General features: G+C 43.8%; 4 protein-coding genes across 4 annotated transcripts; all 4 read left to right on the forward strand.

The window, feature by feature from the left end:
• The first annotated feature begins 2,141 nt into the window (after window positions 1–2,141).
• Window positions 2,142–7,226, forward strand: LOC125383656 (basic proline-rich protein-like). Its single transcript, XM_048402353.1, has 5 exons — window positions 2,142–2,163; window positions 3,521–3,669; window positions 4,235–5,146; window positions 5,413–6,060; window positions 6,585–7,226. The coding sequence occupies exons 1-5, from the start codon at window positions 2,142–2,144 to the stop codon at window positions 7,224–7,226; spliced, it is 2,373 nt and encodes a 790-aa protein (XP_048258310.1).
• Window positions 7,227–7,682: 456 nt separating this feature from the next.
• On the forward strand, window positions 7,683–29,524 carry LOC125383657 (clumping factor B-like). Its single transcript, XM_048402354.1, has 4 exons — window positions 7,683–7,755; window positions 8,825–8,898; window positions 28,190–28,300; window positions 28,736–29,524. The coding sequence occupies exons 1-4, from the start codon at window positions 7,683–7,685 to the stop codon at window positions 29,522–29,524; spliced, it is 1,047 nt and encodes a 348-aa protein (XP_048258311.1).
• A 9,452-nt stretch (window positions 29,525–38,976) lies between these two features.
• Window positions 38,977–39,897, forward strand: LOC125383658 (putative GPI-anchored protein pfl2). The gene has a single exon (XM_048402355.1). The coding sequence runs from the start codon at window positions 38,977–38,979 to the stop codon at window positions 39,895–39,897; it is 921 nt and encodes a 306-aa protein (XP_048258312.1).
• Window positions 39,898–44,610: 4,713 nt separating this feature from the next.
• On the forward strand, window positions 44,611–52,222 carry LOC124141428. The gene is made up of 2 exons (XM_046509435.2): window positions 44,611–45,476; window positions 45,688–52,222. The coding sequence occupies exon 2, from the start codon at window positions 46,620–46,622 to the stop codon at window positions 51,600–51,602; it is 4,983 nt and encodes a 1,660-aa protein (XP_046365391.2). The 5' UTR covers window positions 44,611–45,476; window positions 45,688–46,619; the 3' UTR covers window positions 51,603–52,222.
• Window positions 52,223–72,089: the final 19,867 nt, after the last annotated feature.

Genomic DNA, 72,089 nt, shown 5'->3' on the forward strand with positions numbered 1-72,089 from the left:
GTCTATAACATGTTTAAGGTTGAAAACACGTAAACGATTTTTGAAAACATGAAGAACATACCCATGCTTCCGGTGAACCATACATAACAGTGAGTGAGTGAGTGTGGTTTTACGCCGCTTTTTACAAAAATCCAGCAATATCACGGCGGGGGACTCCAGAAATGGGCTTCACGCATTGTACCCATATGGGAAATCGAACCCGGGCCTTCGGCGTGACGAGCGAACGCTTTATCCACCCCACCGCTCCTCATGCACAATAGTGTACGTGCGGTCAGGTAGCCTTGTGGTTAAAGCGTTCGCTCGTCACCCCGATAGCCCTGCTTCAGTTCCCGACATGGGTACATCGCGTGAAGCCCATTTCTGTTGTCTTCCATCCTGATCATTGTGATATTGCAAAAAGCAGCGCAAAACCATACTCACTCACCTCATTGGGATTCCAGGGTAGAAGAGGTCCGCATGTTTAACCGTCAACACCAAACTTATCACAATGTCTACGACCTGCGCCACTTTGGGCTTTCCTCCCACGACCAGCACTGCGTTATCACGCTGAATGAATGTTCAAAGTGGCGTACGTTGAGCTTGTGAAGATCCGGGTTAGGATTGGTCTTTAGCAACCCATGCTTGTCGTAAGATGCGACTAACGGGGTAGAGTGGTCAGGCTCTTTGTGAGTGGTCAGGTTGATGCATGCCATCGTATCCCAAGTGTGTAGATTGATGCTCATGATATCGATCACTTGCTTGCCTGGTCCAGACTCGATTATTTACAGGCCGTTGTCAAATATCTGGACTATTGCTGAGGGCTGCGTTAAGCAGCAAACACAATCTTGAGCTTATCTCACTAAGAGCTACTATTCAACATAGGGCGATGTCAGTGATGTAATGGGTGATTGTGTTTATTGGACTCCGATGTTGTCAATCGTTGCTCGTTATATCAACCACTGCTTTACCGGATCAAGATTCGATTATTTTCAGGCAGTTTAAGACAACACACTCAATCACTGCAGGTACTACTGTTATTTATACAGTTGGAAATAAATGTTTGATTTTGGTTTTGTGCACCCAGAATAAATCAATATCTTGATGTTAATTCGTCTTCATGCTTTGAGGGTTGTTGACATAACCTCTTATCGAGATGAAACCAGGCGATGTATTACAAGTCAAGCTGGTAATTAACCGCGGGGCTGCAACATGGCTGACATGTGTTTCTGCGGGACTGCACAAGGCGCGCGCACACTCGGAAGGCACTTCATTCAAGTATACGGTATTCAGAAACAGGTGTGTAAGAAGCAGTAATGGATGCTGAGATGATATGTTTATGAAGTTGTAACCTGCCTTACCAACTGAAATAATACTTCAAAGAAATTGCTGGTTGAAGTGTCTCGAGTGTATTTCGCATCTATGTTTTATGAATGATAAATTAATACTTTTTGCAAAATGGATTTAGTTTCAAAGGATATTTTTTTTTTTATGGGAACTATATTCTGATGAGACCACATAGAGAGACGATTATCTAGAATTGGTGTATTCGTCAGTATGCAGCGGCACATCAGGTAGTAAGGGAGGCGGGTACATCAATCAGAAATATCCTTTCATATAAAGACTTGATAGATCAGGATCAGGATGCATGGCAATCTGATACACATGGTGATAATCTTGTCATAATAATGATAGTGATAATGTTTAAATATTAAAACTGTATCAATATGAAGGAAGAGAATTTATGGATGTCAAATCTTTATTATGAATAACACAACGTTTCGGAGTATATGCTTACTCCTCCATCAGGAGTAATTATGAAGGAGTAATTTTATACTCCGAAATGTTGTGTTCCTCATTATAAAGAAGTTGACATCCATAAATTCTCTTCCTTATGTGTGTCACTTCTAAATGCCTTTCAAAGGCTTGTATCAACATTAAACTTATTATTGTAATATTATTGTCAATAGGCAATGTATACATAGCGCAAGATTCCACGCCTTGTAGGAGCACGCTCAAAGGACTTGACATTATTACTCCGGTCAACGGATCACCGTTCATTTCAAATTGCATTCTAGGCTTCCTGGGGAATATTCGACCCGAACTGCATGTTTTGGCGCTATGTGGTGTATCCCTAGTCAAGTGACTTAAGTCAAAATAAGGCCATGTCTTCCCAGCAGCGAATGGGTAACCGGTAGGATGAGATGGTAATGTGACTGTTTACCTTCTAGCACTTTACAGGCAGTTTGGGTTGTATACTCCCCAGGAAGATGAGAAGGGAAATCGGGTGCACATCGATCCATTTGACATGGTTTAGCTCAATGAGCATTCACTAACTGAATAGAATCTGGCAAATTATAAATGGACTTCTTCTTCTTCTTCTGGGGCGGTGGGGTAGCCTCGTGGTAAAGCGTTCGCTCGTCACGCCGAAGACCCGGGTTCTATTCCCGACATGGATACAGTGTGTGAAGCTCATTTCTGGTGTCCCCCGCTGTGATATTGCTGAAATATTGCTAAAACCATACTCACTCACTCTTCTTCTTCTTCTCCTTCTTCTTCTTATTGCTATTATCATTATACACAAACGGTTCCAAAGACACCAATATACACACATATTTAATTTGAAGACCAAAAACGTAATCCCTATTTATTATTTATGCATTTTTCCATCAGTGTTTCATCTTGTCTGACCACAGCTGTACAAATGGGTACAGCCTCACATGATACATTGATGAGTACTGCTAATCAGCTCTGTTTCATGTCCACTGTGATGTCGTACATATCGGCTTGTTTATTTATTAAAGAAACTCGCAGAAGGTTGTTCCTAGCTATCCTGTAATCTATCACACGGTGTACTGCGTGTGATGTACCAGTTCTGATGTATCACTATGGTCAAAACACCAAACAAGGCGTGACATATGCTGTCTGCGTCCCACGTGCATGTTGATGTCAGATTACACACTGAGTCACGTGGGAGAAATGAGTCTATCACATTTTCAATATGTCTTCCTTAGTAGCCATATGTTAACTCCAGTCAGAATTTTATAACATGATTGAAAAAGTGAAAATAGCATGTGACGTACGAGAGCATGCGACTTTGAAGACGGTTCTGCTATTTCTGAATCTCATACTCGACCGGCTCCTCCTTTCAGAGAAAGAGGTTTGTCGTGAACCAGTGACCGAAAACATCCTGACACATTCCAGCCCCCAGTCCCGTGTCCCCAGTTCGAGCCCCTAGCCCCAAGCCCCTAGCCCCAGCCACCAGATACCATTCCTCAGTCCCGTGTCCCCAGTTCGAGCCCCTAGCCCCAAGCCCCTAGCCCCAGCCACCAGATATCAGCCTTCAGTCCCGTGTCCCCAGTTCCAGCCCCTAGCCCCAGCCCCCAGATACCATCCATCAGTCCCGTGTCCTCAGTTCCAGCCCCTAGCCCCAGCCCCCAGATACCATCCATCAGTCCCGTGTCCTCAGTTCCAACCCCTAGCCCCTAGCCCATAGCCTCTAGCCCCAGCCCCAAGATACCATCCCTCAGTCCCGTGTCCCCAGTTCCAGCACCTAGCCCCAAGCCCCCAGCCCCTAGCCCCAGCCCCCAGATACCATCCCTCAGTCCCGTGTCCCCAGTTCCAGCACCTAGCCCCAAGCCCCCAGCCCCTAGCCCCAGCCCCCAGATACCAGCCCTCAGTCCCGTGTCCTCAGTTCCAACCCCTAGCCCCTAGCCCCAAGCCCCTAGCCCCAGCCCCAAGATACCATCCCTCAGTCCCGTGTCCCCAGTTCCAGCCCCAGCCCCCAGATACCAGCCCTCAGTCCCGTGTCCCCAGTTCCAGCCCCTAGCCCCCAGCCCCTAGCCCCAGCCCCCAGATACCATCCCTCAGTCCCGTGTCCCTAGTTCCAGCACCTAGCCTCAAGCCCCTAGCCCCAGCCCCCACATACCATCCCTCAGTCCCGTGTCCCCAGTTCCAACCCCTAGCCCCTAGCCCCAAGCCCCTAGCCCCAGCCCCAAGATACCATCCCTCAGTCCCGTGTCCCTAGTTCCAGCACCTAGCCTCAAGCCCCTAGCCCCAGCCCCCACATACCATCCCTCAGTCCCGTGTCCCCAGTTCCAGCCCTTAGCCCCAAGCCCCCGCCCCCAGATACCATCCCTCAGTTCCATGTGCCCAGTTCCAGCCCCAGCCCCCAGATACCAGCCCTCAGTCCCGTGTCCCCAGTTCCAGCCCCTAGCCCCAAGCCCCCAGATACCAGCCCTCAGTCCCGTGTCCCCAGTTCCAGCCCTTAGGCCCAAGCCCCAGCCCCCAGATACCATCCCTCAGTCCCGTGTCCCCAGTTCCAGCCCTTAGGCCCAAGCCCCAGCCCCCAGATACCATCCCTCAGTCCCGTGTCCCCAGTTCCAGCCCCAGCCCCCAGATACCAGCCCTCAGTCCCGTGTCCCCAGTTCCAGCCCCTAGCCCCAAGCCCCTAGCCCCAGCCCCCAGATACCATCCCTCAGTCCCGTGTCCCCAGTTCCAGCCCTTAAGCCCAAGCCCCAGCCCCCAGATACCATCCCTCAGTCCCGTGTCCCCAGTTCCAGCCCTTAGGCCCAAGCCCCAGCCCCCAGATACCATCCCTCAGTCCCGTGTCCCCAGTTCCAGCCCCAGCCCCCAGATTTCCAGCCCCAGCCCCCAGATACCATCCCTCAGTCCCGTGTCCCCAGTTCCAGCCCTTAGGCCCAAGCCCCAGCCCCCAGATACCATCCCTCAGTCCCGTGTCCCCAGTTCCAGCCCCAGCCCCCAGATACCAGCCCTCAGTCCCGTGTCCCCAGTTCCAGCCCTTAGGCCCAAGCCCCAGCCCCCAGATACCATCCCTCAGTCCCGTGTCCCCAGTTCCAGCCCCAGCCCCCAGATACCAGCCCTCAGTCCCGTGTCCCCAGTTCCAGCCCCAGCCCCCAGATACCAGCCCTCAGTCCCGTGTCCCCAGTTCCAGCCCTTAGCCCCAAGCCCCAGCCCCCAGATACCATCCCTCAGTCCCGTGTCCCCAGTTCCAGCCCCAGCCCCCAGATACCAGCCCTCAGTCCCGTGTCCTCAGTTCCAACCCCTAGCCCCTAGCCCCAAGCCCCTAGCCCCAGCCCCAAGATACGATCTCTCAGTCCCGTGTCCCCAGTTCCAGCCCCAGCCCCCAGATACCAGCCCTCAGTCCCGTGTCCCCAGTTCCAGCCCCTAGCCCCAAGCCCCTAGCCCCAGCCCCCAGATACCATCCCTGAGTCCCGTGTCCCCAGTTCCAACCCCTAGCCCCTAGCCCCAAGCCCCTAGCCCCAGCCCCAAGATACCATCCCTCAGTCCCGTATCCCTAGTTCCAGCCCCAGCCCCCAGATACCAGCCCTCAGTCCCGTGTCCCCAGTTCCAGCCCCTAGCCCCAAGCCCCTAGCCCCAGCCCCCAGATACCATCCCTGAGTCCCGTGTCCCCAGTTCCAACCCCTAGCCCCTAGCCCCAAGCCCCTAGCCCCAGCCCCAAGATACCAGCCCTCAGTCCCGTGTCCCCAGTTCCAGCCCTTAGGCCCAAGCCCCAGCCCCCAGATACCATCCCTCAGTCCCGTGTCCCCAGTTCCAGCCCTTAGGCCCAAGCCCCAGCCCCCAGATACCATCCCTCAGTCCCGTGTCCCCAGTTCCAGCCCCAGCCCCCAGATTTCCAGCCCCAGCCCCCAGATACCATCCCTCAGTTCCGTGTCCCCAGTTCCAGCCCTTAGGCCCAAGCCCCAGCCCCCAGATACCATCCCTCAGTCCCGTGTCCCCAGTTCCAGCCCCAGCCCCCAGATACCAGCCCTCAGTCCCGTGTCCCCAGTTCCAGCCCTTAGGCCCAAGCCCCAGCCCCCAGATACCATCCCTCAGTCCCGTGTCCCCAGTTCCAGCCCCAGCCCCCAGATACCAGCCCTCAGTCCCGTGTCCCCAGTTCCAGCCCTTAGCCCCAAGCCCCAGCCCCCAGATACCATCCCTCAGTCCCGTGTCCCCAGTTCCAGCCCCAGCCCCCAGATACCAGCCCTCAGTCCCGTGTCCCCAGTTCCAGCCCCTAGCGCCAAGCCCCAGCCCCAGCCCCCAGATACCAGCCCTCAGTCCCGTGTCCTCAGTTCCAACCCCTAGCCCCTAGCCCCAAGCCCCTAGCCCCAGCCCCAAGATACGATCTCTCAGTCCCGTGTCCCCAGTTCCAGCCCCAGCCCCCAGATACCAGCCCTCAGTCCCGTGTCCCCAGTTCCAGCCCCTAGCCCCAAGCCCCTAGCCCCAGCCCCCAGATACCATCCCTGAGTCCCGTGTCCCCAGTTCCAACCCCTAGCCCCTAGCCCCAAGCCCCTAGCCCCAGCCCCAAGATACCATCCCTCAGTCCCGTATCCCTAGTTCCAGCCCCAGCCCCCAGATACCATCCCTCAGTCCCGTGTCCCCAGTTCCAGCCCCTAGCCCCAAGCCCCTAGCCCCAGCCCCCAGATACCATCCCTGAGTCCCGTGTCCCCAGTTCCAACCCCTAGCCCCTAGCCCCAAGCCCCTAGCCCCAGCCCCAAGATACCAGCCCTCAGTCCCGTGTCCCCAGTTCCACCCCTTAGGCCCAAGCCCCAGCCCCCAGATACCATCCCTCAGTCCCGTGTCCCCAGTTCCAGCCCTTAGGCCCAAGCCCCAGCCCCCAGATACCATCCCTCAGTCCCGTGTCCCCAGTTCCAGCCCCAGCCCCCAGATTTCCAGCCCCAGCCCCCAGATACCATCCCTCAGTTCCGTGTCCCCAGTTCCAGCCCTTAGGCCCAAGCCCCAGCCCCCAGATACCATCCCTCAGTCCCGTGTCCCCAGTTCCAGCCCCAGCCCCCAGATACCAGCCCTCAGTCCCGTGTCCCCAGTTCCAGCCCTTAGGCCCAAGCCCCAGCCCCCAGATACCATCCCTCAGTCCCGTGTCCCCAGTTCCAGCCCCAAGCCCCCCAGATACCAGCCCTCAGTCCCGTGTCCCCAGTTCCAGCCCCAGCCCCCAGATACCAGCCCTCAGTCCCGTGTCCCCAGTTCCAGCCCTTAGCCCCAAGCCCCAGCCCCCAGATACCATCCCTCAGTCCCGTGTCCCCAGTTCCAGCCCCAGCCCCCAGATACCAGCCCTCAGTCCCGTGTCCCCAGTTCCAGCCCCTAGCCCCAAGCCCCAGCCCCAGCCCCAGCCCCCAGATACCAGCCCTCAGTCCCGTGTCCCCAGTTCCAGCCCCAGCCCCCAGATACCATCCCTCAGTCCCGTGTCCCCAGTTCAAGCCCCTAGCTCCTAGCCCCAAGCCCCCTAGATACCAGCCCTCAGTCCCGTGTCCCCAGTTCCAGTTCCAACCCCTAGCCCCAAGCCCCAGCCCCCAGATACCATCCCTCAGTCCCGTGTCCCTAGTTCCAGCCCCTAGCCCCTAGCCCCAGCCCCCAGATACCAGCACTCAGTCCCGTGTCCCCAGTTCCAGCCCCCAGATACCAGCCCTCAGTCCCGTGTCCCCAGTTCCAGCCCCTAGCCCCAAGCCCCCAGATACCATCCCTCAGTCCCGTGTCCCCAGTTCCAGCACCTAGCCCCAAGCCCCAAGCCCAATACTGTTGAAAGCAGCGATAAACCCAACTCTCACTCACACTTCCGGGTTGTTATTACGTCTGATTAACAGGGCATGAGAGGTGGTGACCTGCCCAGCCTTCTTGTCATCCGTCTGCATTCCGGGAACCCATCGGACATTGACCTTTGACAGACGAAGATGTCACGAAGGGTTGTTTCTATGGATCAATACGAAGCCTGTGGTCTCCTCATGGAGCGAGCTGCGTCTTTAGGTCAGTATCAGGTTGTGGATGACATCAATGTTTTCTGGTGGTGGTTGACCAGAGCGGGGAACATCTTCCAAACGCTCCCTCGCTTATATTCCTTAACCCAACGTTTAATAGTAGCACAGCGGCACCTTAGGTTCAATGGTACCATAGCGGCACCCAACTTTTAATAGTGGCACCAACGTTCAATAGTAACATAGCGGCAACCAACTCATCTGTGGCATAGCGGCACCCAACGTTCAATGGTGGCATAGCGGCAACCAACGTTCAACAGTGACATGGCGGCACCCAACGTTCAATAGTGGCATGGCGGCACCCAACGTTCAATAGTGGCATGGCGGCACCCAGCGTTCAATAGTGGCATGGCGGCACCCAGCGTTCAATGATGGGGCAGCCTCCACACAAAACGCAACCGTTCATCAATGATGATTGACATTCTAGGATAAACCAAACTGTGACTGCTCCCTACTTAGACTGGGCCATTCCACTGCCATGGAGTTGGGGGCCTCAGAGTCGAAAACAATTTTCAGTAAGTCACTGGGCAGATGATCGCCAAACTGTAAAATAAGACTAAAACACACAGGCCGATACTAATATATGTCACACATAAGCTTATACTAACTGACACTTCACCGACTATGGGCCAACGCTCGCTACGCCCGAGGTCTACGTGACGTGGGATAACTTTGTCATAAAAAAAAGACAAAAAAATATATTAAGTAAAAACTAAAACTAAAACAAAAAAAACAAACTTTGACATAACAATAAACTAGTTTTGCCAGGCTTAAAACATTCTGATATCCCCTCGTTGACTGGCTAAAGTTCACCAGGGTTATGTCATTTGAACAATGGTGAAGATTACCAGTAGACATTGGAGATGTGTGAACCTAGTTTGCCTTCGTCATTCAGCAGCGAGAGAGTAATTTGGACGTTGTAAGGAGAACTGGATAGTGCTATTGTACACGCAAACGACAGGGGTTCAGTACATACATACGCGTTATCACCCGCCGTGATCTGGCTAAAATAATGCTAAAAGAGCAGTAAAACACTCCGCAATCCCCTGTGTCCATTCCAGTCTCTGGTAATGAGAGTCGCCTGCACCTACTAGTTGTTCGTGAGAGCAATTATCGTGTCCGACTCATCAGGAGAGTAGGTTGTATTTTAACTCTGAATAACTCAACTGTAAGTACGAGTGTACCAATGGTAAAGATAGGGCTGAGAGTTGTAGGAGTTATGCGTAGGTTACAAGCTAGCCATTTGAGACAGGCGAAACAAGAGACACGGGTGAGACAGGGACATGTGTGTGACAGGGGGCGGGGGGTGGGGGGGGGTGGGGGGGGGGGGGGGGGGGGTGGGGGGGGGGGGGCAGTGGTATGAGACAGGCAGCCCGGATGAGACGGGGGATGGTGATGGGCACTGGTAAACAGGGATCATGGGTGAAACAGGGGCACAGGTGAGACAGGGAACATGGGTGAAACAAGGGCACAGGTGAGACAGGGAACATGGGTGAAACAAGGGCACTGGTGAGACAGGGAACATGGGTGAGACTAGGGCAGTGGTGACATAAGGAACATATGGGTGAGACAAGGGCAGTGGTGAGATAAGGAACATGGGGAGACAGGGGCACTGATGAGACAGGGAACATGGGTGAAACAAGAGCACTGCTGAGACAGGGAACATGGGTGAGACTAGGGCAATGGTGAGATAGGGAACATATGGGTGAGACAAGGGCAATGGTGAGATAGGGAACATGGGGAGACAGGGGCAGTGGTGATATAGGGAACATGGGTGAGACTAGGGCAATGGTGAGATAGGGAACGTATGGGTGAGACAAGGGTAATGGTGAGATAGGGAACATATGGGTGAGACAGGGGCAGTGGTAAGATAGGGAACATGGGTGAGACTAGGGCAATGGTGAGATAGGGAACATATGGGTGAGACAAGGGCAGTGGTGAGACAGGGAACACTGCTGCGTTGAGACAGGTGTCACTAATAAGACAGTGTTCTCCGGAGTTTCGGATTTCAAACAAATCCAATATTTATAAGATGCTATCACCATGTATTTCAACTTAGCTACGTTTACACCAAAACAGTTCAATAACTATCCATTTTTATTCACTTGTAAGAGAAGTCATCAACATCTAGATTTCTCAGAAAGACTATAGGTAATACATATTGAATAACCTACTTACGGAAACAAACACTCGTGAAATACTGTTTTAAAAAAAGTCACTTGGGACAGACAATTAATTCCGCTCGTAGACTATTCTCTACATCTTCTGATGGCTAGGGACCCCTCAGTTCAATTGTAAAGAACTGAGACGTACACCCATTCACGACTGACCGCTTTGGTCACACAACAGACCCTTGATGGACACATCCTGTACAGTAAGTGCATCCACGTTGGGGGCCGAGTTGGCTTTACCTCTGACCCCTGCGCAGTGCATTTCACACGTGTTATCAACGAACAAATGCCGGTAGGGGGCGCTAAAAATCCTATACTTCCGGTGCCGCACTGTTTGGCTTTTCGGTAACATTTGTGTAAACAATAAACAAACCTTGGACATTCACATCAGGTTCCATTTCAGTATTCCCCGCGCTGGGTTGTGTATTGTGTTTGATTTAAAACACTCTATTGACGCTTGACGAGGACTGGTTGCATTATAGACGTCATCCCAGCCAGATCTCATAAAGTCCCAGTTCAACTCACGTGCATACACTTGCCTGTCTTGGAAGAATGTCAAATATTTATGACATTATGTCGGTGTCGCTGTACTCTGTAGAAGGAATGTCCACTTCCTCTTCTCGTCTTATACACTACTCCTAGAACAATAAGCCACATAGCCAGTAGTTTATGACCAGGGAGTCTCACCAGGGACGAAACAACCATTGAAGCAGAAAAGCAATTGCTGACACCTAAAAAAGCACAATTTTGTTTCACACAAAAAAGCACAAGTTTTTTACACATAACATATTTTTTGTACGTAAACCTCAATTTACCATCTATGCAGTAAATTATTACTTTAAACTCCACAAGGTCGAACGTGATATTTATTGTCTGACTTGAAAAGCAGAATCTTCACTACGCACTTTAGGAATTTAGTGGTCGATGGCTTGTGACGTTAAAACACATAAAAGTAATATTATGTATTCGTTTTAATGTTGACATTTCATTTATCAGCATGGATGCTGCTTGAATGAAAGTTGAAAATGTGTTGCTGAAACACGTATATGTGGAAGGGGGCGGTCGGGTAGCCTAGTGGTTAAAGCGTTCGCTCTTCACGCTGAAGACCCGGTTCCATTCCTGACATGGGTACAATGTATGAAGCCCATTTCTGGTGTCCCCCGCCGTGATATTGCTTGAATATTGCTAAAAGCGGCGTAAAACCAAACTCACTCACTCACTCACTCACTCACTCACTGATGTGGAAGGCGAGCCCAAAGTGATGCAGGTCTTAGGCGTTTACCATTTTGGTGAAACCCACGAGCATAATATATGTATGGCAAGGTAAAATATACACTTAAAACTACCTTTCTCCTCTCCACCCCATCCCACCCTTTTCTACCCTACCCGATAACGTTACACCCATATGTCCCATCCCTACCCACGGACAACCACATATGACAAGGAACTCGGAACCAAGTTTCAGCTGTCCACAAACGTCGACTCTTTGCTACAAGATGACTGGTGTCTACCTCCAGGTATCCAGGCCCCCACTAATCGCTATCCCATCTTGACCAATCCCCTCCCCCCCCCCCCCCCCCCCCCCTCAAAAGAGGAACCCAAATGTGGAATGGGGACAACATTGTTGGCGTGTGCAGACACGTGCACGTGGAACACGTGCAGCAATTAGCATAGCATAGCTGTAACATGGCTGGAAGCTAATGGATATTCCGTCTGTTGATTTGCGGAATTTAATTACAAGATTAATTTCAAGAAGTGAACGTTATTTTCCTTTTTACTTACCCAGTGCAATCTGTCTAAGTTGTCTAGTTGTATTGCCGATGCCAGCCTTTATCTTAACTCGCTTCCAATTGAGCGAAGCATTGAAGCAACATATGAAGGATAAGGATCTTAAATCAAATTAGAGTGGTTTTAAATGACGGAGTAACATTTTACAAGGATGTGAGTGATAAGTAAAGGCATCTTAGTGTTTTATCATGTTTACTGTGAATCAAAACGTGCAGCGATATATTCAGCTCCACACAGCGCTGTGGGAGTCGGACATATCAGGTGTGGTGCAATGGAGTTTAACGTCGCGTCCAAGATTATTGCATTTTTATAGCGACGTGTGTGTGTGTGTGTGTGTGTGTGTGTGTGTGTGTGCTTGTACTAGTCTGGACTAATGATTTCATAGTGCTAGCCCCCTGAGATACCAACGCCGCAGTTTAACATGAATACCCCACTCACACACAGTATACTGACGTTACCGACAAGTCCTTGTTTCAGCCCCTTAAAGCCGAGCGCCAGACAAACCCATCTTTTAACTCCTTTGGTATGACGCGGTCGGGAATCGAACCCCGGACCTTCCGCTCCCCGGGCGGACGCTCTACCACTGGACCACGGATGCGGTCCCGGACACATCAACCTGTCACCCACAACTGTTTGGAACCAAGAAGTGAAGATATTGCAGGCTCGTCTTCAACTTGTTGGTCATCTTGAGTACATTGAAAGGAAATAATGAGGCAGTTTAGACAGTGTTGCTTCATATTTACTACTTATATGTTGCCTCGCGTGCTTTTAACAGTGATAATCTAACTTTTATTTTTTACGACATTTCAAATACATGTGTTGAGTTTTTTTCTTCAGATTTCTTGATTTAGAAAATGCAGTTTTGACACTGACAGAATTTGTACTAGCGGATCCAGAGGATTGCAGAGAGTGCTCCCTTTCACGACTTGTTCTGACCAGAACGTGGGAATTGTGATAAATAATGTAGAAGTAATACTACATATCGTGCAGGGTTGTTTAGGTTTTGAGCTGCGACAGATTTCTCTCTCCAATCGGAAAAAACCCCAATCAACAACGGGCCAAATAACACCGGAACGTCTGACAACCATTTCATTCATTACATATTCTAGACTTCCCAAGACTGGGGATACCAGTCACTGCGACTGTCTCCCCCACCCCTACACCCTAAAACTACAAAGGGGAATTTTTTGTAATAGTAGAACAGTCCAATGAAGGTTAAAGCTAATTAGGGGCGGTGGGGTAGCCTAGTGGTTAAAGCGTTTGCTCGTCACGCCGAAGACCCGGGTTCGATTCCCGACATGGGTACATGGTGAGAAGCCTTTTTCTGGTGTCCCCTGCCGTGATATTGCTGGAATATTGCTAAAAGCGGCGTAAAACCATAATCACTTACTTACTTTAAGCTAATTAACCAATGAGAGTAACGATAAACTGGGGATGAATAAGCCGAGGTCAACAATCTCATTTGGATGTGGATGTGATCAAAGACAATTATGCTAAATAGGTTAATTGCCTTAGGAAATGATATTTTAATTTTTTTTATTTAAGATAATATGTATTTCCAACTACGCACACACATTAAAATAAGCAGTATTGGTTCAAGAGATAAGTGACAAAAAATCACACAAATCATCCGTTTTTCGTGTGATCATTTTTAATTATTCATTTGTTGCTATAATTCTTTGTTGTATTCTAGACTGAAACCATCGTAAGTTGGTATATTACCATTTCATCTGAGAAAAGGTACAAGATGTGGGTTTCCTAATATCCAAAGGAGGGGCGGTCGGGTAGCCTAGTGGTTAAAGCGTTCGCTCGTCACGCCGAAGACCTGGGTTCGATTCCCGACATGGGTACAATGTGTGAAGCCCATTTCTGGTGTCCCCCGCCGTGATATTGCTGGAATATTGCTAACTCACTCACTAATATCCAAAGGAGACATATTAAGCTCAGTCTATTGTTGAACCGACGTCATATAAAATCGTCATGGCGTCATGAACAATGGATGACGTTGTCTTCAAGTTTATATTTGCGACAATAGATCATATGACGACACGATGCTATGGGGCTCGTCGCAAACAATGGAAACAATATAACGATTGTTATAATGATCACTGAGAATGGCTGAAAATAATTAAGAAATAAACGACGAGTGGGAGTTTATCGTACAATAAAACACTGCAGGGAAAATAAAATGTAAGTCGTTTATTTCTTGTGTGAGATATCAACATTATGTACAGCCTCTTGAAGGATGATGATACAGTGTACAAGCTTTAAAAGAATTTTTCGTATTTAGATATGATGACTCCCTCAACAGACTCGGACCTGGGCAATGTCGGACAAGTCCATTTTATGCACAGGTGGGTATTTCCCGCATATTCTCACAATCCTCACGTCGATTACCTGTACCCTTTCTCCCAATACCGATTGTCATATCTCCCTTGCTTTTGGATGCGATCGTTTGGCCATCGCGTTTATCCGCTTTGCTCGGCTCCATCTATGGGAAACAACTCACTAGACACTCCCCTCTCAAAAATAATGTCGTCCAATATACAACGTCGAATCTCCAGAAATGACGTCATGATAGAACAATGTCAATCCTTAAAGAGCCTGTACATAATGTTGATATTTCATATAATAAATAAATCACACTGCGATCTTCATTGTTCTCTATGATTTATCTTATATTTTCCCCTATATCCGCCTTGTGGAAAATATATGCTAAAAAACACAGGTTTGCCTGGCGTACACTCGATTATTTAGACAGCTATAATATAGCTGCAACATTTCTGCTGTGTAACCATCACACATTAATCACCAGGTAACTCACATGCTACCCCCACACACGTATCAGCTGAAGGAAACTAACTACTACGGTAGACATCTACGTACATGCACTACCTCACCAATTAGTAATGTTAATCGTTGTCCTACGTTTGACCTCATCCAAGGATGCAGATTACTTCTCAAGGCCAGCACGATATAAATGGTACATGTACATAGAGCCGATACTACAGGTTTAGTAGATGCATCTACAGCTATCTCCGGGAGGATTCTAGCGTCCGTAGTGCGTCCATTGTCCTCGTCATAAGGCGCCGATAAAATAGAAATTGTTGGTTAATGCGACCGACCACTGCCGGATAACCCTATAGTTTGGTAGTTCGCGTGATTCTGGAAGGGTTTGATGCTTATAGTATTTATTTCAAACTATTTGTGTGACTGGTCCTGGAGGCGTCATGGCAAGCCGCAGTGCCAATACACATTCATCAAATGCTTCACTATAACGCCGATAGCGTATACAGTGGTATTGATAACAGATTCGAGTAATTTCCCCGACTTATACCATGTTGTGGTTGATAAATGATTTCTCTGTTATTTTGGATAACGACCTAGAGTTGCGTCAGTTTTACACGTTTAGAATGGCCACTTAATTCCTGCCACAGAATTAACTGCAATAACAATATCGTCATCATAATAGTTTAATGACAATTGTTTCTTTGATGTTTAACGTCAAACTCAGCAATATTCCAGCTACACGACGGCGATCTGTAAATAATCGAGTCTGGACCAGATATTCCAGTGATTGACATCATGAGCATCGATCCACGCAATTGGGATACCATAACATGCATCAACCAAGTCAGCGAGTCTGACCACTCGACCCGGTTAGTCGCCTCGTACGACAAGCATAGTCACCTTTTACGGCAAGCAAGAGTTGCTGAAGACCTATTCTACCCCGGATCTTCACGAATGATGAATGACAAGTGAGTTTATTGATAAACTGTAAACATGCACAGGACAATCAGGTACAGCTGACACTCTTCCTCTGTGAGACCCAAGCAGCTAAGCCCGTTTCCCACTTTATAGGAGCCTTATCATCAACCCTGAGCTGCATGGATACCTGCACAACTATTTATGCTGATTAATTCATTACGTACGGCGTTACATTTCTTCCATCAAATTATTTTGAAGGTGTGTGGAGCCATCATCTGACTCCTCGTTCCGGGAGAATCGTCCCACCGAAGGTTGTTCACGCTGGCAGTAATTGACGTAAACCCGTGAAACTAAAGCCCAATTGTTGCCAACACAATCTATTTCCAGAGAGGCGTGAACTGCGCAACAAGTTCATTGTTTATGCAGTACAAGCCACGATGCGCCTACTCCACTGCAGCGCCATGGACTGGTTTAGGGGCATTGCTGCGCTCCGCGATACGCCAACTGAAGTGGAACATTAGGCTGGTGTTTTGACAGTCGGTCTGTTATTTAATCTGGCGTAAATAAACGGCTTTGGAAAAACAACCACAAAACAGCTGTTTCCGACGGAATTAGATAATTATAGATATTCTTTATTTTTCGTTATCGGATGAAATTGATATCAGTGCTTAAGGCGGCCTTTTCTCTCAATGGCGTCCAAGAGTGTTTTTTTGGTGCTGATAACGGTGTGGCATCTGTCAGATATGTTCATCTCGTATTGAGATATTGTCTGCATGACGTCACGGGTTTGATACGACATTAAACAGGAATACGGTTCCAGAAAACCTAAAACAAATAATAGAAAATGTTACCTCGTCAAATGCCTGGATACGCCCACCGTTTCGAGAGCACCTGGTGCCATCACTCGTTGATACTGATTCATGAACACATGCTCATGATAGAGTCGGAATCGTACACTGGATGAGGTTTCTTATTGATTATGGAAATGGGTTTGTGGCTTTTATTTATAAGGACTATAAGGACGTAGCTTGTAAACACGATGATGGAGTTATTTGATATGTAGATTCTGTACAGTATACACGGTCTATGACACATACACAACACATGCTGTCAGACCACACCAAGCGTTAGGTCAAATCCATTCCACTTTGTATAAATGTTATTACTATAGTAAACTACGGTTATAACGAACTCAAAGGGACCACTTTTTTTAGTTCGTTGTAGCCATGGTTCGTTATATGCATATATACAGCATAACTACAGCAAATAGTCGGGACAGAAAAGTAAGTTCGTTATATCCGTCAGTTCGTTATAAGCGTGTTCGTTATAACCGTAGTTTACTGTATTTGTATATGGTTTTAAGCCGCCTTTAGCAATATTCCAGCAAAATAAGGGCCTTGGACACCAGAAAAGGCCTTCACACATTGTACCCATGTGGAGAATCGAACCCATGTATTCAGCGTGAGGAGCGAACGCCTTAACCATTAGGCTACGTAGTACCTTGCCGCAAAATGTTGTTGCTGCTGATGGTGATAATTCTGCTCCAGTTATTTTTTTGGTTTACAGTTTCTGGAATATGACACAGATTCACCTGATCGATTTAGTCAGTTGCTTGAACAGTCAGCAACAGGTGAGATGTGGTGGAAGGGGAGACAGGGGTAGACGGTGGCACCGTTCCACACACGTGTTTGTACTTGAAGTTGAAGAATATCCTATTTTATTAAGCGACATTTCAGAACTGGAATGTACTGTTTCAACTATTTCCGTAACCTTATGTAGGTGAAGTGAAATAATGGTTGAACGTGGCGTCCAAGATTTTTTAACTTATATAAGCGACCTGCACGCACGCACGCACGTGTGTGTATGTGCGTGCGTGCGTGCGTGCGTGCGTGCGTGCGTGCGTACGTGCGTGTGATATTCTGGATTAATGCCGCTGTTATACTGCTAGCCCGCTGAGATACCAAGCCACAGTTTAACATTGATACCCCACTCAGAGACAGTATACTGACTCTGAGCCGACCAGTCCTTGTTTAAGCCCCTTGGTGTCGAACTTCCTCTCTTCCTCTATCCAACGGGGCGGTCGGGTAGCTTAGTGGTTAAAGCGTTCGCTCGTCACGCCGAAGACCCGAGTTCGATTCCCGACATGGGTACAATGTGTGAAGCCCATTTCTGGTGTCCCCCGCCGTGATATTGCTGGAATATTGCTAAAAGCGGCGTAAAACCATATTCACTCACTCCTCTATCCAACACTATACCACGGTGGCGGTTCGCAACACTGCAGGATTACACGGATTGTCCTTGGTCACTCAGTACCATATCCATGTTTCGTCCATATTCGTCCAAAGTGATGAATAAACGCATGGAGACTGCAGTCAATTCAGGCTCAACGGAAACACATACATGACGGCGGTCTTTATAAATGATCGAGTCTGGAAGAGACAATCATGAGCACCGATCCATGCAATTGGGATACGATGACATGCATCAACCAAGTCAGCGAGCCTGACCACCCGGTTAGTCGCCTCTTACGACAAGCATGGGTTTCTGAAGTCCTGTTCTATCCCGGATCTTGGCGGGTCATTCAAAGCAGTGGCAATTTAAACCTTTCCAACTCAATTGACGTCACCCATACATACATGTCTGCACGTGTGAGTGAGTGAGTGAGTGAGTGAGTGAGTGTGTGAGTGAGTGAGTGAGTGACTGAGTTGGGTTTAACGCCGCATTGAAATGTCACGGCGTGTCAGCTTAACACAGATCATGAGCATTTCCGTTAAAAGAACAAACGGTGCAAAAACACAACACAAAAACATCTCTTGCGCGATCGACACAAAGAATACCCGGCTGTCTCATTGCCTGACAATGCCACGAGGAATCCCGCGTGTAAACACGAGACATGTGCAAAATGCCCTGTCGGCACGTGATATCAATTCAGCAAATGGCTGGCGTAATAGAACAGCCTTGCACCAACATTGCCAGCAGATGCATCGGCAACAGAAACACATTGGAGTGGCTTGTGATAACCGAATATGACGCTTAGGCATTAGTCAGCCATCACTGACAGAGATATCTTAACCCGTGATATAGGACTCTTGCTCAAACCTTGTTTGATCAAGGTTACACCTTTCAAGGCCTTAGTAAAGCTTCCAAAGTGTTTTATGGAAGACGCGTGGAGGACATTTCCAAATTTGACGTCGAAGTGACAAAATGATGCCAGATGCAATTCCCTCTTTGACTTGGATCATATGTTTCTTTGCCTTTGCATGTGTTTGTGACGTGTGACGCTTACATTCATTATTTGCTTAGCCAGTGCCCGAAGAGTGGCAGGATACGCTCACCTTTTCGCGAATACCTGGTATCATCACTATTCGATAGTGATTCATAAACACATACTTATGATATAGTCTAAGTCGTACAATGGATTTCTTTTTACTAATTATCATCTTATCTAATTTTCACAACTTTTATGCTAAAAAAGGCAATTAACGCCGATTGGAATCTGTTTCGGCAGATAATTGATACTGGTTATTCTCTGTCGTTGACGTTTAATAGTTTATGATTATTTGAAGGGTCTTGTCGCTTCTTTTTATATGCTGAAACTAATATGCAAAAAAAGACAAATAAATATAAATACAGGTAGAATGGTTTACACATGTCGCTGTGATATGCAATATTTCTATATAATTTCTGGTTTGAACATATTTATTTCCACAAAAGTGTGAAAATGGATTGGTAAACAAGCGATGCGCTTATGTTAATACCGCTCTATTACACATAGGACATATTACAATGAATACATAAACGAAGGTTAGATGTAACAAATAAATTGTACATGCCAAGCTAGATGTGTATATATAATAAATCTATTTGCAGTTTATTTTAAACATTCATTTAACTGAAAATCTGCCAGTTTTTAATATAAAGTGTTGAATAAAATCTAATATTAGCATTTGCTCTTCCTTACACAAATCCAAATATCCACATAGCACTGTTTGTTAAGAATAACCATGTTGGTAAAAATACATTTTATTTCGAAGAGCATAGTAATTTGTACACACAAAAAAGAAGTGTAGAGCATCTTCGGTATGATATTTTCTCAGAACATTGAGGTCATTATACAGGAAAGTTTAAGTCACGGTTAATTCAGCAGACACAGACACGAACAGTGATCTAATGACAGTACTGTGGTGGCTACATTTAACTAAGCTAAAAGTGATTCGTAGCAGACAGACGCATATTGAATTTGGCTGCCGATAATATTTCATATGGATATATAAACGACGTAGTTGTTGTGCAAACCTCATAATGATTGATTTATGCAATGTGTGAACAGAATGTGCAGACAAGATATATGTTGAGGAATTTGAAGTCGAAAGAATATGCAAAGAATGTTCTAGAGCCTGGATACACTTCCATGCCAGATTTGCCAAACCTCAGCTTAGCTACTTCCGACACAGGTCAAGGTCACCGCGACATGCGCGGCCACGCTGAAGATGTATTTCCGGGAAATATAACCAACGAGAGATCATACAAACTATACACTGTGAGAGCTTTTTTTGTACTCGATGATCTATTTTAATACATCAGATGCGTACAAAAATGTAAAAATGCATTTAACTATATTTGTTCTATTTCCTAGATGATTGGGGGGGGTGGGGGGGGGGGGGGATGGGTCGGGTAGCCTAGTGGTGAAAGCGTTCGCTCGTCACGCCTTAGACCCGGGTTCGATTCCCGTGTGAAGCCCATTTCTGGTGTCCCCCGCCATGATCTTACTGGAATATTGCTAAAAGCGGCTTAAAAACCATACTCACTTACTCACTCCTAGATTAGAAATATCAATTCTGTCAGGTCAACACGATAAGATAAATATCATTTTGAAAAGAAAATACAAATGTTCCATCTGTTATGTCTAACTGAACTTTCTCTGAAAAGAAAACGGTGCGGTTGGGAAGCCTAGTGGTTAAAGCGTTCGCTGAAGACCCAGGTTCGATTCCCCATATAGGCACAATGTGTGAAGCCCATTTCCGGTGTCCCCCGCCGTGATATTGCTGGGATATTGCTAAAAGCGGCGTATAACCATACTCACTCACTCATTGAAAAATACTACACATTGGGTCAGATCTAAACTTTCGCGTGAAAAAATCCCTCCTATGGGTAGCCTAGTGATTTAAGCATTCGCTCGTCACGCCGAAGATCCGGGTTCGATTCCCCACACAGTACAATGTGTGAAGCCCATTACTGGTGTCCCATGTTGCTGGATTATTGCTAAAAGCGGCGTAAAACCCTTCTCACTCACTCTTACCTCCACGGGGAACATACAGAACTTGAGGCACAGTGATGAGTCCTCTTTGTCATCCATTTGGGATCACATAAGATAATAATATCGGTGAGCTGAACACAGTCACTATGATAGTGACAGGGCGAGACATGTGTGGTCGTGCACCTGTACCTTTCTTAGTTCTTAAAGTTCGAGTGAATTTGATCTCAGCACATCCATACATTCTTCTGACACAAGATATTGGGGACGAAACTGCATGGATCGGAGATCCCAGGATTGGTGTCTCTAGAAATTCCTCACACTATTCAGCCACATTTATAATGTAATATTGCAAATTACTCAGCAGTTTGATGCCTCCAAATGACATTTGATTTTGAGTAAGTACATGTGTATGTGCTTTTGAGTGAGTGAGTGAGTGATTGGAGTTTTACTCCGAGTTCAGCAATATTCCTGTAACACCACGGTCGGGCGACACCTCGTTGTACCCATATGTACTCCATAATCTCGCGTAACTATATGTTCTGCCTCTCATCTTGCCTTGATCTAAAACTGTACTGAAAGAAAAGTATGTGGATGTGTTGTAATTCTATCTTCCTAATAGGCAAGTCTAGATATGTGGACAGTACAGTCTCTTTTATGGACAACTTGTTCTTAGTATTTACATTATCTAGAACGTGTGATTTAAAATAATAATTATTGCCATAAAGACTAAAACCAAACGACTGTCTGACGAGGCTGGTACTTTATGTACACACACCCAGTAATGGCATCATGAGAAAGTATACCGTTGGGATCTTTGGTGGAATCGGTCCACAGTAACCTATTTTCGTCGTGAACGGCGACAAAATGGATCAGGTGGTCCTGGTGACTTAATGAGTGTTATCGTACCATGAATGAACGTCGCCCATAATATCAATCACTGGTGTGCCTCGATTATGTACAGGTTCCCGTAGTATCGCAGAAATATTGCTGAATGCGACGTCAACAACAAACTAAACATGATAAGACTGTATTCACAGATGTAGAAGATGAACCACAGAGCCTTTTGGCTGCACTTTTGGTAATATTTGCTGTGCTAGTGGTATACTATTTTATATTCAAGAGGTACAGCGTTCAGTTTAAAATGACGGAGTTCATACCGTTATATTTTAATCCATACTAATGTTTATCCTTTCGTTGAAAACACAGGCATGTTGATGTAGCGTCACCTCCATATGCAGTACGCATACTCCTATCTTAACTTTACAGTAAACATAGTGTTGATTTGTCACTGTTTGATCATTTTTTCTATTAAATGACTATTGCCGCACGCGATTTGATGTGAAAAGTTGTACTTGTCCGCATGAAGTTTACACACACTAAGGTATGAACTCGACACTTCTTGAAAAACGCCTGCCGGACTGACATGTCGTATAACACTTTGTCAGACGGCATAAACAAATGAGCTTGTTTCTTTTCACTTAAAATAAGGGCAGGTTGGCTGAATTTCATATTTTTTTAAATTTCGATTTAATGTCGACTTAAATTTAAATTTCCAATTGTACCAAATGTAAACAATGAAATAAAGTAGAGGGTCTGTGTGACCTACATTAGTCAAAAAGAAACGAAAGCCATTACTTTTTTTGTTACATAAAAAAGTACCACTTCTGAATGGGAAATATTTTTTATATTAAGGACCCGGAATCGAATTTAGCATGGAAAAAAAAGAAAAAGAAAATCTTCATTGTCGGGTCGTTTTTTAAGGGTCTGTCGGTGATGGGAAACGTTTTAATGTGGAAATATTGTGAATCTTTATCTTCGATTGCCCAGTTTATCAGAATCATTTTGTTCCCAGTCTCAGCAGGTTTTTCAGTAACCGTTTTTCCCTACGATACCATCTTTCTCACATTTCAAACATACACATCTCGATTTTCCTTTTTATCTAAACGATGAAAATATTTTCAAGGCACTTAAGCGTGTCTCCAACATGAGCACGATAGAAGGCAAGATACTGTCTCCCTCAAAACTAGCTATGATCGGGCTGTCTGTTTGTCGCCTCCTGCTGGGAGATAGGGGCGGGCCTGGTGTCTGCCGTCTTGATGGTGGAAGGGGAGACAGGGGGAGACGGTGGCACCGCTCCACGCACGTGTTTGTACTTGAAGTTGAAGGATATCCTATTTTATTACGTGGCATTTCAGAACTGGAATGTACTGTTTCAACTATTTCCGTACCCTTATATAGGTGAAGTGAAATAATGGTTTAACGTGGCGTCCAAGATTTTTTCACTTATATAAGCGACGTGTGCGTGCGTGTGTGCGTGCGTGCGTGAGTGTGAAATAATGGTGTAACGTCGCGTCCAATATTTTTGAACTTATATAGGACGTGTGTGTGTGTGTGTGTGTGTGTGTGTGTGTGTGTGTGTGTGTGCGTGTGCGTGCGTCCTCGACGTTTATAAAATGATGCGCAATATCATTAAAATCAGATCTTAGTTCTCGCTAACTTAGATCTGCGTGCGTGTTATTAATGCCACAGTTTAACATTGATACCCCACTCCGAGTGAGGATACTGAATACGAGCCGGCCAGGCAGGGTAACAACAAGTATACCATCAATTAGCGTATATTGTTATGAGGCGGCCGTTGGTCACGAATGGTGCTGGTAATGTACGTACGTTGTATACACACACGCTCCCAAATATAGTCGCTCGTTGTCACCTGACTGCCGATCCTCACATTCGTGACCCATTCGTGACCAACTCGTGTCATTCCGGGACAAGCCGAATAGCGACTCGTGCCCCGCTCTTCTTGCAGGTGACGGAAAGGGGCGAGTGGTGACGAATGTACCAGCATGAACTTAAAGAAAAACACGTGCAGACCAAAGTCATTGCAAAATATAACTTCGCGCAGTCACCTGACTGTCGATTCTTACCCGGATTGAAACCTTGTGATTAAAACTCAATGATGACGTTTATCGCTAAAAACTTGACATTTCTGTAAAAGCGCACTTTGCAATGTTTGTCATTACTGTAATAGAAGTAATATTCCTTATCAGCGCAATGGTTTATTTTCACTTTATAAGTATTGACACACATACAGCTATCTTCGCTAATTAATCATCGCGATATTTCGTAATTCTATTTCAAATGCCGAGGACTTTTAGGAGAAAAAACGTTAACTGTCATCGCATAGTGTATCAACCCATCAACATCAGTCTCGGGAGCGAGTTAACGATGTGCTTTAATTAGACGTGTTGATGTGGAGGACGTTAATGTTGCAGACGATGCTACGATATACGTCTACAACTACCTGTGTAAATCAGCCAGCCATGGCGCCAAGAGAAAATAACCTGCGTGAAGACAGATGTAGGTCTTGTAGTGCTCGGTGGCTGTACAGACGCCAGGGCTCATTCAGGTCGGGGGTGGCACAGTGGTGCGTGATGGATCCGCTTGGTGGATCGGGTTCGAGTTCTGGTGTCCCCGCTGTGATATTGCTGAAAGGTTTAGTTTATTCTGGTAAGTGAGTCAAGTGGTTAAAGACGACACCAACCGGCGCATTAAAGGTCTACATTACCCACTGCTGGCTATATAAGCTTAAATAATCTGGGAATCAGGTCGTGCTGACTAAGCAACCACTGGTTTGTCTGGTCCAGGCTCAAGTATCTTCAGGCTGCTGTGATGTCGATGTGTATACGGCGCAAACACAAGATTCACGCACCTCAGTGAGTGAGTATAGTTTTACGCCGCTTTTAGCAATAGACCATTTAATTATTATTATTATTATTATTATTATTATTACTACTACTACTACTACTATTCTTCTTCTTTTTCTTCGTTTTCAGGAAGAATTATAACGGTTCAAATTGCTCCTAACACCGTGCGCTTCGTCCAGATCGAAATGTTTCAATTGAGTATATGGAACGTCTACAGTGGGATCCGTCTATATTGATATTGGAGTGAGTTGGGTTTTACGCCGCTTTTAACAGTATTCCAGTTATATCACGGCGTCTCAGCTTAATATGTGAGGAAAGCCCGAAGTGATACAAGTCTCTGACGTTTACCACTTCGGTGAAACGCACGAGCACGGGTACGGTGCTGACAAACCTAGAAACATAATCGGGTCGAACCGGGATTCGAACCCACAATCATAGGTTTCTGGCGTGCCCAAGGGACGCAACTCTGCACAGCGAATCGCGGCGCCTTATACGACTGGGCTACCCGTGCCCCCTATTGATACTGGAACATACAGAGCATCTTCACTTGGATCCCCCTGTTGATATTGCTACATATAGAGCATCTACACTAGGATCCGTCTCTAGATATTGGTGTGTATAAAGCGACCAATCTAAAGCGCATTTTAACCACGAATCCATCAAGTTAAAAGAGCGTCTCTCCTGGTGAGAACTTGACTATTTCCCTGGGTGTTGGCCTCGGCGATTGTGTCCTTTCCCGGGGTACACTGGTTATGACTCAATGATAATAACAGGGAAGAACAGTATCAGCTAAATATCATCGACGGGATATAGCAAGTTAATCTGGCATAACTAAACATTTATAGATGTAGCATACCAACGTCATCTTTCATATCTAAATATTTACCCAAGTCTGCCGTATATCGCAATACGTGGGTTGCATGCTGGAAATAGCACCACTGTTGTTGCCTGTGTAGGGACAATGTACGATATCTACCATCTGGGTACGATTCGTGAGGAAATCTTCAAGGTTCCTGGAGAGAATTATGTGTGTTTCCTGTAGATAAACACCGATAGGGTTACAAGACTGTCAGGAGATCCTCTGTAATGGTGTATGTGTATATACAACCTAGGGAGAGGAGATTACCCCAATCACCTAATGATAGTGTTTCTGACTGGAGGGCTTACTCAGCCCAAAAGGCAAGGGAAATGTTGTGAAGTACACATTTTAACATTATATGAGTGAGTGAGTTGGGTTTAACACCGCTTTTAATAGTATTCTAGTTATATCGCGGCGTTTCAGCTTAATGTGGGAGGAAAGCCCGAGGTGATGCAGGTTTAGACGTTAACCAATTCGGTGAAACCCACAAGCACGGGTATAGTGCTGACAAACCTAGAAATATAATCGGGGCGAACCGGGATTCGAACCCACAATCATAGGTTTCTGGCGTGCTCAAGGGACGCAACTCTGCACAGCGAATCGCAGCGCCTTAGACGACTGGGCCACCCGTGTCCCCTAACATTATATGAGATTTAGAGAAAATAATTACTCAGAGGTGAATGTTGTTTAACGTCATAGTCAGCAGTATTCAGTGGCCTGTAAATATTGGAGTCTGGACCAGTCGGACTAGCGGTGAGAGGAACGTCCCGCCCCGTCCTGCAATCACCCTTATCAACGAGACTGACCATCCGATCCATGAAGTCGCCTCTTACTACAAGTAGAGGTTGCTGGAACCGGGAACCTGGAACCAGAATTCCCACTGGGTATTGACAAAGGAGGGTGTCTAGTTCTCACAAAGTGTCGCAGCGCACACTCAACCAGGAACCAGTAATATTAACGACCGAAGTTTAACAATGACAAAAATAGTTATCGCCCTTTAGGAAAAAGCTGCGCGTTCACGTTGAACTTCATTTGTTTTAATATTCGACATCTGGTCGGAAAATGGCATCACACATTGTACTCATGTGGGGAATCGTGCCCGGGCCTTCGGCGTGACTTAGCTAGGCTACCCCACCGAACCATGACGGAAGAAGAGTAAATGACGACAGTTAATAAGGTCACATACAGACACGATTGATCTGTATGCAATGGATTCGAACCTGTGTGGAAACCGATGTTACCTCAGTCTGCGAACAAAGGGTTCTTGAACGACATAATGGATTATTCCTTACATCAGACATCAACATTTTGTACAGCCTTTTAAAGGATGTAAAAAATGTATAAGAATATGATAAAATGAGAGGAAGAGGAGGGCCTAAGGTATTTCCCGGATATTCTCACAATTTTCACGTCGAGTATTTGTGTCTCTCCCACGCTTTTGGATGCGATCGTTTGGCCATTGCGTTTCTCTGCGTTGCCCAGGTTCATCTATGGAGAACAACTCACCAGAGACTTCCCTCTCAATAATATTTATTTTGTTGTATTGTTTGTTGTTTAATGCCGCACTCAGCAATATTCCAGCTTTATGGCGTCGGTCTGTAAATAATCGTGTCTGGACCAGACAATCCAGTGATTGATAACTTGAGCATCGGCCTACACAAGTGGGATACAATGACATGCATCAACCAAGTCAGCGAGCCTGACCACGCGATCCCGTTAGTCGCCTCCTACGACAAGCTTAGTCGCCTTTTACGGCATGATCACCCCTCCGACATGTATGTCTACTTGACTGTTATTATTCAGCGTCTGCCCCTAAATATTGGAAGGTCCGGGGTTCGATACCCGGACGCGTCATACCAAAAGACGTTAAAAGATGGTACTTGTTGTTACCCTCTCTGGCGCACGGCATTAAAGGGCTAAAACAAGGACTGGTCGGCTCGGAGTCAGTATACTGTGTCTGAGTGGGGTATTCATGTTAAACTGCGACATGGTATCTCAGTGGGCGAGCACTATAAATCGGCACCACTCCGGACTAGTACAAAAAGCCACACAAACACACACGTTCATGCACGTCGCTATATAAGTGCAGTAATCTTGGACGAGACGTTAAACCCCATTTCACCTCACTTAAAAGATCGGACAGGTAACTCATACCAACACACAGTGATCGCTGTTCGAATCTTTCAGATGTAGATGTCTTACAAACTGAGTATCAGTCATTACCAAAAATAAACAATACCCACATACATGTCGTACCCGGACGCTGCTTATTTTTGTAATGACTGATACCCAAGTTGTTTAGCATCAGTTCTCCCCCTTGATTACAACACCAGTACACACAGAGTAAATATTGACGGCCACAGACTACCAGACATATTGGGCAGCCCCGCGTCTTACAGTGTATGTGGGTGGGTCAGATTGACGTGGTAAGGGGTCTTCATCCTGTTGCCATATGAAGCAAGTAGGTACTCTTTGGTGGTTTTAATAACGATATTTGACAAATTATTATAAGCTTAAGTCGAATATGTATAATGTGTGTGGCGGTGTGTGGAGAGTAGGCTGTAGTTGAATTAAAACAGATCGAGACAGAGAAGAGATCGAGTGTGGTAGAGACTAACATATATCAACCGAAACAGAAATAGAGAAGAATAATACTATCGCACAGATAGAGTCTGACAACGTGACTGAAACCCAGACAGAGTCTGACAACGTGACTGACAGAGAGAGAGAGAGAGAGAGAGAGAGAGAGAGAGAGAGAGAGAGAGTCTGACAACGGGACTGACTCATAGATAGAGTCTGACAACGGGACTGACTCACAGATAGAGTCTGACAACGTGACTGACTCACAGACAGAGTCTGACAACGAGACTGACTCATAGATAGAGTCTGACAACGGGACTGACACACAGATATAGTCTGACAACGTGATTGACTCACAGATAGAGTCCGACAACGAGACTGAAAATGACACACAGATAGAGTCTGACAACGAGACTGACTCACACAAAGAGTCTGACAACGAGACTGACTCACAGAAAGAGTCTGACATCGTGATTGACTCATAGATAGAGTCTTACAACGGGACTGACTCACAGATAGAGTCTGACAACGTGACTGACACACAGACAGAGTCTGACAACGAGACTGACTCACAGAAAGAGTCTGACTTCGTGACTGACTCATAGATAGAGTCTGACAACGGGACTGACACACAGATAGAGTCTGACAACGGGACTGACTCACAGATATAGTCTGACAACGAGACAGACTCACAGAAAAGGTCTGACAACGTGACTGACACACAGATATAGTCTGACAACGAGACAGACTCACAGAAAAAGTCTGACAACGTGACTGACTCACAGATAGAGTCTGACATCGGGACTGACACACAGATAGAGTCTGACAACGGGACTGACACACAGATATAGTCTGACAACGAGACAGACTCACAGAAAGAGTCTGACAACGTGACTGACTCACAGATAGAGTCTGACAACGAGACTGAAAATGACACACAGATAGAGTCTGACAACGAGACTGACTCACAGAAAGAGTCTGACAACGAGACTGACTCACAGATAGAGTCTGACAACGAGACTGAGTCTGACCCAAAGATAGAGACTGACTCACAGATAGATACTGACTCGCAGATAGAGTCTGACAACGAGACTGACTCACAGAAAGAGTCTGACAACGAGACTGACTCACAGATAGAGTCTGACAACGAGACTGAGTCTGTAACACAGATAGAGACTGACTCACAGATAGATACTGACTCGCAGATAGAGTCTGACAACGAGACTGAATCACAGAAAGAGTCTGACAACGAGACTGACTCACAGATAGAGTCTGACAACGAGACTGAGTCTGACACACAGATAGAGTCTGACAACGAGACTGAGTCTGACACACAGATAGAGACTGACTCACAGATAGATACTGACTCGCAGATAGAGTCCGACAACGAGACTGACTCACAGAAAGAGTCTGACAACGAGACTGACTCACAGATAGAGTCTGACAACGAGACTGAGACTGACACACAGATAGAGACTGACACACAGATTGATACTGACTCGCAGATAGAGTCTGACAACGAGACTGAGACTGACACACAGATAGAGACTGACACACAGATTGATACTGACACACAGATAGAGTTTGACAACGAGACTGACACTGACACAGAGATTGAGTTTAGCACAAAGACCTACATGCACAATGAGTCACTTCCCATAACTGCCCGCAGCGTGAACAGAACACGTCTGTAGACCGACCCTGTTCCGTCATATGACGTTAATGGACAATAACGTCACCACAATCAGACAAATGTGCACAAGGCCGTGTGTGGTTAAATGTTTGTTGTTCCTTGATCAGCTCTGATAATGTTAACATTGGTTGCGGGGCTTCCCTGGCCTTTAGCGTGCGGTGATGCCGTTATTATTACAGTTGGTAGGTATACAGCAAGTAGCAGCTTGGCGGAGTCGGGGGTGAGACAGTAATAACCGCTTGGAAGTCAAACACACCTTGTCAGACTGATACGCCTTGCAAATTACATGTCAATCACCTCTGTTTGTAAAAACAATAAGTCCAGTTTACACTCGCCCGACTTCCGATTCGTCTTGAGTTGTGTGGATGGTACTCCATCTATCTGTCGTACGAAGGCAGTTTGGTTATCATGTTTGGTTAGAATTAGAAGGAAATGTTTTAAAAAAACTCGCATGGTATGTATACGAATTAGTAGAAATTTATTGGATATTTGATAACTATTCCTCATTTTAGGGAAAATGATAAAAGTTGTTCCTCATCCTTGTGCCTTCATTTGTAAATGCACTGTGAACGATTTTGTTCAGAGCCAGAAATCAATCGTAGATGTTTCCGGTAGAAAATACGACTTCCATATTAGTTCTATCCCGATTGTCCGGATTGCGACGGATTTCCTTGCACTGAGAGCCTAAACCAACATGCATTTCTTGCCTTAACTAAAACGCATTCCTTGCCTAAATTCTTTCCCTTAACTAACATGCTTTCCTTGCTTAAACTACTAAGCATTCCTCGCCAAACTACCATTTATTCTTTCCTAAGTACTTTGCCTAAACTACAGTCCGTTTGGCTCCAAATGAGAACAATGTATTGCAAAATAAACAAAATCGGGAATAGTTGTTTAAATGTCAATACGGTAAACGGCAATGAATACCATATACCCGACAATATCTGCTGTTTGTTATTATTATTATTATTTCCATCACTGGAAAAAGTTGTTTCAGAAACTATCATGTTGTTAAGTGTACAAGTTGACATCTTGAATGGAGGGAGGCACAACCGTAGGAGGAACAGCGCAAACGGACTGTAATATGCATTTTTTGCCAGCCTACAATACATTCCTTCGCTAAAACTACCAAGCAATTCCTCGACAAAATTACCATGCATTCTTTACCTAAATTCTTTGCTTAAACTACACAGAAAGGTTGCTCACTGAGAAATTCTATGTTTTCAATATATGAACCAGTTAATAAAACGACTTTTTCTCAATTGCTTTTGTTGTTTGTATACGGCAGGAGCGTATTTAGGTTATATCGCATCACTACATATATGTTTCTACGTAAATACTTTCATATGTTTTAAAGACACAGTCAGAATGACCCCCTTCCCTGTGGTCGGCACTGATCACCGCGGCGTTTGCCGCTACAGACAACACCTGCATCAAACGGCAATTATCCCAACTGCCGCGTCCAATTGATCGGACGGAGAGTGGAACACACTCACGTGTTCTGAGAAAGCCTCGACCCACCACACTCAACCGTTGTGTGAACCTCCAAGGGATTCCAACAAGCGAGTTAGTATATACTACTCAAAGTTTGCTAAGGTTAATGTTTTGATGATATCAAAAACAGCCTCCAACAAATAAAGATTGAAATATCCTGGCGCACAATGATTGGGTAACCCCTGCAGGGCCTCACTGTCATGATGAACGGACAGAGGCATGCAGTGCTGGGCATAATGTGCACCAGGTGCTAGAAGACGTGGGTTTGGATGAATCGTGACAGAATCGTTGCACATCTTTATCAGAGAGACCCGTGAAGATTCCGGGGTAGAATAGGTCTTCAGCAACCCATGCTTGCCGTAAAAGTTGACTATGCTTGTTGTAAAAGGCGACTAACGGGATCGGGTGGTCAGGCTCGCTGACTTGGTTGATGCATGTCATCGATCCCAATTGCGTGGATCGATGCTCATGATATTAATCAGTGGATTGTCTGGTCCAGATTCGATTATTTACAGACCGCCGTCATATAGCTGGATTATTGCAGGTGCGGCGTTAAACAACAAACCAACCAACCAACTTTATCAGAGAGCACAACATTTGCTACTAATGACTGCAACAACTCAATGCACTTACGCCCCTACAATGTCAAAGACGTTATTTGATGACGGAAGAATTTGACAAATGCATAGGCATGCTTGAAACTGGGTCAACATTCAAACGTCTTTGGGGTCAGCTTAAGTGTGATCAGCAGGGCATGGAATCGATACCAGACGTGTTGATCAATTACCCAGCGTCAAGCAGGTGAACGACAGCGTTCCACTACCCAAAGAGAAGGTTTCTTCTGATTGCCACAATACGCCATCGCTTCGTGACTGCCACTCTACTCAGAAAAGACCTGCGGAACGCCAGTAGAGTTAACGTTTCTATTTTTCCCGTGATGTTGGTAACCGGTCACTGAGGGCATGCATTCGTTTTCCATTGACCCGATATCACAGGCAAGTAAGTTTGGATTGGGCTGAAGATTACGTCAATTGAACCCGTGAAGATCCGGGTTAGAATAGGTCTTCAGCAAACCATGCTTGTAATAAGGCGACTAACGGGATCAACAATCGGAAACTTGTCAATTCTACACTTGATAATAGTGTGTTAAACAACAAAGACAATATTGAAATGTTTGATAGGCACTACTTAGAAGTTGACGGATGACAAAGTGGACACAGCCTATGGATAGCAACTTCTTTTATAGTGTAAAGGCCTTTACGGTATTAAAGAAGTTGTTATCCATAAATTGTGTCTACTTTGTAGAGACAATATTTCGTGAAGACAGGTTTAATGAACAAAGGTCCGTCCTTCGTGCTTTCTTTCCGTGCTTTCGTCTTCTCACCAACATGGTGGTCAACGAGTCTGATCCGACAGTCGGATGAGTGCTAACAGCTAAGTACAACACATACACTCCCACCAACCCCGACAGCGGTCAGTATCAGGTTAACACTATTACACGGCTTGTATGGTGCTTGTATTCTGACCTTTCCCCAGCACTGGTGACCACCTGCTCCGGGGAGGTGATAGCGCGGGGGTATTCGTGGAGATATGTAGATGGAGAGATAGTCACGGCGAAAGGCGAGCATACTTATATACCTCTCAGACATCGAGTGTCACCTGGTGCTTTGAAGTAGGCCTTCGGGCACAAATATATAACACTTAGTCTAATACACATACCATTGTTATCATGTTGCAATACAGTTTCATCATATGGGGTTCCTTACTTTATGAGTGAGTGCGTGAGTGAGTTGGGTTTAACGCTGCTTTTAACAGTATTCCAGATATATCACGGCGTGTCAGCTTAATGTGGGAGGAAAGCCCGAAGTGATGCAGGTCTCGGACGTTTACCACTTCGGTGAAACCCACGAGCACGGGTATGGTGCTGACAAACCTAGAAACATAATCGGGATTCGAACCCACGATCATAGGTTTCTGGCGTACCCAAGGGACGCAACTCTGCCTGCGTTCGTGGTTCGAATCAGATTCGCTATGATTATACTTTTAGGTTTATTAGCACCTTAAAAGCGGGTTTCACCAAAGTGGTAAACGAATAAGACTTGAATCATTTTGCCAATATTAGGTGGAGAAAAGCATCGTAAATACTTCACGGCCTCGTATGCACTACAAACGATCGCGACCCGTGAAGATCCTGGTTAGAATTGTTCTTCAGCAACCCATGCTTGTCGTAGGAGGCGACTAACGGGATCGGGTGGTCAGTCTCGCTGACTTGGTTGATGCATGTCATCGTATCCCAATTGCGTGGATCGATGCTCTTGATGTCAATCACGGGATTGTCTGGTCCAGACCCGATTATTTACAGACTGCCGTCATATAGCTGGAATATTGTGCGGCGTTAAACAACAAACGAACGAACGCAGTGTATACATAACTATGACGTGTTGACGATGGCACAAAGAAAGACCATGTCATAACTCGTCCTTCAAAATCAGAAGCTGAAGCTTCGTCACCAACATTCTATAGGCCTGCGCTTAGACCGGTCAATTTAGCCTGTAAATACATCAAGCCCAACCGCACATTTTGCACGTGCATTCTTCGGCTAAAATGAGGGTCGTGTAGTCACAATATCCGACCTTGTGTCGTGTCCTGAAGACGTGGATCGATGCTCATGCAGTCCACCACTTGTTTAAATTTGCCCACTGACTGGAATATTATATATGCAAAACACTCTAGGCTGCTTTTTTAAATGGACACATCAACCCCCTTTTCACTCTCTCCAAGTACCTTTACGCCAGAACAAAAACAGAAATATATAAATGCAGGTAATCATTTTATTATAATGTTAAGGCACATTGCTGCCTGCTCGGTCATAGTGGACAGTACAGTCAGAATGAGCCCTAAAGGCCGTGTCACTTTCCAGGTTATTGAGTCTGTTATTGAGCAAGTCTAGATGGGTCTTTTAAAAGAAATAAAATAGTCACAACAATTCCTTTTATCTCTTTTATTCACCTTTCGGAATTATAAATATATAATTTCAAAGGAGTGACAACATATGATTTTCTAAAGTAATAAATTTGAAACTTGGGGGAAGAGTTTTCATCTTGGGATCCGTCACACGTATTGACCTTATCTTTGTACTTAATGATATTTTAAAAACAAAAATAACTAATAATTTAATAAATGTAATTGTTAATTAAAAGTATTATTAACGTTAGATTTTTATTAATATATATAATAAAAAGAATTAACATGTAATGTTTTAGAACAGTACTGTTATATTTTTAAAACTTTAACTGTTAATATGTATTAGATTTAAGTTCCTTAGAGACTTAGTCAAGTCTATGTAAGCATCCTTGAACCCACAGATGTAATGCCTCGTCCACGTGTAGCCCCCTCACTGACAGTGACAGTAATTGCTGTGATTACCAACCACGGATGTGTTAAACTCGCATGTCTATCTGTTCCTGTATCATGTGTATGAGATCACATCAGTGGCCGGCACCCGTTGTCCATAGTGTTAGTTAAGCGGTGGTTAAATCTGGTTAGTTTTTTTGTTTAATACAATTTTATAGGAACGATTAGTACACTTCATTTTAATCATGCTTATTTCTTATTCTTTAACTATTTTAACGACACACCACCATCAAGTTTCATCCCCGCTCGGATTGTAGTAAAATACTACTTGTGGTAGAGCTTGTAGTAGTGGTGGTACTAGACATGGTCGAGGTAGTGATGACGGTAGTGGAGGTAGTAGTGGGTGTACAAGGCGTAGTGCAAGTAGTAGATGTAGTAGCAGTAGTAGTAGTAGTAGCATTAGTTGTAGCAGTCGTAGTATAAGTAGGAGCAGTAGAAGCAGTAGCATTTGTAGTAGTAGCAGCAGCAGCAGCAGTAATAGTAGTAGTAGCATTAGTAGTTGTAGTAGTAGCATTATTAATAGTAGCATGTGTAGTAGTATTAGTAGTGGTAGTAGTAGCAGAAGCAGTAGTAGTAGTCGAATTAGAAGTAGCAGTAGTAGTAGTAGCAGTAGTAGTAGTAGTAGTAGCAGTAGTATTAGTAGTAGCAGTAGTTTAGTGCTATAGACGCAGAAGTATTTATAGTATACAGCAACATAAGTCGTAGCGCTAGTTGTACTTTCTACACTAAGTATCACAACTGCTTCAAAGTGATATTGATTATCAATATAATACGAATCAGTCAGTACTTGTTTCACAACATAATCGTATGAGCTGAATTTTACATGGACTACAAACACGATTTGTCGATTGTAATCAGCTCCCCGCTGCTGAACGGATTCGTTCCGACTCATATACGATGTTGGAAAGTGCAAATCAATAGATTCTGAAGAACAGACAACAAACACATACATTTAAACACCGACCAGCCATGACAGAACCCAGCTGCCATACATTACATGTATTTACACAAGCAGTTCAACAACTGGAGGAATGTAGTTTCACTTGTTACAAGAAAATAACTAATTTGTTCATACCGTATTGAACCAAAGATTGTTCTGATATTGTTGAAATTATTCAGTTCATTTTATTTTATCTCTTTTTTTTCACGTTTCGCACTTATAAAAATATTAATTTCAAAGGCGTGACTTATATATGATTTTATAAAATAATGAATAAGAAATTGTTTGGGGGAGATTTTTCATCAAATGTTTTGTGTCCGTCACACGTAATAACGTCATGATGTATTTTGTATTTTGACCATAGCTTTGTACTTTATGATAGTTCAAGTCCAAAGCTCGCTCACTCACTCACTCACCCACTCACTCACTCACTCACTCACTCACTCACTCACTCACTCACTCACTCACTCACTCACTCAACCAACCAACCAACCAACCAACCAACCAACCAAACCAACCAACCAACCAACCAACCAAACTTACAACCATTGTTAATATTCCACACGTGTCTTTTCCTGATGTGAATGACTTCCTGCGGTGTAACATTCAACATGCTGAACTATTCTCTGTTTACACTGCCTGGCAATTGGATACACCAGGGCTTAAGTAAGTAATATCTCCTAATGGCAACAAGAAGTCAAAGTATTGCTAAAGACGTGCTAATTATTTAAAATTCCCCAACTCTCGGTATACCATTTAGTGGCCATCTTTGTCTGAGAGAGACGGGATAACCCTAGGCGTTATTTTCCCAAGACTTAACCCCCTCTCAATTTTATTATTTTAAGTGTTTTTCGGACACGAAAGAGTGCAAATATGTTAAGAAGCTGATAACAAGTTCCAACTAGCAGCACTTCTATTAAATCTCTGCGTCTGTAGACATGGGAGGAAAACACAAATTGAATTTTTAAGTGATATTTGGAATGTTTATTTGAATAAGCCTTATTGCATATGTTTATTACATATTAAGTATCTAGCTGATTATGTGGTATCTATAAGCTTATCTATTTCCGATCAGTGGTATGTGTGTTTGGACTTCATGCTTCCGATATGTTTTAATGAACATCATTTAATAAGCAAGGATAAGATATATGAATGAACACCTTCTTTATCGTAATTAGGAGCAACGTTCCGTAATAAAGACGTTGTTCATCCATATATCTTATCCTTACTAAGTATACTAATATAGCCCACCTTTTAAATGCCTCTCAAAGAAGAAACGTCATTTAATGTTGATATACGTATTTTGGTAGTGGTACAATTGTTGAGTGACGGTTATTTTACACCGTTGTCATTAACACTTCCAGTATATCACGATATACTATCTGAGTCAGGAAAGCCAGTGGTTGATAACATTAGCATTACGTAAGGTACGATAACATTTCAACAAGGTTGTGCACGTTCTTTTTAGTCAGCTAGATAGATTATTTTAATTTGAATTCAAGAGTATTTCTCCCTACGTCAACAGGTAAGACAAATCGTTTGTTTTAAGTAACCACTATAGGTAGTAAGAAGAAATGCTGTTTCGGAAAATAGTAAAAAGATATGTTTGGTACGGGTTTTAAATTAAAAAAATGGTTTCTGTATGTCTAGAAAATAGTGAATTGTTAGCCAAAGACGATTATTTTTTAACTATTCGCAAGAATTTGATAGTTTTTTAAGTTCAACGTTTATAAACGCTTCGTTATCATCAATCCCTGATGTGACATGACATGACAAAGACGTGACATGATATGACACATGACTAAACATTGTGTTGTCATGTCATGTTAAATAGTAAGCCAGACAGTAAAACTATGTTGGTGTGGATCTTCTTAACACGACTGCGAACCTACAACTTCATGTAGCACATGTTCAGAATACATTTTGCAAGGGTGTCTCTACCATTATATGAAAAAACCCAGTTGCGTCCACAAAAGAAATAGATTTAGAAATGGTACAAATATATTTCATAAAATTTATAAAATACAAAATATTTCCCTGCTTTTTGTGAAATATCGTGTTACAACTGGAAAAGGGACAAAACCTTTTCCATACATTCAATAGGAAATTCCTGCCAAAAGCAGAGTCGATTGTTTCATTCCGACCATTTAATAAACATGACCAATGAATCACCATCAAATAGTGATGATACCAGGTGTTCGCGAAGAGGTGAGCGTACCCTGACGCACCGGTGGCACCCGTCACAAACACATGCAAAAGCAAGTCAGTTGTTCACCTGACAAGCTATGTGAAAATATGGTACAAGTCAAAAAAGGAAATTGCATCATTTTTGTCTCTGATGCGTCAAATTTTGAAATGTCCTCCACATGTCTACCATAACACTTTTTGAAAGCTTTTCTGAAGCCTTGAATGTTGTGACCTTGATCAAACAACTTTTGAGCAAATGTCGCAGGACGCTCTTTGAAATCTTCGTTGAAAGCGCTCGGTTGTAACTCAAAAGTTGTGAAATGTAGACACCAAAGGCTGGAGCTGCTTGAATATTGCTCGCCATAGAGGAAAAGTTGATTATTGGAAAGTTGAAGTCATCCCTCTTGTCATACAGTATTGTGTATTGGATGTACACAGGACAAGGTCTATTATAGATAACAACTTCTTCGTTGTACATACACAACGTTTCATTGCTTTTTCTTGACCTTCTACAAGTGAAACCTGACGAATCGGCAAGACGTAACGTTGAAACGTTGTGTTTGTACACTATAATAGAGAAGTTATCCATAATAAACCTTGTCATGTCTACACGATGTAGTAATTACGACGGGTTAAACTGTGACAAGCATTTAATAACATGGCTAGATTGAATTACATCATCCAGTTGGATATAACAGACAAACAAGAAGGTTTTGAATGTCTTAGATAAAATGTCGATTGGCCTGACCCTTTAACCATCATTTTGATCACCAGATCAGTGTGCTGGGTGTAATGCATAAACAGTGGTTAGATTCTGCCTGAAAGTGTTACCTACAGTTTACGTTGGTTTAGTCACGCCGTTGTTTTGTACCTTTGTATTGAACATACTTCACATGGCATAGTCAGTCATGTAATGTAACAATACAAGTTTCTTGTTTTTATGGTCGTAAACATAATCGCATAGAAATCTATGATGATATGTTTGTGATGAAAAGCGTACCCATGAAACCTAGCGAGAGACATATCTATGCATGACAGGCACATTTCTGTTTGAGAAACATGTCATAAAACAGGATCCAGCTGTGTCATGATGTACAGGCAATTACACCCAGACACCTGCTAGCGTTGTTGACAGTTGGATGTTGGAATCACAAACACACAATTGTCTGATGTACATACATACATACATTCTCGAGCAGTGTCAATGCTGGTTTACATCAATAAAAAAAAATATCATTGAAGGTAATTCAAGGTTTTCGCATTCGCTGAAAGCATTTTAGGAAACAAACTATTGCGTCTCTAACGCTCACGGAAAATATGACGCCATGAATACGAAAAATTACATGATAGAAATTAGCTTGTATGTTGAGGTCATAACCAGCGCTCTATACTCCGACCCTGACACTTCTATAGCTGCAATGACCGATACATCACCTACAACCAGCAACACCACAGCAACAACCACCAGTGCTACAACCAGCAACACCACAGCAACAACCACCGCCACTGCTACAACCAGCAACACCACAGCAACAACCACCGCCACTGCTACAAGCAGAAACATTAATGCAACAACCACCGCCACTGCTACAAGCAGAAACATAAATGCAACAACCGCCACCAGTGCTACAACCAGCAAAACTACTGCAACAACCGCCACCAGAGCTACAACCAGAAACACTACAACAACAACCGCCACCAGTGCTACAACCAGCAACACTACTACAACAACCGCCACCAGTGCTACAACCAGCAACACTACTGCAACAACCACCGCCAGTGCTACAACCAGCAACATTAATGCAACAACCACCGCCAGTGCTACAACCAGCAACATTAATGCTACAACCGCCACCAGTGCTACAACCAGCAACATTAATGCAACAACCGCCACCAGTGCTACAACCAGCAACGCTACTGCAACAACCGCCGCCAGTGCTACAACCAGCAACATTAATGCAACAACCGCCACCAGTGCTACAACCAGCAACATTAATGCAACAACCGCCACCAGTGCTACAACCAGCAACGCTACTGCAACAACCGCCGCCAGTGCTACAACCAGCAACACTACTACAACAACCGCCACCAGTGCTACAACCAGCAACACTACTGCAACAACCACCGCCAGTGCTACAACCAGCAACATTAATGCAACAACCGCCACCAGTGCTACAACCAGCAACATTAATGCAACAACCGCCACCAGTGCTACAACCAGCAACGCTACTGCAACAACCGCCGCCAGTGCTACAACCAGCAACACTACCATTACTGCAACCGATGTTGCTATGCCTACATCTAGAAACACTACAATGTATTCTTCTTGCTTCACCTGAGTGACAATGTTTCACAATGCTATGAGACCCGTGAAGATCCGGCTTGGAATAGTTCTTCAGCAACCCATGCTTGCTGTAAAAGGCGACCGACTAGGCTTGTCGTAAGAGGCGACTAACGGGATTGGATGGTCAGGCTCGATGACGTGGTTGATGCATGTCATCGTATCCCAATTGCGTAGATCGGTGCTCTTGATGTCAATCAACGGATTGTCTGGTCCAGATTCGATTATTTACAGACCACCGTCATATAGCTGGAATATTGCTGAGTGCGGCGTCAAACTACGAACAAACAAAACACTATACAGTAAATGACTAAATGTCACTAAATACTAATGCAGACAGAGGTATTATACATGCATGTGACGATATACTGTAACGTATTGACCACTTGACTGACTTTCCACCTGAAAGTAATGGATTCAAAAATACGTTTCTTTCACAAAAGAGGTCTGTTTTCTGTTTTATTCCAGATAAATAATTGCCGATTTCAGGCGGAGATACATGTAGGTCTGTACACAGCCAGACAGAGCTATATATTCCAGAACACAAATTTAATAAGCTGAGACGATGAAAGAATCTCATCAGCATCTTTGGACGTGCGGGACTTATCTTTCCCCTATAATAGTACAGCGGGGGACGGTATGGCCAACCCTTGTAGATTTACGCGACTAATTGGGTAATTTGCCCGACGTAAGAAGAATTTGTGCTTTTCTCCAGACATGCCGGAAGACGGGCTTACAAGACGAAGTGGTGGGGCGATTGTCAGAAGCAGTTATCACAGTGGTCGTCAGCCACATGACTATGGCAGTATTGTCGAGAGTGACGGTCAGTGTGTTGAAGAGTGTTTGGCGGACACGCTCTGTTGGGGGAGTCTTATGTCCGAGATGTTGGTGATTGTTGCTGTGTATTTCGGTCTGCTCTGTGTGTTGTGTATTTGTGTTAGTCTGTCTAACAGACCTAGTACAAATATATCCAATACAGCCCATGCAAGTCTATATTACTTGGCAAGTCTACTTTACTGTAGTATTTGTATATTGATTGTGTGTTGTGTTTTCTCTCCATTGTGTTCTATGCATAGTGTCCATACATTGTGTTCTATGTATTGTGTCCATACATTGTGTTCTATTTATTGTGTCCATACATTGTGTTCTATGTATTGTGTCCATACATTGTGTTCTATGCATTGTATTCTATGTATAGTGTTCTATGCATTGTGTTCTATGCATTGTGTTCTGTGCATAGTGTTTTATGTGTTGTGTTCTATGCATTGTGTTCAATGCATTGTGTTCTATGTGTTGTGTTCTATGTATTGTGTTCGTAAATTGTGTTCTATGTGTTGTGTTCTATGCATTGTGTTCTGTGCATAGTGTTCTATGTATTGTGTTCTATGCATTGTGTTCAATGCATTGTGTTCTATGTGTTGTGTTCTATGTATTGTGTTAGTAAATTGTGTTCTATGTATTGTGTTCTATGCATTGTGTTCTGTGCATAGTGTTCTATGTATTGTGTTCTATGCATTGTGTTCTATGCATTGTGTTCTATGTATTGTGTTCTATGTATTGTGTTCTATGTATTGTGTCAATACATTGTGTTGTATGTATTGTGTTCTATGTATTGTGTCCATACATTGTGTTCTATGTATTGTGTTCTATGTATAGTGTTCTATGCATTGTGTTCTATGTATTGTGTTCTATGCATTGTGTTCTGTGCATAGTGTTCTATGTATTGTGTTCTGTGCATTGTGTTCAATGCATTGTGTTCTATGTGTTGTGTTCTATGTATTGTGTTCGTAAATTGTGTTCTATGTATTGTGTTCTATGCATTGTGTTCTGTGCATAGTGTTCTATGTATTGTGTTCTATGCATTGTGTTCTATGCATTGTGTTCTATGCATAGTGTCCATACATTGTGTTCCATGCATTGTGTTCTATGCATAGTGTCCATACATTGTGTTCTATGCATAGTGTTCTATGTATTGTGTCGATACATTGTGTTCCATGTATTGTGTTCTATGTATTGTGTATCGTGTGCTGTGTATTGTGTTCGATGTTGCCTCTTGTGTTTTGTGTTTCATTCATTGTGTGCTATGCATTGTGTTCTGTGTATTGTGTGCTATGTATTGTGTTCCATGTATAATATTCTATGCATTGTGTTCTATGTATTGTGTTCTATGCATTGTGTTCTGTGCATTGTGTTCTATGTATTGTGTTCTATGCATTGTGTTCAATGCATTGTGTTCTATGCATTGTGTTCTGTGCATAGTGTTCTATGTATTGTGTTCAATGCATTGTGTTCTATGCATTGTGTTCTATGCATTGTGTTCTATGTGTTGTGTTCTATGTATTGTGTTCGTAAATTGTGTTCCATGTGTTGTGTTGTATGTATTGTGTTCGTAAATTGTGTTCTATGTGTTGTGTTCTATGCATTGTGTTCTATGCATTGTGTTCGTACATTGTGTTCTATGCATTGTGTTCCATGTGTTGTGTTGTATGTATTGTGTTCCATGCATTGTGTTCTGTGTGTTGTGTTCTATGCATTGTGTTCTATGTATTGTGTCCTATGCATTGTGTTCTATGTATTGTGTTCTATGTGTTGTGCTGTATGTATTGTGTTCGTACATTGTGTTCTATGCATTGTGTTCCATGTGTTGTGTTGTATGTATTGTGTTCTATGCATTGTGTTCTATGCATTGTGTTCTATGTGTTGTGTTGTATGTATTGTGTTCGTACATTGTGTTCTATGCATTGTGTTCCGTGTGTTGTGTTGTATGTATTGTGTTCCATGCAGTGTGTTCTGTGCATAGTGTTCTATGTATTGTGTCCGTAAATTGTGTTCTATGCATTGTGTTCTATGTGTTGTGTTGTATGAATTGTGTTCCATGCATAATGTTATATGCACTGTGTGCTGTTTATTGTATCCTTTGTATTGTATATTGTATATGTTGTATTTTGTGTACTGTGTTGTGTATCGTGTTCGATGTATAACGTGTTCTATGTATTGTTGGATGGACACAGTGCTCTGCTGTGGGTAAAGCCAAGGATACAGACTCAGGATACTACACCGTTGGTGTTCCCAGGAACATAAACTCTTGTACAACGTTTGACATGAGACGACGGTAACGAGAATTGGATGGTCAGTATGTCTGGTTAGTGCAGACAGTTTTTGATTGGAGGACCCCCAAGGGAAGAGGGCTATCAGCCATTACCAGTACCCGTACCAATCAAAACCGACAGCCTGGGTGGGTGTTCACACAATCAGTCGATGGTGTGTCACGATTATATCTGATAACATATTAGACCGCAGAGTGAGTGAGTGAGGTTATTTTCACATTTTGAAAAGAATATTAAAATAGTGAATTATGAAAGTCGTAGCATAGTTATTATTTATTTTCGCGCCACCATCCTAATCCTGAGCAGTGTATATAACATATGTTAATAATTTCTATCCTCAGTTGCAAACACTATCGTAGCACTTACACAATGTCGCTACCCATGCTTTTTCAGTTTCATATTGAAAAAATATAAACTACTCAAAAGAAGTTAAAGACATCTGATTCTTTCATATTACTCGAGTTAATCTGTCATATGCCATAGTTAATGTAAACACCCGATTCTTTCATATTACTCTGATTAATCTGTCATATGCCATAGTTAATGTGAACATCCGATTCTTTCATATTACTCTAATTAATCTGTCATATGTCATAGTTAATGCGAACACCCGATTCTTTCATATTACTCGAGTTAATCTGTCATGCCAGAAATACCATAGTATTATGAACTAATCGGGTGTTCTTTAATTTCTTTGAGTAGTATATATGCGAGGTGTAATGACATATGCACATTGATGCGTATAACCATACGTATCCAAATGATATACGTACGTACGTCACAAATACGTGAACATGACCGCGGCAGAGACAGTATCTTACACTGCATAAGATATATCACGTATACGAGGACACTGTGTACCAGAGATAACTTCTTGTTTTAACAAAATGCAACACAAAATGCAGACATACGTAAATTTATGACGACGCTGCTTGACGTATAATGGCGTGTTTGCCCAATGCATAACAATTGGAGCAACACGCCATATACCACGCATTATATCTAGATTAAATTCCTTTCCCAAATTACTTTTGATATTACTTTAAAAAATTATCCTGTGATTACACGCCGTTTACGTTAGGAGAACTGTTTATGTTGTCCCACAGTTGAACACATTAAGTAAAAAAGAAATCGGTTAAACCAAACAACCAAGGACCTTCACCATAATCATGACTCTGTCTTTAACTCAGCACTGCCAAATCTACATGTCTGCAATCTTCAATCTGTTTGTGTACAATTTGATTATGTAGGTTAGTTCCCGATAGACAAGCGTCAGTAAGCCAGGTCTGGTGATTCTCGTTGCGAAGGTTACTGGGAATCCAGCGATGACATATCACAAACCCGTCACGGGAGCCGATAACAGCCGAGCTCTACAAGTTATTTACAACTTAAAACTACAAGCGTTAAAATAAAACAAACATTTTTTTGTTCTTTATACGAAAGGTTGCGCGCACTTGAATATCCACCAAGCGAGGCGCCCTTAAGAATAAAAAGAAACGCGATGCTTTCTTTTTGTGTCATGAACGTGCATGTGTCATTTTTGAAGCCTCGGGGATGGTGCCTATCTAGTCAACAGTCTGCACGGCTAAGGTTTTCTACAGCATACAGCATACCACGACGGGGGCCAAGGGAGCAAGGGAGCGTCTGTGAGAACGCGCGAGAGAATGACGTCACAGCACGTGGAGATGGGATGTTGACTCTGACAGCGATCGGAGTGGTTTATCAATGGAAAGGTGCCGATTCGGATGCATACAGACACACACGGGCCAAACCCCGACGCAGGAAGACGGTGGTTCGTTCACGCGGGGGATAATGTAGATCCTAGGATATCCCTTGTGCCATTTATCATTCATGAATTTCCCGGAATCGGCCGCTGACTACAATGGACTATCTTATAAATGGATTACAAAGTGACAACGCATAAAAAGACTCCTCAGCGTTTGCAAAAAAGCTGATACGGAAATATGAGGAGAGGAAGGGAGATTAATATATCATGAAGCCGGCGTGAGGGGTTCCAGAACACAAGTACCACTATCTGTAGCCAGCGAGAACACAACCAAGCTTCTGTTTCCGTGAGAAGTTCTAACATTCCTGTGCCTATCGTGCCGACCCAGGATGCAGACAGTGTTAGCTGGTCAGTGCAGGTTGTTACGTGTCCCTCTAGTCCGTTAAGCCTGGTCACTCAGTAACGTGGCTGAGTACACATTTCGGCCAACTATTGACTTAGTGGACGCTACAGGTATTAAAAGACTGGACGTGAAGGCTTTTGAAGGCTGTATTGCCATTGGAGCACGATATTCAAGGACCTGGTGTGCCAAGGGGAAGGGTATTTCCAAGATAATGACAACGCGAATTGGATTTATTGGATGTATCTGCTGATTTGCTGTAATATAACGCACCAACTAGTACTCTGTTACCAACGGCTGTATGTATTGATTGCAAAAACGCCGGTGGTGCGATTGTGTGTCAGGTAAATATAATGTTTTCACAGGTGTTTTGTACCTTTGCATTATCCATCGTATGTTTACATTGATGTTATCACCGCCGCTTAATCTAAGTCGCATTGATAATTCTCTTCACCGTTATGAAATTAGATATTGAAAATACTCACAAATCAGAGTAGAAGCTGAAGACGGTATTATTTCTTTAAATAACTAAAACACGGGTTATCTCTTTCACAGATCAGCGAAACCACGATGGCAGGATCTCAAGGTCTCCGAGTGAGCGAGAGCTAGTGATTACAACCATGCAGTATTGAATGCTCAGTAGCATGCCATGCAGGATAATTAGCAAGAGGAACTTTCTCACGAGGTATAATTCGACTAACATGGAGAGATTTTGATTTCTGTGGATTGCCTTTCCATACCAGCTCGACCGAGCAGAAGAACGTTTCCAGATGTTCGATGCTGCTTGTGAAGGTGATACGAACAATGCTAGCACAGCACTCGGAAGTGAGCGTTAACGGACTCGCTCGGCCGACTCGGTTATTACCATAAAGGTGGCTGAAAACCCCCACTGTAGGCCCCCCGCTGTATGCTGTATGCTGTAGGCTGTAGGCTGTAGGCAGTGTGCGGATAACGGCAACATTTCTACATTATGTCATGTTACCTACTCCAGCCGAGCTGTTAAATTCATTACAAGTTGTTGAAGACCTCACAGCCCTTATCAGCTGTTCTGCCTGCTGCAGTCGACGGAACCCGACACGTAAAAATAATCGTGTATAAAACTACCTACTACTATACCGAGACACGCTATCAAACACTGGCGGGGAAATCTTCACTTTATGAAGAGAGAAAAGTGCTTGTGAGTACACCTCTTCATGCTAATCTGTGAACAGAAGGTGTCGAATGTATAATTGATTCACACTTGTTTTCAATATCGGAGCCACAGTGGGGAAAGTGAAGGTATATCTGTGAAACAGGTATGACCATTTGTTTTGTATCCTACAAATGATATTATTGAATCGTGAAAGTATTTTGCATGGATTTACTCCGCCTGTGATGGAACCCCGGGAGTAAAGCACAAGTGCTATTATCATCAACAGATAGGGCTTAGAAGCAGGGTTACGAAACCTTCCTAAAATAAACAGCCTTGTTTGAGCTACACCCACACCATGGCTACGGGCACAAAACTAATGAAGGAGATCAGCGATCAGTTTCTGATCTGCAAGATTTGTTTGGAGACGTTTAAGGAGCCGAAGACCCTTGTGTGTTTACACACGTTCTGCTCTGGGTGTTTACAGAAACAGATTGACGCGGATTCGACACGACCGTCGCGGTACGGTGTGTACAGCCGTTACATCACCTGTCCTCTGTGTCGACAGAAGACCGAGATACCGAGCGGCGGAGTTAGGAGGTTACAAGACAATTTCCTTGTGTCAAACTTAACCGAGGTGGTGCAGAAGCGTACGCGTTGTAAGGTTCCCCCGTGTGAAATATGTCACACGGTCCGACCTCGGAGGAACGAGGCATGTTCCAAATGTCTGGATTGTAGCAAGTTATTATGTAAAAATTGTGTGGATCTTCATATGACAACCAAGGTTACCCAGAAGCATAGTTTAATTGACATTGAGGGTGAGAAGGATATTGAATGTAAGAGTCATCCAGAGGAGATTGTACGGTTTTATTGTGAGCCATGTGAGAAATGTATATGTGTGGTCTGCACGTTTCAAGATCACCGGGATCACGAGGTGTGTTGCTTCAGCGACGGGTTCGAGAAATATAAGGCGGCACTTGACACACTGCTCCAGCAGTGCAAAGGTAGGATGGGGGAGACGGGACAAAGGCTGAAAGTGATTGAAAAATATGAAAGTGTTATAAAAGAAATCCGGGAACGGATTCGTGATCTAGCTATTAGTTACATTTCCAAAGTGCGTTCAACAGAAAGAGAACTTCTGAAAAAGATTGACGATTTGGTTGGTGACAATGTACTGCAATTCATTGAGAACAAAAACTGGCTGCAGGAGAATTACGAGAACCTGCAAAGTACATGTAACTTGACACAGATAATCATGAAGGACAAAGGTGTTGAGATGCTGTTGCTGAAGAAGGAGATTCAGCAGAAGATGTCGTTGTTACTGGAGCCCAATCTTCCCAGTGTACCTAGTGACATGATGACTCAGGTTAATTTTGTTCCGGGGGATGTAAGACTGGGGTATATTTCAGTGTCAAACGGCTCTGATGTCAACGGTGTGGAAGACGACTTCATGGAGAGCAAATGTCAGCAAACACAGACGGAAGTGGACCAGATTCGGACAGTGGTTGACAGTGCCACAACAATGTCCTCTGACGTGACAAGGAAAGTTGTTGATGGTGAAGTTCAAACAGATAGAGTCGAGCATTCGTCACGGGAAACGTGTACCGAGATTCCGGAAATGAGGGACAGGGGTGTCAATGTTTACTGCTACGATTCCAAAACAAAAGGGACCATGACTTCCATAATGGATTCGAGATCACTGAAAACTCAGACGGAGAAGATGATTGTGTATGATCAGTACATCCAGACCATGCCAGTCGACGAGCCTAGCCGAGATGTTAGCGCCTCTGCGTCAGGAAGGGGTAATAGGTCGGCCATCAAACCGTCAAGTGCCACTGGTGGCTTATCAGGAAGAGTAGACGCGGCGATATCATCCCCCAAAACATCCATACGTAGTAGAAAGATCCAGACAGAGATATCTTCAATAGGAATTAACTCGGATGATGACGTTATTAGCTCCCTGTCTGCTCGTGGATATGCGAGTGATTGGAGATCGACGAGGCGAGAACGGGAACAAAATCGACAGGCACCAGTTGAAAAAGTTGACGTGGAAGTGAACACCATATATCCTGTTAGAGTTATACCAGAGATGTTAGAAAAAGAAACGTCATCAGATCTGGTAGTTATGAAAGACACGTTCACAATGGCAGTGCCAGATGCTAAGACAATTAACACGCAAACACTCAGGGTGCGGCGACGTGATACTGGTATAGGAACTGACTATAGTGGGCAGGCAAGTAAAGTCACATGGACAGAGAAAGTCAACTGTGTGGACACGGAAACCACCATGCCACCAGTTCGCCTTGAGACTAAGGGGACTTGGACAGAGAAGCTGTCCACTTCTGAGAGAGCAACAATTACAACCTGTGTAAATACCTCTGACCGTGCTACCTCAACAGGGAAAGTGAACCAGGGTGATAAGACTACACAGGCAAGTCCTGAGAGTAGACTGAAGGCAACCAACACAATGAAAACTATGATCCATGATAAGGAGATACAGACAAAACCCTATACGAAAGATTCAAGAACAAGTCCTGTTAAAGAGCTTAATGGAGATACTAAAACTGTTACCCAGTCTGTTGCGACTGTAACTGATCTTCCGTCATCGAGACGTGGAAGTAGTGTCAGTGTTGAACGAGCGCCATGCCATGACATGAATGTTGGGACTGAGTGTGTAGAACGGGAGACAAAGACCACCGAAACATGTGATATACATGTACTAACATCGTGTGTAAGTACAGAAACATTAGACGTGAAGACCAGTGACAAGGAGACGGGGACACCTCGCGTACACTTTGTCGACCAGTGGACCACCACCCCCCAGCCTCAGATGATCAACACCGGTGTCTCCCCTCCACGTCCTGCTACCATAGAAATGGGCGTGTGTACGAACCCAGTGATCACCATGGAGTCTGCAACTTACACCGAGGTTGTGACCATGCGGGATAATGGCACTGAAACCATTATCACAGTTGCTGACAATGAGACACTGACCGAGAGACTTGTGATGACCGACGCCCAGACAGGTGTGGAGATAAAGACTGAAGACTCCGAGACGTCAACAGACATCATCAAACTCCATGATGAAGGGTCCATGACAACTGAGATCCTTGTCTATGACAAACCAGAGACGGAATGCAAGGAAACTCAGGTAACACCAGACCGTGAATTGTTAAGTGGCAAAAAGATGTCAGTGGTTCAGGAAGTTCAGACAGATATAAGTAAGATAGACTGTGCTATATGTGAACACCAGTCTCTGTTTATGGAGGAGAAACATTTCGCAGATAGTTGCACAATGCCTCAGATGCCCTTGACTCAAGATGTCGGAACAATGGCCTTATCCATAATATCAAATACGTTTGATGTGACTGATTGTGAAACCCAAACATCCACCATCACCCTCTATGACAAATGTGTATCAACATCCACTGACTTTGAAGACTTTGAGAATCAACTGAGATGTGAGAGCAGAGATGCTGCAACCTCAACAGAATCATTACCATATATAGGCTTGCTGAGTGAGATAGATGTCGATGATATTATCGTTGTTCCCGAAGCCCACTTTGACTTCATGCTCGATGATCTGACTACTGATGAAGAAGATGTTGAGATGGTGGACAGTGAAACATGGACTGACTCGTTTGAAATAGCTGAAGCAGGAACTCAAACTCTTGTTCTTGCCTCGCCCCCTGACAGTAGCCCACCCCAGAAGAGACGCGAAGAGCCACTCGGGCACTCGGTCAGTGTTGGTGTGAACACAGTATCTAAAATGACATTCGAGAAAGAGACATCTACCCCTATACGACACTTATTCTCCAAAGGGACCATGACATTCTACGTTGCGAAGACTGACAAAGCAACCAGTACATTTAGTCAGACCAAACAGATTGCTGATAGTAAATTTGGAGGTTCTACCTCACAAAAAAACATAATTCCTAAAATTAGGGTTGAAGACAAGGACACAATGACAGCGAGGGCTGAGAGACATGACGTGTCTACAGAAACCGACCCTGCTGCTCCTGATGGAAGAATAACACAGTGCATATCTAAGCTTAGAAATGTATCTGAGAAACTGAACAGCCCTACGCTTCGTGGCTGTGAGGGTGACGTGTTTTTCGGGAAATCGTTTCTCAGTCGGACCAGAGGTTCTGATTCCTCAGGACAGAGTTCTCCCACTGTGATGGTCGACAGTACAGGAAGTTGTAAAGATGGCAAGATGTCACCAGTGTCACCGAGTGAGGACGAAAGACGGAAACAGCTCCAGCTGCTGCTGGCGGAAACAAAAGCTATACTCAAACCAAAGGAGCATCCCCACCAGGATCAGGATCCGAATAAACTTAAGCACATCCGAAATGAAAGATCCCCAGTGAGGAAGCCACAGCCGATCACTACTTTGAAAGGGCGTGGGCAAAACAAATCCAAGGATAATGTTGGTTATAGGACACAAAGTTTACCCAGACAGTTTTCAGTCGACTGTCCTTCGACTGTTCGCCTTGGGAGTCAGTCGCCTACCAGCCGTCTACCTCTTCTCAGATACAACTCCGCCCCGGGTAGAATAGCCACTGTTCCCACACAGAAACTACAGGATATGAAAAAGGTTTCCCAGAACAATCAACATAGAGGAACATCTCCTAGTAAGATTCCAGTCAAAGCATCTCAAGGTGACCCTCAGCCTTCTCCTCAACCAGAACTCTATTCCCAAGCCCAGAAAACAGCCAAACCCCAACAGAGGCCATCGCTTCCGGCTATCTGTGAGACCAGGACCCCTTCCTCCTGTTCTGACATATCAACATCCTCTTACATGTCTGCTGCATCAGGAGATTCTGCCACCCTTTCCCTGACTCCCTCCAATATTTCGTCATCAGATCCTCAGACAGACTTTAGCGAAAAGAGACAGACCAGTAAGGAATCAGCAGGGGAATCGGCGGATGAAGTGCCAAAGCCACTTCCTCCTCAGAAGAAAGAAAAAGGGATGGGATTCATGCAGAGACTTCTCTCAAAGAAGAAGAAGGAGCCTGAAGCCAAGAACGCACCCCCTCCAGTTTCTAGCCCTGGTGCAAGTGCAGCTGCTGCCAAATATCGCCAGAAGCAATCCAAACCAGAACCTCCGAAAGAAACTCCCCTGCCGAAGAAGTCCAGGCCGTTTGTGTACGTGAGACAGCGAATCATGTCAATACAGCATGATAACGAGGACGAGATGGAGGAAAAGAAGAAAAGCAAGGCAAAGTCGAAACAGAAGAAGGAGAAACCTGAGAAGACACCGTCTTCTCCTAAATGTAAACATGGTTCAAAGGGAAAGAAGTCACGTGACAGTGATTCTGACTTGTCCGACAAGCACTAGCTGTGGCAGGATTCAATATCGGATTTGGGAATCTGCTCAAATCGCCTGCTTGACTAAAGAACTCCCTTGAAAATTCTCTGAGACTTTTCGATATGTGACCAAATCTCGCAGGGCAACAATTACAGGTGGATACTCACAATATAGTAGTGACAGGTTATGTATCACAGGTATCAATTAGGAGATTTACTATAGTGTGCCAGTATTTAACTTTCGTATCTTAAAATTACGTTATATTTATCTATTCATTCTTTTTGGTTTCTATCCGTTAATTGAAAGTAGGCACTATTTACAGTAGCTTGTGTGTATACATGTATATGGGATATTAGCAAGTGGACAAAATGTGATGAACCTCACGGAATACTGTTGCACCGGGTGTGGTTTCGGCGAGAAACACTGACCCAAGGCAGAGAATTTTCAAAACAAAGGGAGACAACCCTAATCCAACGTCACTTCCGGAATGTGATACCCTCGTGGCTGACACTTTGCTGTGATATAGACAGATGTACAAAACATGAGATGCTAGATGTTCGAAGTGGGGCTATGATATTATCTAACATTTATTTGTATTTAAAGGAAAAGTTATTTATTTAATCTTATATGAAGTAAATATGTAGCAATAATTTTTGTTGGTTTTCATTATTTAATATAAACGTCAACGCCAGAGAATAACCAGTCTCGGTTATCCGCCGAAACCGATTCCATGTAGCGTGAAAGGCAAAATAGTGCTGATAATTACATGAATGGATAACTGAAAATAAATAATGACAGGAGTTCGCGAAAAATGTAAGCATTTTCTGCCTTACTGGTAACAACCGTCACCCACACAATGAGACAAAATACAGTAGTAATACGCTAATATTCAATTTGGAGTGGTTAACTTCAGCAATAGTTTTACTTTGGAATCTGTTGCAATGATACATATAAATTGATTCTTCAAAGTGAAATAATGAATTCCGAAATAAGGCACAATTCGTTAAGCTTTATCTGTAACGGCACAGGTGACAGATTAATGTCTCATATCCACGTCAGGATACTCTGGTATTAGTTCATATCCCAAATAATTCGCCCGTTTATGATTCTTGGTTTGACCTGCATCACTTTGGGCTCTCCTCCCACGTCAAGGTAACACGCTGTGATATAACTGGAATACTGTTCAAGCGGCGTTAAACCCAACTCACTCACTCACCACGACAAGTTGACACGATGTGACATAATCGAAATACTGTTCAAACTGCCGTTAAACCAAACTCACACACTCAATCATATTCCGGAAAAGCTTCCACCAATCTCACTTTTGTTTGTCTTCATCCATTCTACTTTTTTAAGCAGCCACAAAAAGTATGCCACAGACACTGTTGTCTGTTCACCATCAATCAGCAGTCGACGACAATGTCATTAGAATCCGTCAACAGGAATATATATCGACTTTTCTTCAACATCTATATCAAAACATCAATAGTAACCTCTTAAACAGATAACGTTTCTCACTTAATTAAAAACATGTCAAAAACTGTTTCATTTCATGTCATAATCTTATCCCAGTGGTGTCGGGTTTCCGGAGAGATGGTTTATTTCGTCAGCCGTTGACCGCTGACTGCGTCACAGCCTCAGAAGTATGTTCGCTACCTCAGATGTCTGTTAACTTCTCCAGATGGTTGTTAAATGTTCAGATAATTAGCATACCGACACAGCACCGGGGATGGCCCCTCTGAAGTTTATGCACAGCCCAGCAGGGGCCGTGTCTCACGGCGATGAGGTTTGATGTATCATGTGCGGTACCTCGGTAACTTGGTGCATTACTAAGTTCATTGGCGTTTCTTCCTAATATGTTGCGTCCCTTGGGCACGCCAGGAACCTATGATTGCGGGTGTGAACGCCGGTTTGCCCCGATGACGTGTGTATGTCTGTCAGCACCGTACCCGTGTTTCTTGGTTCACGACATCGGTGATGTCTAAGCTTTAAGACTTGCATCACTTCGGACTTTCCTCACGGCCTTCTCCATGTGACACGCTGGGATGTAGCTGAACTAGTGTTCGAAGCGGGGTTTAATCAAACCCAATCACTCATTGTCATATGTTGATGTGTTGGAAGGCATTAGTCATTTTTGCACTTTTACAATGTAAGGCGCCGGGCTATCGTGCTCTTGACGGCGTCTGGACTTGTGGCTTATTCTCGACACCTAACACTGATTGATCGGGTAGTCCATATCATCAGCATAATTATTAATTTTATTTATTTAAAAATTCTATTATCACATTTACTTACCTCTGTGGGTGTACATATTCCTTATGTCAAATCTGTGAATATCTTTCCGGATATAACCGCTGAACAATAACAAGTTTGAGAAACACGAGTATTGAAATAATTGACTTTTTCATATAAAACTGTTCTTAATGACTTTGTTTTTCGTTAAGAGCCTTCTCCATTTATACAAATACATTTCCTTTGATTAATGACTGCCACCGTGGTCCAGTGGTAGAGCGTCTGCCCGAAGGAAGGAAGTCGGGGGTTGGATCCCCGGCCGCGTCATTCCAAAAGACGTTAAAAGATCTAACTTCTACCTGAAGATTCGAGCTGGGTGGAACTTGTTGTTACCCTGTCTGGCGCTCGGCTCTAAGGGGCTAAAACAAAGACTGGTCCGCTCGGAGTCAGCTTACTGTGTCTTAGTGGAGTATTCATATAAAACTGCAGCATGATATCTCAGTGCACTATAAATCAGCATCAGTCCTGACTATTACAAGCAGCCACGCTATCGCACACACACACACACACACACACACACACACACACACACACACACACACACACACACACACACACACACACACACACACACACACACACATCGCTATATAAGTGCAATGATCTTGAACGCGACGTTAAACTCCCATTTAATCTCACCTCCTATGATTGACGAACAAATGTAACAGTAATATGACGATGACTATAACGTTCCAGTCTCTCTGACAGACCCAAGAACACATTGAATACAAAACACACTCATTCTATTCCCACCCCTTCTCAGCTCTAGCCGCCTTCCCCACCCCCTTTCATCTCTGAGATTAAGAGAATTGGGGGCTCCTTAATACTGGAGGGGTCCTTTAAAGAATCACTTTCATTTAACCTATAAAAAACTTTATGTGTTAGTGTTAGTTTAGCAATGTGACGGTAACATGGCTTTAGTACCTCTGCTTTAAGTAGAAAAAAGGGAATCTTTATGAGATACCTGTTCGGGCAATTAAGAGAAGCCCGTTTTTAACGCATTGTTTTATGTCAAAGACGCACAGTGATGTTAAAGTTGTTCAGCTAATGTACAGACCAAACCAGCCGTCATACCACAACTTTTTAGTACGGCCACATTAGGGCTGGGACGAGTCCAAATTTACTACCCGGGTACCCGACCCCCTATTACCCGACCCTACCTACCCACTGCAAGTCTCAAGATTGGGAACCAAATATCTGATTGGTAATTGTTTTACCGCAACTCTGGCCAAAACTATTTAGATACAGGGAGAGAAGAAGATACACACATGTATCAAACAATAAGATCATGCGTTCACTGAAGTTGACTGAAGCTTTATCCTTACTCAAACATATACAAATCAAAAGGAATGTGTGCATCGCCAGAAAGAAATGCGAACATAAGAGTTGTTTGTCATTAAACAATATATCATGTGACTAACCACGGGTCCGGGTAGTCCTGCGGGTACCCGGGTCCTACTCAGGACCCACCCGACCTGAGTACCCCGTCCCAGCCCTAGTCCACACGGTGCTTGGACCAATCCGAACACACCAACACTTATCCTCCGTATAACTTTTTTAAAAATCACAAGAAATCCAATAAAAAGGGTCGATTGCACGATTCCGACTATATAAGCATGTGTTTAGGACTCGCTTTCAAATAGTGACGATACCAGGTCTGCGCGAAAAGATGAACTGGGTGATATCGGGAAAATCTCGTGGGCCTCTGGCCAGTCGTAACCTATGTGTTCTATAACCTATGTTATCATACCCCGACGGTGTGGATCTTTATTCATGTTATCAACCACTGGTTGGCTTGGTTCTGACTCACCCAGGACATCGCAAAATGACCTGGGTCTTTGTATTACCCTTAAACCAACGGTAAGTCGTTGACAAACCAAGGATCATAATCGAGGCGAAGCTGCGAGTCGAACCCAGGTAGCGTGTCCTGGTACGGCTAAAGGGACGCAACTCAGCACAGCGAGCAGTGGCTCCTTGGGTCTGGGTCTCCAGTGCCCCGTGGCCACCAGAAACAACTCCAAAGAAAGTACACCATCTTCACAGGCATCTTCAACCCATCTGAACAGAGTGGAGCCAGCTTGCTGTACTATTGTAGCTAGGGGGGTAAATGTTGTCTATGACGACCGTGTAATATAGTTAGCGATGAGTCAGGGGTTGAGAGTGCCAATAAACAGCAGCTAAATTTAACTGTAAACATTGGTACGTCCCAACACGCAGAACAACTGTAGGAAATGTCAGAACAGTTTGCATTTTCCGATACCCCTGTTGGTGATATCCTAACGTTTAACACACCGATCCGAATGTTTTAGCCTGACTTCGTGCCCACGTACTTCTGGAGGAGATTTTTAAGAATTCCATGCCAAGAAAACAAGGGTGGAGCCCCCATACCTCTAACAAACATGCACACACCTTATGTTCTGCATTTAACACATACTGTCAAGATAAATAGGACGAATGGTGATATGTGATTCGCTTGCACGTATGCTGGGAAAACAAGTTGTATTGCAGCAAATCAAGGCATAATCATTTATTTGAAACTTTTGTGTATTTCAAATGTCTGTATAGTTGTGTTGTAGTATGAATGACATGTTGCAGGTTGGTTAGATTGACCCAGTTGTGGAACAGTGCCAGGATCCGCTAAGTACGGGTTCGAGTCTTCGATTATGATCCTTGTCTGCATCCTCCCGTGCCGGTTGGTATCAAAGTCTCTTTCGACTTTCCCCACATTCAGATGACATATCAGGTACGACTGAAATACTGTTCAAACCAACGACATTCTCTTACAGCTACCTTGAATACCAAGGAATCAGGTAACCTTACGTTAATGTCCTTTAATGAAAACATTTGCCTTAAGATTCGTGCTGTGTAAAGTAGCCCAAATCCTGTGGAGATCTGAGTTTGTTTGCTTGCTTTCTTGTTTGTTTGTTTGCACTTAGCAATATTCCAGCAATATATGAGGGCGGTCTGTCAATAATCAGGCCGACTAAAGAGATCGGGTGGTCAGGCTCGCTGACTTGGTTGATGCATGTCATCGTATCCCAATTGCGTGGATCGATGCTCATGATATCATTCACTGGATTATCTTGTCCAGACTCGATTATTTACAGACCGCCGTCATATAGCTGGAATACTGTTGAGTGCGGCGTTAAGCAACAAACAAAACAAAAAACATTGTGAAATCGGACACGGATGAGACGTTGGTCATGCTATAATCCTCTGGTTCGTCTGATCCAGATTTGATATATCAAGGCCGCTGTTTTTATACCTGTAATTTACTACCATTGCGTAAAACAACATTCATTCACTGACTTACTTTTGATGCCGGGACCAAATAACCACATGAAATGTTGACCTCTCCGGCGTGTTATGCGGGGTCAGTGATAAAAAGAAGATGAGTTAGGACCATAAACCAACCCCGTCCACAGCGACGATATATCCGGGGACCCCTGCCGAGATGTAGGTGTACCTACTGCTTTGTATGTTGTTCAAAACACTCAGCAATACTCCAGCTATATATCACGATGGACACCAAAAATGGGCTTCGCCCATGTGGAGAATCGAACCGTGTCATCGGCGTCACAAGCTAACGCGTTAACCACTGGGCTATCCCACATTAAGGGCTGATTGTTCTTCTGACAGTCAGAGCTTTGTTTGCTGACGTAGGGCAAGATATATAGACAATAGCCAGCTGTACCATTAGCGAACGACATACCAAGATATATTTTTAGGGTTTTGTTTCTAAATGAAGTCGTTTTAAATTGAGAACATCAGAGAATGTCAATTTGAGTGTAATTTTTCTTTAGCTATGTACTCCCCCCAAAAAGAAGTTTGGGATGATTAATAATTTTGGGGTTATGTTTATGACATTGTGTGCTCAGACTTCTCAACAAAAATATCCCCAAAAATATTCATGATCCCGAATGTTTTTGTTCAGAAAATAAAGAAAGAGTTTCAATGAAAAACTCGAACATGGTCTTAGTATATAGGCCACACGTATGTCTCATTAACCACACGAAGCCCTAGAAATACTTACTGCTGACGTAGGTCTACCCCCGGGCGTGAGACAGGACACACTTATCTCCCCTGACCTTCCCGACATGCCACGTTCACGCTAGGAGCACCTGGAGCAAGAACATCCTCTCCAGTATACTCAAGCTTCACCAGCTTACGGCTGAAGAGATTCAGCATGGCGTTAACATATGGCGACAGGGGTTCCCGAGCGCTTTGTTTCATACAGAGTTATGTCGAGGAATCTCGACGGAACGTTTGCTGTAATGAGGCTGTTGATTCTTGGCCGTATGTTTTCAGCTGTAGTGAAAACTGTTTTGTCAGTGGGTCGGAACCGAGACCGGCGCATCTGCCTGGCTGCATCATTATAACGCCTATCTGCACGTCACATCACGGGGACTGTTGTCTAGTGGGGTTGTATATGTAATTGTTGCATGTGATGCCGGTGTCTTAAGTTGTCGGGAGCTGAGGTTCAGGACACATGCACCCTTTTTGTCGAACACCTGGTGTCATAGCTGTAGGACACATGCGCCCTTTTTGTCGAACACCTGGTGTCATAGCTGTAGGACACGTGCACCCTTTTTGCCGAACACCTGGTGTCATAGCTGTAGGACACGTGCACCCTTTTTGCCGAACACCTGGTGTCATAGCTGTAGGACACGTGCACCCTTTTTGCCGAACACCTGGTGTCATAGCTGTAGGACACATGCACCCTTTTTGCCGAACACCTGGTGTCATAGCTGTAGGGCACATACACCCTTTTTGTCGAACACCTGGTGTCATAGCTGTAGGACACATGCGCCCTTTTTGTCGAACACCTGGTGTCATAGCTGTAGGACACGTGTACCCTTTTTGCCGAACACCTGGTGTCATAGCTGTAGGACACGTGCACCCTTTTTGCCGAACAACTGGTGTCATAGCAGTAGGACACGTGCACCTTTTTTGCCGAACACCTGGTGTCATAGCGGTGACGTACTATCATGTTCGTGAATGTTGGTTCTGTGTCACTTGTTTTTTTATTAATCTCCCATACTACCCAAGTCTGTCATAAACTCAATATCCCAACAGCCAATGCAAGTCTATCATAGTTTCCCAAGTCTAGCTAGATTTCTTCAGTATCTTCTGAAAATATAAACTTACTCAAATCCTACGTATATAGTATTATTGTCTTATATGAAACGAATCTATGATGGCATTGTCAACGTGTCAAGTATATTATTATGACTACGATTTGATGATATAAATATGTAACTTAATACGAATGGCGATATATATGTGGACGCTTCTGTATCAATAAAACACTAACATATGAAGAGGCGCGAGTGGGCAAGTGGTCTTATGAGCAATTATTGTCTGTGGGTCCTCTGACCGTATAGGTTCGAATCTGTTATATTTATGGTTCGTAATCGGTTGCTTCGACCAGTCACTCAAACCCGTGTACACATAAGAGTAAATCTATTGTTATATGTATTTTCTAGGAATTTAAGGCTATCTGAAGTTGCTGATTTTTAAGCTGTCGTAAGTATAATATATGTCTATACGTAAGGTGGGGGTACGGGTCGCCCAGTCGTCTAAGGCCCCGCAAATCAATATGCAGAGTTGCGTCCCTTGGGCACGACAGAAACCAATGATCTTGGGTTCGAATCCCAGTTCGCTCCGTTTATGTACCTAGATTTGTCAGCCCTATACCAGCTCGTAGGTTTCACCAAAGTGGTAAACGTCTGAGACCTGCATCACTTCGGGCGTTCCTCCAACATTAATTTTAAGCTGACGCGCCGTGATATCATTAGAATACTGTAAAGAGCAGCGTTAAACCCAACTCACTCAGGATATGTATGGCCACTGTTAATACGCAAGGTTCCAATGGATAACAAAATTTATCAATGGAAGTTTATTTAAAATTAAAAACATGCACAACAGACCCGGAACCCATCTCGTGGCTACGTGAAAAACAAATATTAACAAAATGTTGTATGAATAAGCAGCTGTGAGTTTAAACATCCGGGCAATAACGTCATCCCACCTCCCCAGTATGCACATCTTAAGGCTGGACACACGTTGTACAGTTTACGCATGGGAATACGCAGAACATGCACACTGTGAACATACTCCCCAGCATAGCGATTTATATGCGGGGGTTTCAGTCCTTAAAATGTTTATATTTGGAGCAGCGTGATCTGTTTCGGCACCCAGATGTCTAAAAAGATTGCTGATTGTTTGTGTCGAAGTTTTTGCAAAAAAGAAGTAGTTATTTGACGTGTTAATTGAAAACGTAATGACGGTAAGTTTCTTTTTTATATCTTCTTACAGAAGATCTTAATCGTAGTACCCTTCATAGCCAGAGGCGCGTCTCCATGTTCAAGCGGTACCCCGCCTGGAGAGCGGAAAGTCAGGGGTTCGAACCCCGGCCGCGTCATACCAAAAGACGTTATTTGTTGTTACTCTGCCTTGCGCATGGGATTAAGGGGCTAAAACAAGGATTGGTAGTCTTGGAGTCAGTTTACTGTGTCTGAGTGGGGTATTCATGTTTAACTGCGGCATGGTATCTCAGTGGGCTAGCACTATAAAATCGGCATTAGACTCGCACAGGCAGCCACACACACACGTGCATTCACGTCGCTATATAAGTGCATTAATCTAGGACGCGAGGTTAAACCTCATTTCACCTCGCCTCATCGCCATAGACGTATTATATCAGTATAACTATAGAGCAATTTCGAAGACTTTATGTAGCAACATCCTCGTTTATCCAGGGTATTATATGTTTATACTATCATGGTGAATACCTGGACTCACCACCGTAGCTTCGAAGTGACGTCACCATCTCCGGGTGGCTTATCACTAACCTAGCACATAATTTCTCTCGCTTCTGAATGAAATTTGATTGGACGACTATTTATAGTTTCGTGTCATTTCAATTGGATTTGTGGACGGTCGGGTAGCCTTGTGGTTAAAGCGTTCGCTCGTCACGACGAAGACCCGGGTTCGATTCCCGACATGAGTACAATGTGTTAAACCCATTTCTGGTGTCCCTCGCCGTGATATTGCTGGAATATTGCTAAAAGCGGCGTAAAACAATACTCATTCACTCGTTCACTCAACTGGATTTAAAACGATTCTGTGATTGCTAATGGGTCTAAGATGTTTATCAGGACGAATGGCGGTATAATACACTGGATTAAACAAAGATTAAGTGCAATGACCTCAAATAATGTTATGACATTCATCTTACACTAGACCAGAATGGTGTATATCGACTTGCACTGTTTGCACAAGCATGACCGGGTGACGACAGGTCCACATCAATACAAGCCTCGTTTTGGAAATTGTTTTGCCGGTAGTGAAACCTGAATGTCCAATACAAAACCTAACCTGATAATGTTTCATAGATTTGCAGATGTCTTAAGAGCATGGACGTGAGTGGAATTTCAATCATTCATTCACTGACAAAGATTTTCATTTATGTAATATTTGATTTTTGGAGCCCTATGTTTAAGGTCATCCGAACTCCAAGGAAACGGTCGGTGGGTGCGAACATTTGTGTTTATTGACTGTGTTGAAGTCGTTGAGTAACACCATATTCCTATATCCATCACATAAAAAGGGCTACAACACATCGACTGTGTGCCGCGTAAAAACAAAACCACACGAGAATGGTTATAGCGGCCGCAGCCACGCAGTGCCACTACCATCGCGCGCTGCCGTCCCATTCGCTATTTGGAGAATGTATAAAAAGGGTCAGTGCACAGTTGTCGTATATTTCCCAATGCTCGGAGTACTACACGCGATGTTAAAATTACATGAGGTATCTTCAATGAGATAAAAAGCTTTGTTGTTAATATATTTCACGGACGTGTGCCACTAAAGTAATAAAACACATTTGCTAGGTTGTACTTCCTGAATCAGAACATTAAAGCTTTCGTTACAAAGTTGAAGAAATCGGAATACCTGAGCATCTACAAAAAGGGCGCTCATCACCAATTTGGAGTCTTGCAGAATTATGAAAAATGAGCAGTATTGTAGAGCAACTAAACATGACTAAAAAAAACGTGGGCTATGATGCAGACTAACTAAACATGTGTCATGATGCAGACTAAATAAACATCGGATATGGTGCAGACTAACTAATAGTGGGCCATGATGCAGACTAACTAATCATGGGACATGATGCAGATTAAATAAACGTGGGACACGATGCAGACTAACTAATCGTAGGCCATGATGCAGACTAACTAATCATGGGACATGATGCAGACTAACTAATCATGGGACATGATGCAGACTAACTAAACATGGGCCATGATGCAGACTAACTAAACATGGGACACGATGCAAACTAACTAAACATGAAACATGCACTCTAACTAAACATTGGACACGATCCAGACTAATTAAACATGAAGCATGCAGACTAACTAAACACGGGTCATTATGCAGACTAACTAAACATCGGTCATGATGCAGACTAACTAAACATGGAGGATGCAGACTAATTAAACATGGAGCATGATACAGACTAACTAAACTAAACATCGGTCATGCAGACTAACTAAATATTGTGCATGCAGACTAAATAGGGGTCGTGATGACGACTAATGGATGCAGAAACTATCCCATTCAAACATAACATGCTGGATATGTTGATTTGGCCACGGATCTATAAATATCATACACCCGTGATTTATGTTTATTGAGCCCCACGCATACATATGAAATGTTTTTATGTGTGCAAAACACCACTTGTATAATACCTATGTGTAATTGTTTACATGCGAACCGGAGTGCATCGTGTACATATAAAGCAGGTGCATCAGTTGGCAACCAAGTTGAAGTCTCGCTAAAGTTAGTAGAAAGTGCAAATATACGTTGGTTTCTTTGTTTGTTGTTTAACTCACTCAGCAATATACCATCTATATGACGGCGATCGTTAATAATCGAAACTTGACCAGACATTCCAGTGATTGATATCATGAGCATCGATCTACGCAACTGGGATAAGAGAGCCTGACCACCTGATCCCGTAAGTCGCCTCTTACGACAAGCATGGGTTGCTAAAAACTAATCCTAACCAGGATCTTCACGTAGCAAGAATTAAACGGCTGACATTAAACAACGGAAAAGGCTTACCCGGAATCTTCATGGGAGCAAGATCATCGTATACAATATTCATATGTGATTAATTTACACGTGTGAGGCATACTTTCTACAAAGGTACATCACACCTAGACACTAGATAGTGTAGTCCTCTCCTTAACCATAGATTGGGCATCTTCAAAATACACATGAAATTTCGACATATGCGTATACATGCGCCAAACGCCGATGGTGAAGTAAAAAAGTCCCAATATCTTTAACCTCATTTTCCTGATCTGTAACTAGTTTCGTTGCCGCTATAAAACCAAGATACTCTTCTCCTCCCACAGGTGTCCAAACCTCGGCCTATAACAAGGCATTATACATAATCTCTGGCGTCTATAAGTTCATGTGTTACCGATCATATTCCCTGTTTCACAGGAACTGAGATTTGTTTACACACCACCATGCCGTGCCGGGGCTTGCATTTTCGCCTACCTGTTCAGGAAGAACTATATTTTGCCAAGTGTTCCCCGAATGACTCACACTGCTTTGATGTGGCGGGGTATGGCGTGAGCGGGGGCAGGTTACTCTGTTACAGGGAATCTGGTTTTCTCCGCGGAGTAATATACACAAACAATGCACAATCAGTGCTAGCGGGTCACGTGATTCCAACATGGCGGCCGATCCGAAGAACAACAGTGATTATCGGTACATATATGTCAACGAATACCTCTCACGTTTCAAATATGAGGCGGTTACGCTGGGGAACTCGAGAAGAGAGCTGTTGGAAAATATACAAGGTTTGTGGGGTGTTGTTATCAAAATGCAAGTAAGCACATGATTCTAACATGGTGGCTCATCCGAAAAACAACAGTGATTCGCGATACATAAATATCACACGTAGAGCTTCTACGTTTAAGATGGTAGGTTAGATTTGGAGTAGTGAGCTGTGGAAAAATATACAATGGTTGTAGGGTGTAATTATGACAATGCAAAATCAGTGCACTCAGACCGATTGGGTCGTCTCCGTGGTCTTGTGGTAGAGCGTCTGCCGGAAGAGCGGAAGGTCCGGGGCTCGATCCCCGGCCGCGTCATACCAAAAGATGATTCTTGGTGTTACCCTGTCTGGCGCTCGGCATTAAGGGGCTAAAACAAGGACTGGTCGGCTCGGAGTCAGTATACCGTGTCTGAGTAGGGTATTCATGTTAACTGCGGCATGGTATCTCAGTGAGCTAGCACTATAAATCGGCATCAGTCCGATAGAAGCAGCCACACACACACACACACACACACACACACACACACACACACACACACACACACACACACACACACACACACACACACACACACACACACACACACACACACACTCATGCACGTCGCTATATAAGTGCAAACAAAATTGGCCGCGACGTTAAACCCCATTTCACCTCACCCGATATTGCGATTGACATGAGTGAGTTTGGTTTAACACTGCTTTGAACTGTATTCCAGTTGTCGTTGGAAGTAAGCCCGAAGTGATGCAGGCCTTGGACTTTTACTACTTTGGTGAAACCCACCAGCACGGGTTTAGTGCTGATAAACCTAGAAACATAATCGGGACTAACCAGGACTCGAACCCACGATGATAGGTTTCTGACGTGTCGAAGGGACGCAACTCTGCACAGCGAATTGCAACGGCGATAAATTCATGATAGAAGATATTCTAGATGGTAAACTGATCAACATGGTACAATGTTACAAGTCCTTATAACAATGCGTCGACAGTGGCGGTGGTGAAACGTACGTGTATGCCGTTCTTGCGTTGCACAATTAAAGTGAATGATATGGCCAGAGACCATATGTGTATGGTCTCTGATATGACTATAAACATAAACACTAGTTAAAGCCTATTAAGAGTCTTTGAGTGTGTAATATGCAGTAAACTACGGTTATAAGGAACTCAGGACCACTAATTTAGTTCGTTATAACCGTAGTTTATTATAAGCATATATACAAGATATATGCAGCAAATGTCCGGGACGAATAAAATCAGAACGTTATATCCGTCAGTTCGCTATACGCGTGTTCGTTATAAAAGTAGTTTACTGTATATGTAAATAAAAGTGACAAAGACATTTCCATAATCATAAGAAATCTCTGCCAATGTTTTCTTTTGTTAATTTGTTTGTTGTTTAACTCCGCACTCAGCAATAGTCCAACTATATGACAGCGGTCTGTAAATAATATAGTCCGGATCAGACATTCCAGTGATTGCCATCATGAGCATCGATCTGCGCAGCTGGGAAATGATGTTCTAAAAGTGGCGTTAAACCATACTCACTCACTCACCAGCAATTACTCTAATATGTAATGAGACACTGTTTTAACTTGTATACACTTTTTCAACGAGTGTGGATTGGTTTGGAAATAACCATTTTTATAGTGATCTATATCTGACTATTAAAAGCAGCGGGGGAACGGATCCAACTGGATGCACACACGATAAGTCTCTAGACGATACACATCTTCGTCTCCCATTGCAAATAATTAATGCTGTGTACCACGCATCATGAATTATATCCTTGAAAAAACAACCCGCACGTGCAGCACATCAAAGCACGTGATGGTACCAATGAAGATGGAGAGATACCCTAGGGTATATTGTTCGACGGTATATGAATATTAATAGCAAGCCATGGATAATAAATCATAAATCTTTGCATCAAGTTTGGATTTCCCATACCATCTAAATATTACATCACGAGACGGGATCACTGATCGTTTGTCTACAATGGTAAAACGATGCTTGCAAGCCGGTGTTAGGCTTCTAGGACGCATCTGCAAGTAGTTTTTAATATTTTGTTTTGTTTCAGCTGGCTGTGTGTTTGTGTGTTTTGTGGTTTGATCGGCTGGGAACGTACTTTACCAGCAGAGATGTCTGACTGGCATATCAGATGTTGCAACTGAACCTGTTTATATTAGCCAGCTCATCCAGTGTAGGAAGCATGCTTGCACTTTGCCATCGTACACCGCGAACATACCATCTAGAGCATACCAAGATCAGCAATCACCATACAATGTGTATGAGGCAATGTGTTTATGAAGTATAGTTTGTGAGATATAGATTAGGGCTTTATTTGTGTTATTGTGTAAATATAAGAGACAAAACCATTTCCATATCCATAAGAAATCTCTGCCTACGTTCATTGTACGGTTCCGGCCATATCATGAGCACGTGGATATGAATCATTGTCATATAGTTATGATACAGGTGTTCGCGAACAGGTCTGCGTATCCTGCCCCATCTGTGGTGCCATCCAGAAACAGCATGCTCGATTGTACCTCAAAGGTTGTGAATTGTAGACACCAAAGGCTGAAACAGCTGGAACCAGACAATCCAGTGATTGATATCATGAGCATCGATCCACGCAATTGGGATCGATGACATGCATCAACCAAGTCAGTGACCTTGATCACCCGATCCCGTTAGTCGCCTCTTACGACAAGCATAGTCGCTTTTTAAGGCAAGCATGGGTTGCTGAAGACCTATTCTACCCCGGATCTTCACTTCGAGTACAACAATGTAAGTAATGTAAGTGAATCATTGTTAGCTTAGACCCAATTTGCCCGGAAACCCCGGGTATTATAAGACTATATGATAATATTACAAGGGCCATTATCTTCACGTATGGCTCGCTAATCCAGACACTGCTAAATCCAGACGATACCGCAGGAAACTGTCCGGATAATCGGGGTTTAGTTGTTATTGGGTACGCCTGGTTTTCATCATTGGTCTGCCTGTCCGGCATGGTGCACGTGGACGTGGACATCTTTAGCCGGTCTGGGGTATTTACCTTGTACCTGAAGCCAAGGTAAACACATCAAGCACGAAAATACCGTACAATTACCCCGATAACCTTTCAACATTTGTGGAAACAATTTTAGCCCTCGTGTGGGCAGCATGCCGACACTGCGAGGGACTTGTTGCTTGTGATGCACATATTAGCGGCGAAACACACACCAACTGGCTTACCAGATGGTGCGGGTATCTGATCAACTTTGATATACCGACACCTCGCTGAGAACGCCGGGGATAGGCCTTACCTGGCTCTCACCTGTTGATTACCGTATTGTTTATGATTTACGAGCAGGGAGAGTATGAAGACGAGAGAAAGATAAAGAGGAGCGATAGAGAGAAGAGAGAATGGAATCTCGGGGTATTCGTGGATGGGAAAGGAAAGAAAGACGGAATCTATATTTTTTTATTCGTTGTTTAGTTTAAGTCTCAATCTTGATGATTCAGATTTCTGCTTGAACGCAGAGTCAGGCGGCGGTGTGGCAGAGTGGATCAAGGTTGACTCGAAACGGTAGACCTGGGTTCGATCCTCCCAATGTCTGAAACCCATTTCTTGCTATCATGTCGCACATCATGATATGTGGGCAAACACGGCGTAAATCCAAACCCAGTTACTCACACACTCAGGAGTAGTATATAGAACAGTCCACAAGCCATGGGTAACTGAATGAGAGAGAGAGAGAGAGAGAGAGAGAGAGAGAGAGAGAGAGACGGTGGGGTGACAGACAGATAAATAAGAGACAACGAGAGGGTGAGATATAGTGAGAGACAGAGACAGAGAGAGACAGACAGACACAGACGGTGAGAGAGAGTCAGAGGGAGACAGACACACAGGGCGGACGAGAGATAGACAGTGAACCGGAAAAAGAGATAGGGAGAGAGACAGACAGACTGGTAGAGAGACACAGAGACAGACAGAAGAGAGAGACACAGGGAGGGTGAGAGAGTCAGAAAGAGACAGAGGGGTTAGAGGGAGACAGACAGAGAGGAAGGGTGAGAGATAAAGAAAAAGAGAGATAGACAGAGAGAGGGAGACACACAGGAAGAGGGTGAGAGAGAGGGAGGCAAACACAGAGAGAGGAAGAGAGAGAGAGGACGAAAGAGTGGGAAAAAGAAAGAAACCAAGACACAGAGAGAGAGACAGTAAGAGAGAGGAGGATGATCACATAGTTATATGAGCATGCACAATGACTGCAGGTGAGTGGCTGCGACGCCGTCGGTAAGCTGCTAAAATAGTATCCAGTACCTACACCTTCCAGTTCAAGTCCCTGGTTGTGAACTTAACCCGAGGTAAGACGCTTAAACATAAATTGATTTGACAGAGTAGGGCGAGCCTTTGGCATATTCCACCCATCACTCCCGGGGGAGGGTACCTCGATCAAGAGTAGGCCCGACACAAGAGATGCATGTGGTATTCACGTTTGTAGCTGAACAGAATGCATGATGGGTATATCATACAAAACTTACTAGAAAAACAAATGTCTCTCCTGCAGACTTAAACAAAATATGTCCGAATATTACCAAGCAAGTCCAAATACTTAAATTTCAAGCTAAAAAAATGAAGACATTTCCTTAGCCCTTTTTTACTATATATTACAACTGAAGTCAATTTAACTAAACAAATCTTCAAATACATGTATTATCATTTCCGAAAATAAATGTAGTTGAGATCAAAGAGGACACTGGTGGCCGCCCAGCCCGGTGTCTCCACGTGTCCATGCAAGTTGTGATGCACAGAGAAGCCCCGTTAATCCGGACGCCATGGTTCACTGACAAAGATGTGGTGCGGATCAACCAAATTTCCTTCGTAGACAGTCACCTGAGTACTTACCACCAGTTTCTACTCTTTGTTCTCTGTCGCCAAAGTCCTGAGGATATACTGGTCAATTTAGCCTCATGAGTTTCCACATTAATAACGAATCACGAGAACAGTACTATCGTTCCTGGGGGCAGTCACCGTAACCCAATTGCATAGTGATTTCAGTCATGGTATTGTCTGTTCACCTGGGATTTTGTATTGAGATCAATTAAAAAAAAATTAGCTACAGCTGCAAAACCAGTTATTTCTTGTAATTAATACTATGAGGTAAAATATATTTTGCTAAACAAAACCCATTGCAACAATGAAATTTTTATGGCAGACAATGTTTTTGCCAACAGTATTAAACGTAAATATTTTTTCACGAATTTTCGGGGACAATATATATTTTACCATAAAATCCCAGAGACCCCCTTCAAGATTATCAAATGGTCGATCCCTAACATCATTACGGTAAAATCTATCGGCAAATTAAAGAGGGTAGTGTTTGCTATAATAGGATTTATTCAAATTTGGCTACGGATACGTACGCTTCCCTGAACATTACTGTACAATGCATACCGGCGTTATTGCGGGTTCATGTAAATGTGTCCTTTGTGCACTTTCCGAAATGTAAACTTCACGAATGAACATGACAAGTTGGAAATTGCCTCTAAAATAATCTAGATGATTTATACTGCTGTCGTTTAACTGAAATATCATATCATGACACATTCTACAAGGATAACTAGAGAAAAGCAACGTGGCATAAGGAGAAAAGAAAATCGAATTATGACAACAATTTGAAATTTTAGCCGAGGCACTACGAGGAAGAGAATATAAGGATGTCAAATTCTTTATTATGAGGAACACAACGTTTCGGAGTATATGCTTACTCCTTCATCATTTCACCTGATGAAGGAGTAAGCATATACTCCTAAACGTTGTGTTCCTCATAATAAAGAAGTTGACATCCATATGTTCTCTTCCTTATGTGAATCAGTTCTAAATGCCATTCAAAGACCTGAGACCCTATGGTTTTAGTTTTTCCTTCACAGCACCCCTACTCTACCAAATGACCTCCTCGTTGACCTTTGTGTGAAAGCAAACAGTAACGCCCTTTTTTCAGAACTAAGAAATATGAAATTAAAGTATTGGTATCCGCAAACGTGGAGATTTCAATTTCCTCCAGTATATGGTATCTTCTTTGTTATCGTGCGAGACAGTAGGAGGCCCGAAAATGTGTGCGCCTCACCTCGGACCAAACAGCCCACTGATATCACCGTTTCGTGCCCGGCCACGGTGCTATCTTCAAGCTACGCTACGCCAAAAAGAATCCTACTTGAGTATATATCACGGATTTTGTCTATAGCGATAACCCTCGCAGCTTCAAAGCTTCTTTTGAGGCACCTTCGTGACTAATGAACCATTTTCGCGGACTAACATTAATACCTTCTTTCAGTGTCAGTGATAAGGCGTAGAAAACACTGATAACTACTTTAAAGTAGTGGTATCCTTCCGCAGTCGATAGATAAGACCTGACTAACTGTGGGAGAACTTCCGGTTTGTACGTAAACGTTCCGCTGGCGCCCTCTATGCTTGACTGGTTTCTCTATCATTGTACGCATGCCCGGCTGCCTGTGCGTGGAAGATTTATATTGATGTTTGAAAGATATTAATCGCCCGTCTCAGGGGGAGATTTCCAGTGCAAGCTGCAAAAACAGACGTTTTGCAGGATTTGATATTTTCATGTAAAAGTATATGTAATATATATAGACTTGTAATGTGAAATAAGTCAGTAAATTTAATCATAACTAGCTTGAATTCAAAATTTAACCTTAAAACCTTTGACCTCATTGAAAGGTGAAATATTTGAACTCCATGTTAAACTCAAACACTTTTTACATGCATAATTTCCTATTTCTTTCTGATGTGTTATGATATATTCATTATGTACTTGAATAAGGTATTTTTATGAACTCGAATATTATACCTAAACACATAGTAGAAATCATAACGTTATGCCGGAAACCCGGGTTCTAAGCCCAATATGTGTGATTATAAGGGACAAGAAACGTTCTCATAGTGATAAGAAACCCTCGCTATAATCTGGGTCCATTGCACTATTCCGACCTTATCTTGAGCAAGTGTCGAGGAATCGCCATCCAGCAGCGACGACACCCGGTGTTTTCGAGGTATCTCCACCTTTATATGACTGGATAGACTTGCACGATACTCTTAGGCAATAATTATAAGTTTAAATCATAAGTTCTAGAGGGGCACGGGGGCCCAGTCGTCTGAGGCGCCGCGATTCGCTGTGCAGAGTTGCGTCCCTTGGGCACGCCAGAAACATATGATTTTGGGTTCGAATCCCGGTTCGCTCCGATTATGTTTTTAGGTTTGTCAGCGCCACCATATCCGTTCACGTGGGTTTCACCAAAGTGGTAAACGTCTGAGACCTGCATCACTTCGGGCTTTCCTCCCACATTAAGCTGACACGCCGTGATATAACTGGAATAATGTTAAAAGCGGCGTTAAACACAACTCACTCACTCGTTGTCATTTTAAGAGACTGCAGTCCTTACTGTCAACATATCTAGACTTGCCTATTAGGAGGATAGAATTACTACACATCCATGGACCTTTTCTTTCAGGTACAGCCTTGGAGCAAGGCTAATAACTACTGAAGGCAACGTGAACACACTCACTCACTCATTGAGAAATCGTTTAATCTAAGCTATTCACTTTGTTTCATTCGAATTCTTGGAATGGGAGTCATCCAAACTAAAAGTACATAAAATACACTTGATGCTTTCAGAATGAGAGATAACCTTAATTACAAAGTCAGCATCAAAGCGTGTTTGTTTCCGAGGAGCGTAGAGTAGACACAAGGCATAAAGACAACGAACATAAAGACGTACTCAGCGTATCAGCCTAACGGCGGCCCACCCAGGAATGATAGCTACGTCTAGCTCCTTATCACTGCATGAAACACCCTTCCTTCTTCACCCGAGCCAATTACAGGAATTGACCGCTGTTATGAAAGATATATTCACTTCCAACCGTCACTGATGTCGGGGGATATGGAAGAATGTTGCCCGGATGTGACGTCTACCGGGTTTACAGAAAGTGTGATCTTGTACACGTAAACGTTACCGTGTAAGTGTATGTGTTTTTTAGTGTTGAAAATGTAAATAATGATTATTGAGAAAAGTGATATACAAGATTGATGACGGGGAAGATGATCATGATGATTATGACGATAAAAATTATGGGTCGGGTAATGAAAAGATAAAATCGCTGGGAATTAATATGGTGTTGTAGATGGTGATTGTGCTGAAGGTGATGTAGGTGATGATGCTGATGTTGAAGATGATGACTGTAATGATGGAGATCGTGATTCTGGTAATGAACGGTAATGATGGTAATAATAATCGTGTTGTAAATTATGACGTTTTTTTGTGATCGTTGTTATGCAAATGGTGCACATGGTGTTTTAGTT

Source organism: Haliotis rufescens, unplaced genomic scaffold (assembly GCF_023055435.1).
Source record: "Haliotis rufescens isolate VD_foot unplaced genomic scaffold, xgHalRufe1.0.p SCAF_26, whole genome shotgun sequence".
NCBI classification, from domain to species: Eukaryota; Metazoa; Mollusca; class Gastropoda; order Lepetellida; family Haliotidae; genus Haliotis; species Haliotis rufescens.

Excerpts from the sequence above, each read along its gene's own strand:
- LOC125383656 (XM_048402353.1), top strand. The coding sequence starts at position 2,142 with ATGTCTTCCCAGCAGCGAATGG. Across the intron at positions 3,670-4,234 it reads CCCTCAGTCCCGTGTCCTCA|TTCCAGCCCTTAGGCCCAAG; the intron begins GTTCCAACCCCT and ends CCGTGTCCCCAG. Across the intron at positions 5,147-5,412 it reads ATACCAGCCCTCAGTCCCGT|TTCCAACCCCTAGCCCCTAG; the intron begins GTCCCCAGTTCC and ends CCGTGTCCCCAG.
- LOC125383657 (XM_048402354.1), top strand. The coding sequence starts at position 7,683 with ATGTCACGAAGGGTTGTTTCTATGGATCAATACGAAGCCTGTGGTCTC. Across the intron at positions 7,756-8,824 it reads GGAGCGAGCTGCGTCTTTAG|TCTCTGGTAATGAGAGTCGC; the intron begins GTCAGTATCAGG and ends TGTCCATTCCAG. Across the intron at positions 28,301-28,735 it reads CACAGAAAGAGTCTGACATC|ATAGAGTCTGACAACGAGAC; the intron begins GTGATTGACTCA and ends ACTGACTCACAG.
- LOC125383658 (XM_048402355.1), top strand. The coding sequence starts at position 38,977 with ATGACCGATACATCACCTACAACCAGCAACACCACAGCAACAACCACC.
- LOC124141428 (XM_046509435.2), top strand. The coding sequence starts at position 46,620 with ATGGCTACGGGCACAAAACTAATGAAGGAGATCAGCGATCAGTTTCTG.